This window comes from Prunus persica, chromosome G6 (genome assembly GCF_000346465.2).
Source record: "Prunus persica cultivar Lovell chromosome G6, Prunus_persica_NCBIv2, whole genome shotgun sequence".
NCBI lineage: Eukaryota > Viridiplantae > Streptophyta > Magnoliopsida > Rosales > Rosaceae > Prunus > Prunus persica.
In genome coordinates this window covers 7,915,398-7,976,345 of record NC_034014.1, presented here as the reverse complement: position 1 = coordinate 7,976,345, position 60,948 = coordinate 7,915,398, and the positions used below count along the sequence as shown (strand labels likewise).

Here is a 60,948-nt window from a genome sequence, read left to right as displayed (position 1 = left end):
GGCCCATGAGAAAAGAGAAACTTTGCATGTGGAACAAGAATATACAACATAAAATATCAGATATAGGATTATTATAAGCATATAATTTATAAATATAGCGTTCCTATTAGAGTAGGAGCATTAGAAACAGTTCAGAAATTGTTTCTCGCTCTTCTTCGACAAACACTTGAGTTTCTGAAATTTTTCATCACAAATATGTGCATTTTATTTAAGACCAAGTTACGAAATGTGTATATTCCACATGTCAAGGGAAGACACGATGCCGTTTCAGGTAGGAGGGGCGGCTGTGCTGTCCATTGATGCCTTGCAGAAACTGGCTTCGTAGGCATTAATAAAATTTACTATCTGCTTTTCGTGAAAAAACAACTTGTCCTTCAAACCGGGTGAAATGCTACTTTTGGAAATCTGTAAGACTGATATGAGGCGCTCCAACATGGTCCTGAACATTTTCAGTTTGTCAAGCTGCTATGATTTTGGCGGTTGTGGAAGAGAACCATGCTCGCAAACAGAGAGAACAACATATATGATGAGTAAGCCAAAATACAATTTGTAACTGAAAAAGGTAAAATATTATTGGCATTGTTGGTGGGGTAGCAGTCCCATGTAGACAGTATACATGGCTGGAATAAGTAAAAGGTAGATCCAGTTGGAGAGATCTATCATCGACCATCACCACAATATCCTTAAAGAGAAAGACTGCTCAATGGTAAACGTTAAGCAACAAATAGTATAGGGAAAAAAAAATGAAGTGATTACAAACCTGCAGAAGTTTAGTAGCAATTTTTTCACTTTCGGGTAAGTACATCTCCTTCATGAGTTTGATCTGCAAAAATCGAGTCAGAAAGGCAAAGATAATTAGAAAGGACTTTGTTGTAGCTACATGCTTGCAGATACCATAATATCACCAGATTTCTTTGTTTCGTAGTAGCTCATGCATCTATAAGTTTTCCTGTCCAATGCTTCAAAATACAGTGCCAACGGAAAAGAGCTCATGCATGCAACAACGAATTTGGAAAGTATGACTTCATACATGCTTGTACATAAGGTATGGACAGTTCAGATAGAACCTGAATACGATCCTACCAAGACAGCCAAACCTACCCTAACTTCCTTTTTAATAATATAGTAATATGGGAATGTAATCTTCTTTCTACTGAAAATAATAGAAATTTTGATTTTCTACCCATACACAACGTATATGTATTCCTACCAATATTTACTGTTATCCCAGCAAACCCTGCCGTCAATTCCCTTTTCAATCCTATATCACATGTGAACGCAATTTTCCTGAAAAGTGTATTCCTAAGTTATATTACCTTCTATGCCCTTTTTTCTATACTAAACCATGCATTTTTATATATTCCTATATGATCACCAGTATCTACCCTTGTTACAGCAGTTAATTACATTCCCCACAAATCCTGTATATAATCCCAACACAAATAGCCAAACCCCGAATTGCGCCTTCTCTTTCTTTCTAATCTTATATCCGACGTGAATGCTATTTAATGGACAACAAGTCAGGGCATCCTACTTTTTGAAAGACCTCCTCTTGCCAATCACCCCCAGTTGCATGTCCAGTCTGGGCAGTGGAATCTAGAGATGCTACAAAATATACAGAAATATGTCAGATATTTGCACATAGACGGTTATGATTGAGAAAAATCATTGTCTGCAGAACATTCATAAAGAAAAATGGAAAACTATCCTGTCCAAAATAGTTCAAAATGTATGTTTGTAAAATAAAATTAAAAATATCATTTCATTACATGAGCAGTCTAAGGACACAGTAGAAGCTTCACGAGCTAAAGCGGAACAGGACTATGCACACACTAGATTGTGGACAATCCATGGCAAGTATATTTAATAAACAAAGTAGCAAAATAATAGGGCTCCACAATAAATTTATATATTTTAAAAAAAAAAAATTATATTTTAAAAAATTAAATAATAATAATAATAATAATAATAATAAATAAAAAAATAAAAATAAAAAAACTCTTCATCTATAAACCAATTGAAGCAAAATTCATGAATTAAAAATCATATTTTTAAAACCAAAGGGATGAAAGACACTTCAGATAAGATTTTGCTCCTAGTTTCTGCTTATGAGGAAAAGTTTCACATCTACTTTTTGCCAAAGAAATAGAAGCGTTTGGAAAAGAGCTTAACAATATGTAAGAACATTTCCTCTAACACCGTAAGTCAAGAAAAAACAAAGATGCAAAACCTGAAGTGAAAGGAAACAAAAGCTTCAGCTTTCATGAGTAAAGTCAAAGATATAAAATCTTCAAGCAACTTTTATTATAAACAAGAAGCACCAGAGTTGAAAGGTATACTTATGGGACTCAAGGTGGTCTATATGCCTATTTTAAGAGTAGACGCAAAACTAGTAACAAGGCTATTTACATACAATCTATTCTGTTAGTAGGCTTACTATTTCCTTATCCTTGTGGATTATTTCCTATATATTTTTTTTTGGAATAGAAACTATATAAATTCAAAGAGATAAACAAAGAAACAAGCAACTGGATAAGGAATATACAAGAGCAAAACAAAAGAAAACAGCAACCTCAAGATCAAAACAAACAAAGGAAAATAGTACAAAAGCAAACAAAAAGGCCACCCAGGAAAAAAAAAAAGAGCAACACATCACTTCACAACCGCTAACAAATCTCGCATGATAGAAGAGATAGCCAAATCCTTAAAAACAGGAGTAACCGAAGCCCATAAAGCCTATTTCCTATCTAACCGGGTCAACTCTATAATTGAGCCCTAGTTCCGCCAATTGATATTGAGAATACAAGAATAAAGCTGAAATTTTTATCTTGAATTTGGTATTTGGCTTCGTTTATCTTTCCTCCAGTGTGCTGCATCCTATATTAGTCAACGCCCTCAATTCCTTTCATATAAAACTTAAACCACACTGATCTAATTAGCAAACACAATTCACAAAATTTTATGTCCACTAGATATTGCAAATTAACCTTTTAAAAATGTAAACTTGACATGGCTTGTTTTAGCTCTATCTTTTAATATAACCGGACATTTTGCATAGGAAAAGACATTATATGTGGTTTAACAATATAGAGCACACAACCAGGGATAAACATGTTTGACAGATGATGCACCTATTTAACAGGATTGTATACACAACTCTACTGTGTGTTTGTATTGTGCTTCAGTGATGGTCACAGCAAACAATCAGTAAACTATCTAAGTTTTGAAACTATAAAAGTATAAAGGTGGAGTGCACCTACTTGGCATGATAGCCGGCACAAACATTCTGTTGACTAAGTCCACTCTGCATCCATGTATATTGTAATAAAAGAAGTCACATACGAGAAGATAACATTCCAAAGTTCAATTATTTTCATGGAATCTAGACCCATACATCAAGCAGGCATAACAAAATATATTTCTCCACAAGTCATCCCAAAAAAGTGTAGCACCACAAAAGCAAACATACAAATAAGAAGCCTGTTCGCACCACAAAACCAGCTAAATCTCAGAAAAGTGACAGCGTTGACCCATAATGCAACAGCCCAAATGAAAAGTAAAATTCTGTCCAAAACATGCATCTATGATAATCTAAATAACATGAAATCACATGCATAAGAAAAGCAACAATTACAAGTGTTGGAAACTACATAATTGCAAAAATCATACTCGATGATGTCTCAGGAAGGGGTCTTTGAGATTGATATAACTGCTTTTGCTGATCCATTACACTTTGTGGTTGCAGCATGGTTCCAGGAACCTGACCTGAGGCTTGAAGTCTTTGCTGCATATCTCGTTGCAGTGGATTTGACTGCTGTTGCAAACCCAATTGCTGCATCTGTGTAGGCTGTGATTGCTGTCTTTGAGTGGGTAACAAGTTAGATGAACTCTGATGTTGTTGTTGCTGCCCTTGAACCTTGGTTTGTTGCAACAAGTGTACAGAGTGCTGATTAGTTTGCATGCTTGAGTTACCACTTTGAGTTCCAAGGTGCTGCTGTTGCTGTAACCCAGTAACATTACTCTGAGGGCCCAACTGTGGCTGATGCATATTTGAAAGGTTGCTTTGCTGAGCCATAAACTGCTGCTGCTGTTGTTGAAGGTTTAAAATGTTATTCTGCTGGCTCAGTAACCTCTGTTGTTGCTGTTGCTGCTGCATATCCCCAACATTGTTTTGTTGTCTGATTAGCTGATTCTGCGACAAGCTCGTAGCATTTGACTGTTGCACCATAAGCTGCTGCTGTTGCTGCTGCTGTGGGGGAAATATTGGCTGTTGGGATGTTTGCTGTTGGTGAACAACAGAGGCCCGTTGTTGTTGAGGCTGTCTGAGAACTGACTGTGGATGCTGCTGAAGCATAGATGGTGTTGACTGTTGAATTGCAGATTGTTGATTCAGCTGAAGACTAGAGAGAGATGATTGCACCACAGCAGGTTGAATAACAGATGATGTTTGCATAACAGGTTGCTGAGAAGACTGCAACTGAGTTGGTTGTAATAGGTTCGGCTGCTGTTGCTGTTGTTGGACAAGTTGTGGGATATTTCCCTGCTGATATTTGGGCTTCAAAAGCGGATGTTGCAACTGTTGATGGTACATATACTGCTGGGAATTCTGGGATTGCTGCTGCTGCTGCTGCTGTTGTGGAACTACCTGTTGCCTTCCTGGCAATTGCCTTTGAGAAGTAGCAAACATATTGGAGGGTACCCCCTGGCCCATATTCTGCATGATTTGATTTTGCCCAACAATACTTGGAATAGGAGTCTGGGTTAAACCGGATGAAGGAGGTAGAGCAGATGATAAGCCAGCAGAACTTTGAACTCCAGCAGCTGGAATGTTATTCTGAATGTTCTGTGATAAGAGTTGTTGATGTGGCTGAGGTTGATTAGCTGGCAACGGCACAGAGAGTGATTGCCCTTGATTGGGGACTTGGGGTTGCATACCAAAAGACCCTACTCATGTAAAATAGAAAGAATAAACACCAAATAAACATTTCCAAATAGATAAAAAAGTAAATAAAGTAAATATAAAAAAATTAAGTAAAAAGATATAGCAACCAGATTCCAGTCTTCAAATTTCACCATACAAGCCAACAGATACCAACAATGAATCTTCTCAGGTAAGAAATGTGGGAATAAGGAAACGATATGGTTTTTCAAGCATTTAACTATCAAGAAGAAAGCTACGTATAAAATAGAATAACAACCCACCCTCCATTTCATAAAGCATGTATGCTGGGAGAAGAAAGTAGTAGTTCACAGAGTAACTGAAAGTTGTATAGGTGCGTGAAATGGGAGCACAGTTTCCATAGTTGTTTTTACCTGGATCAGGGGGCCTGTTACTATTACCAGCAGAGTTGGATTCTAAAGAATTGGGCATTGTGTTCTGAGACTTGGTCTCCATTGTTAGCATCTTCAGACTAATCTTCCGTAGGTAATCTGACTGTAAAAAGAAACCCATGCTAAACTTAGACTACATTGCTATCCAAAATACAAAGAAAGCTGAAACACAGACCATGTTTATTTAAGAAATTACATATGTATAGATCAGTACATATCTAAGTAGAGTTACTTGTCATATACAAAGAAAAATTAGGACCCAAGAGTTATTGAAGTACCTGGCTTGTGGCAGCAGTATAAATCTTTTCCTCAAACCTTACAGCAATTTTCTTGAGCTCCTGTAATCCCTCATGACCAGAGAAAGGGAGATGCCTCTTCAATGTATCCATTCTTCACATGCCATACATTTAAAATAAGTTACTAATAACCAAGGCATGGAGGTAGTGTTCCTAACAACGGAAGTGAATTCAGGATAAATAATTCAATCCACTAAGCTTTTTTCTTACGAAAGAAACACATACATCTTGTTTACAATTCTTTGCCTTGAATCCGGCTGCAGTTGACTCCTCCAATCGCCTGCATCCATGGGGGCCTCTCCAACTTGAGGAGGCCTCCAATTATTGGTATCCATCAAATCCAAGGAACCCAACAAACTGTCAAACAAAAAAGAACAAAATATTGAGCAACCTCAATGAAAACCCACGAAAAGGCACAAAATTTGTACAAAACATACTAAACTTAAAACGATGATAAAGTTTCCAAATATTAAATCTTTTTTGTGTCCGAAAATGGATCCACTTAAGCTGATTTTGAACATGATTTTGTCATGAAATTCTACAATATACAATCCCTGAATTCACATATGCAAAACCAAAGCTCACTATTCACATACAATCGAAAACTCAATACGATTTTCGACAATCAGAGGGGAAAAAAAAACCCAACAATGAATTTTACACCATACCCCTAATCTGTTTCTATCGAAAAGAATAAAAGAATCCAACAAAATTGAAAACAAAAAAATTACCGTTTCCTTATGAAGACTGAAAAGTCTAGGCAGCTCGAAGCGGAAGAATTTGGGAGATGAAAGAAAAATTGCCGAATTCGGAAGTCAGGGGAAGAAGAGGGTTTTCAGGCACAAAGACTCAAGTGAAGAAATATTGAATTGATTGATGCGTTGGAACGAAGCAAGCAGGGATGTATCCCATTCCTACTTATTAAGACTTGTTTTTAAGTGAATAACTTTTATAAAAATGATAAATTCTTAAATATTTTCATAGAGTTGATAAAAATTACTAGTAAATTGACAAGATTTTTACTCTTAATAATTAGCCTTAAAAGTATGGAAAAGTCATTCATTTAATAAGTTTTTTAAGAGTCATTAACTTTTTGAATACCACCAAATTTTTAAATACTTTTTAAAAATCATAATTGAATACCACCAAACTTTTAAATACTTTTTAAAAGTCACAATTGAATATCACTAGACTTTTAAATACTTTTTAAAAGTCTAAATTGAATACCTCCAAACTTTTAAACTCTATAAAATTCATTAAAAGTTTGAATTGGATACACCCTTCTCCTATTTTAAACGAAGCATCAATATCTGACTCTTTTTTTTGGGGTCTCTTTTTCAAATTTCTGATTTTTTTAGTTTGGTTCAGAATAAGTTCATGGGGACCAAGGTATAAAATATCGGTGATATCGGAAATATCGGTAGTCCAAAAACACGGAAATTTCGATGGAAATATCGGGATATTATCGATATCGATAAAAATTGAATAAAAACCACGGAAATTATAAGAAAAACTTGGAAATTTTTATTGAAACTTTGGAGGATGCTTATTTAGTCAATTATCTATTAGTTTATCACAAAAAATTGGAAGGAAATGCATTGCATGATGGATTTAACTAATTTAAGTTGATTATATAGCGAGCTGACAAACACTGTGAGTGTAGAAAATATGTAGTAATTAATGAAAGAAGATTAAACACACCACAATCATTTATATATAATAATTTACGACAATATTTTACATTTTATACATTGCATGGTAAGATACATAAATGACTTAGTACCACATAGAGTTCCTATGAGGTTCAAAACTTTCACTATCTTCATCATCTCTATGTGTAGAGTAAGTGTATTATGAAGAGTAGTCATCGAATGATAAATCCCCAAAATAATTTTGCATGTAATTGTTAACATGTCACCCATATGGATCCGAGATTGGTTGACGCTGTCCATGAGCAAAATCATTTGAAGATTGAGTCTCAGATTCTTTCCATGAGCTGCTCGATTCCTTCCCAAGAGGAATGGGATATGAAGGGTAGGGAAATGGTTGGTTATGAGTATAATCATAGTTACTACTTCCCACTCCAACAGAGTCTGAAGTTATAGATAACGAATCATCTTCTTGACTTGACAAAATCGCCTTGCCTCTTTCTCTACGAGTATAGTCCTTCCCTATGGCACCAATTCCTGGTCCTGCCCGCCTACTCCCATGGTCCTCATCTCGTGGTTGAATGGTGGAGTGAATGAGTTAGTTGAAACGTGGTGAGTAGTTGAAAAGTTGAAACTTGAAAACCAGCTCGCATTTAGTTATTATATATATTAGATTACATAGATAATAATCACAAACTGACGACCAGTGCAGTGGTTAAGAGGCTGCCAACTTCGCAAGGGGGCTGGGTTCGAGCCCCAGCGTGCGCAGGTGAGGGAGTTTACATGTTTAATTTTTGAAATTTCATCTCGCGATATATTGACCATTTGAAGCAGAATATTGAACGAAAATATCGCAGCCGAAATATCCTCGAAATTATCGACGAAATTATCGATATATTGACGATAAATGGAAGATTGTGTGCGAAAATATCGTCTGTCCAAAAAAACGATATTTTCGCCGAAATATCGGCGAAAATATCGGCATTTAATACTATGATGGGGACAAAAAGACAATAAGACCAGTATCGTTGCAACTTTATAAGTTGCCACTTGCCACTTATCTTTGCCCCTCATCTGGGCAATCACCCACCCCAACCGAAAACTTCCGTTTCAGTCCTCGGAAACCCTCCACTACGTCACCCTTTTATTTCTATGAACAACCAGCGTGATTTTATTTTTATGAACAACTAGCTTATCAACATGTCTTTTAACCTGCGTAAATATGGTGCATATTTTAAACTAGTCTCTTGATACTCGCCCGCCCATGCATCAATCTAAATTGTGTTGCATAAAATTTATACCAGTCCTTTGGCGCACACATATGAAATTTCTTTTGTTTCTTATGTTGTTTTTTAGTTTTAGAACGAGTTTTATAACTTTTGTTTTAATATATTCAAAATGCTAGCTTCCCAAAATGCAGGACATGGTTTTCTTTTATTTTTTTATTTATTCTTGCATTTAATATTTTTAATTGTATAACTTTATTGCTTTATCCTTTTAAAATGAAATATTTAGAAACTTAACACTAATAAAAGGGTCGTCTTTTGCTTTACCCTAAATAATCACACTCCTTTTGTTATAAATTCATGGTTTATACGTGATTCATCTAACGTTTATAAAGTTATTTAGGGTGCCGGAATTTTAGGGTGTGTAAATAAAATAGTCATGGGTTTATATATCACATTTTGGGTGGGAGACAACTTTGCGTGACTATAAAGCATTAGGACCCAAAATTATCAAATTATAAGAGAAAAACATTATTCCATATGGATTGGTAGGCCTCAATGATTGGTGCCAATTCTCAAACCATGAAAACTGCACATTTCCCTTTCCCCGGGGTAGAAAGAAGAATCTGGCTATTTCCATAATGTACAAAAAGCATTGAGGATTTTCCTCCAGAAACGTTAAAACACGACACAGAATACACACATTGGATGCGATGGTTTTCAAAAGACCGTTGTATTGAGTTTTTCACCGTTGCTTCTTAAGAGCATGTACAGCGCCAGGGGTTGGCCCAGGCAAAAGGCAAAAATCAGCCCAAGTCTAGCTCCAGCGCGAGCAATGCAGCCCGGGCAAGCTGCGGGTCCCACGAGCTCGGGCAGGCCCAAGGGCGAAAATCGATTGGGCTCGAGCCTGAGTTCAGCTGACGTCACGATGACGTCAGCGCAGTAAATTCAAATTTTTTTACCGTTGGCGCGTGTATTACACGCGCCAACGGTAAAAAAATTTGACTGAAGTGCGCTGACGTCGTCGTGACGTCAGCACCAACGGTTACCTGCCACGTGTCGGCACCGGGTGGCTCCGATTGGATTTTTTTTCAGAAATCCTACGGTTCTCATTTTTTTGGCCTAAAAAATTTTAAAAAAATTCGAAAAAAAAAAACCAAAAATGTATGTATTTTTTCCCTATAAATACCTAACCATTTTATCTACTTTCAACACCAAATCTTCATACAATTTCTTCTCCATACAATATTTTCTACTCTCCACTCACATAATTCATTTTCCACACCAAATCTCCATACAAACTCATCTCCTTCCAATATTTTTTACTCTCTACTCATATTTTCCACTTTCCACACCAATTCCATACAAACTCTTCTCCTTCCAATATTTTTTACTATCCACTCACATTTTTGTACTACTTTTCATTTGTAGAAAATAAACAAATGGCATCTTCTGTTGAAATCGGAGGCTCGTGGTCAACCCAGGAAGATATTGCGTTGTGCGAGTCTTGGGTGAACGTTAGTCATGACCTTATCACGGGCAATGAGATGAAGTTCCATCATATGTGGAGCAAAATTCATGAAGAATTTTGTCAAAGATCGGGTTCCATTCGGACCGAAATGGCTTTGTCTAGTAGATGAAAAATTCTAAACAAAGAGTTAGGGAAATGGAGAAATGCCTTGACAAAAGCAAAGGAGAACATTCGGAGCGGTGCGAATCTTTCCGATGAGGTAAAATATTTTTAATTGCCATTTTAATCAATTTGGGATAACTTTTTTTTATTGCATATTCTATTTCTTTTTTGTTGCACAATGTTTATTTTATTTTTGTATTTCCTAATTGGCTTTATTTATTTACATAATCAATTTTATTCTTGCATTTCAAAATAGTTTATAATTTCATGCATTATCTTTATTTTTGTTTTTGCATTTTCAATTTATCTATATTTATTTACATAATCAATTTTATTCTTGCATTTCAAAATAGTTTATAATTTATTGCATTGTATATTTTTTTAATGCACTTCCAATTATTTATTTTGAATAGATCATACAAGCACAAATGTGGTTCGGTGCCACGGGGCAAGGGAAAAAAAGTTTTGTGCATTTCCAATGTTGGGAAATTGTCAAGGATTGTTCCAGATTCAAAATTATTCATACCGCACCCCCGGTTGTGTTGCATGAGACGCCGCTCCACGAATCGCCATCAACCGATTCGCCATTAGACTCCCCAATGGAAACGGAGTCACCACTCCCACGTCCGCCGAGACCTATTGGGAGAAAGGCGGCAAAGGCCAAGAGAGGGGCCACTTCGAACATTGATTGTGTTCAAATATTCGAGCAAATAGCTAAGAACAACTCTCTAAGATTGGAGAGAGACTTGAGGAGAGATGAAGCAGACAAGGCACGATTGGAAGCCTTTGCAATTGAAAAGCAACATGCAAAAGAAAAAGACGACGATGAAAGAGAGATGAAAATCATGGCCATGGATACGAGCCATATGTCTCCTGAAACAAAGGCCTATTGGAAGCATAAACGAAGGGATGTGATGAGAAGAAAACTTTTCCATGACGACGGACCTAGCAATACGGATTGGCTAAATGATGAAAACCATTAGATTGTATTGTTGTATTTTTTTATAATTGTTGTATTTTTTTTAAATTGTTGTATTATCCTTTAATTTGTTGTATTGTTTCTTTTTTATTCAATCAAAAAAGCATTCTCTAATGTTGTATTATTAAAAACATTTGAGCATTCCTCACAAAGATTAATTAAAAACAAACCTTCATTTATTGCAAACAACACACAAAACAAACCATACATAAAAGCATAATAATAAAAAAGACCTCGCAATAATTCCACAAAACACAACACACAAAAACAAAGCATAATTAAAAACAAAGCATAATTCCAAACAAAGCACGAATCTAGCCTTCATCCATTGTGATTGCCTTTCATCTGCCACAAGTGCTCGATTAAGTCAACTTGACGTCTTTCGTGAACATATGAAGATTGCATTTCTTGATAACGATCAATCATGGGGTTGTTGAATCGACCATCCTGAACTAACAGTTCGGGCTCCATTGGTAGTCCATTTGGTCCCATCGGCCTTTCATATATTCTTGTCAACGCCGTGTTCATAGGATCGGGTTCAAACACCTCTGGAGCATCGTAGTCATACTCATCCTCCACAATCATGTTGTGGAGGATGATGCAAGTCATCATAATACTCCTCAGCACCTCCTCGTCTAGCATCCGAGCAGCACCCCTGATAATTGCCCAACGAGCTTGCAAGATACCGAAACACCTTTCCACGTCTTTCCTGTAACCTTCTTAAAAGGAAGCAAAGCTTCTTTCCTTCTCGGATTGGGGATTCGGAATTGTTTTCACGAATGTCGTCCACCTAGGATAAATTCCGTCGGCAAGGTAGTACGCACCAGAGTATACGGTATTGTTGATTTGGTCAATACCTCGTCGAACACCGGGTATTGACCAAGGACATTGAGGTCATTCTGAGATCCGGCAACCCCAAAAAAGGCATGCCAAACCCAAGTGTCGAATGAAGCTATGGCCTCCAAAATGACACTTTTTTTGCCCTTCCGATTCCCATACTCTCCTTGCCACGCAGTAGGACAATTCTTCCACTGCCAATGCATGCAATCGATGCTTCCGATCATTCCTGGGAAACCTTGAGCCTCGCCTTTTTGTAGAAGCCTTTGCAGGTCCCTCGGAGTGGGTTTGCGAAGGTACTCCCTCGTGTACAAATTTTCCACTGCATCACAGAATCTCACCAGGCACTCTAGGATAGTAGATTTTCCCATCCTTGCAATCTCATCCACCTGCTCTGCAGATGCCCCATAAGCAAGCATCCGCAAAGCAGCTGTAAGTTTTTGCTCCGGGATAAGACCCAAAACTCCAACAGCATCATGCTTTTGAATGAAGTATGTATCGTAATTACAAATATCATACATGATTTTTTGGAACAAATGTGGCTGCATTCTATATCTCTCTCGAAACTTATGAGCAGGATATAACGAATTTGGGATAAAGTAATCCTCCAAGAGATTCTTACCCCGAGACTCTCTGTGTCTGTCCACATTCGGGGCACGACGACGATGGTGTTGGCTTGATTGATTCATCATACACACCGCCGCTACTTCAAGCATTTCTTCCTCTTCTTCATCGGCGTCCCGATCTTCTTCCTCACGTCTACGCCGGATTTCTTTCCATTCTTTCTGTTGCCTCTCCAACACCCTCCTGAAGTTTGACATTGAGAATATAATGTGTTTTGTAAAATCTGAGAAATGAAGGAATATATCAGAGATGGTGTGAGAGGAGTGGTGTTGATGGTGTAGTTATATAGAGGGATTCAGAAGATAGAGATGACACGTGGCACAATTTTAGAGGGTGAAAATCTTATCTGAAATATGAGATTATAATTTTTAAAAAATATCTGAAAATCTTATCTGACATGGGACACGTGGCACAATTTTAGAGGGTGAAAATTTTATCGGAAATCTGATATTATAATTTTTATTAATGAATATCCGAAAATTTTATCTGGAATAAGACACGTGGCAACTGAGATTCACATCCGAAAATCTTATCCGAAAATTTAATTACAAAAGATTATCAAAATTAATGATTTAAAGTATAAAAAAATAGAAAATAAAGTACAATGAATAGTAATTGCCCTAGACTTGCCCTAGACTTTGCCCTTGTGGGTAGAACCACAAATAGCAAGGCTGACAGTATTCACGTGAATAGTGTCAGCCCTTGCTTGCCCTTGCCTTAGACTTTGCCCTAAGGGGTGGAGTTGCTCTAAAAAGCCCACACGACACTTTTGCTTTCCTCTCCAAAACCCCGAATGCAAGGGTCCCCGGACCTCATAAAGCGACTTCCATAAACCTTAGCTCTGAAAGAATCCCTTTCCTGGAGCCTGATTTCTTTTTAATTTTATGAACCTTTGTGATTTCTGATTGGTCTGTCTGCGTTCTTGATGTGTTCCTTCTTGTCTTTTGTTCTCTGTAGGTTTTGTTTGGGTTTCTAACTTCCTAGGAAATATTGGAATTTTGAGCGGTCTGTGTCTGATTCAATGAGAATTTTGACATGGGTTTGGTTTATTTTGTTCACGGATTTTGCTTGGATGATCAATTGCTGTCTTATGAAATAATCTGATATGGGCCTGATTTGAGTCTCAACTTTAGATTTTAGATCGTCACCTTTCTTATCTCTGACATTGGTCTGCATAATTATGCATGTATATTGAGATGCTTGTGATTTCCATGCTAGTTCATACCCGGGTTTACGTGTTTCTTTATGGATTTTGGTTGCTTTCATGAACTTATAATGATCTTTAATTTGGGTTTTAAACTTTGGCCTAGCTGTTTAGTAGGCCAAAGTTTTGTTTTTTCTTTCTTCTTGTTTATCTTGGTCTGGTTAATATTGAGGCAAGAATCATAGCTTTTCACATGAAGAAAAGTAACAAAGTATTATGCGATGAAAAGTTCTCTTTTGTTTTTGCTTATTAATTTTCTTTCATAATTCCCTTTCGAAAAAATATCAGTGATGTTTGTTACTGTGCTTGAGGTTCTTCTTGGGGATGCTGGACCTGGGAAGTCTAGTCTAGTGTCAGGCTTTGTACAAGGACAATTCATTCAATTTCAGGTTGATCTATTGTTGAATTTTATAGGATTTCTATGAACTTTCAAAGGAAGCATTAAGGCTTTGTTCCAGCAATGGAGGCTCTTAATGCCATGGCCTCCCTCAGATTTTGGGGGCAATTACATAAAAACCCAAGTCACCTCAAGGAAAGATCTCAACCTTCCTAGGAAGCATGAGGTGGGATGAATGCCTAAAACACCTGGATGTTGCAAAGAACATGCTTGATGAGAGGCAACCTCCCTCCCAGCATATATCAGAGCATTCTGTTTTCCCAAGATATAATGTGAACTCCACTTCTATCAATAAGAGGGGAGCAACCTCTTAAACTAAGGAGATTCCTGCCAAATTACATGAATAAATATGTAATATGACCCCAAATCTTTCATTTCTGGGTCAGATTCTGCTGCAGTCAAGTCAAGTGCAGGAAAGGATCAAAGTTTCCAAGAATAATACTTGTAGGACCTAAAAGGTTCATTTTTATACCCTACCCTTGGTCATGCATTTCCCCACTAATCATTTACAAATGCAATTGTAGAATCTATGTAGCTTAGCATCCACCTTTTGCCGCTCGTCTCTTTGAGTTAAGATCCTTGTATTTTCAGTATTGATATTATGGTTCTCTGTACAGAAAATATAAGGAGAGGATCCTATTGATCTCGGTTGCATGTTCATTATCAATAGTGACACTTCAATGCCTAATCCATTTCCATTGTTGAGAGGGGTTTTAGCTATTTTTGCATAAGATTCCATTTGGACCGCCACTTCGAACTGTTCTTTCACTCGCGGTAGGTCTGACAAAATATTCTGGTGAACAATATATATAGGAACAGTCCCCAGTCATCAGATCACCAACTTCCTTGGCCTTCCCTTCCTGCTTAATAGTTAGTCAGTTGGCAAGGTTTGTAGTAATACATGGTGTTGTATATAGTCCGTGAATTAAATTTCTTTAACAACAATAGTAACGACGGATGAACCATAAATCATAGCCAAACCTCATGACAGACAGAATTGAGCATCTGTAAAGGTAGAAGCAAAAAGGGAAAAAGCCACATGAATCCAAAAACATTGGGCCACGACTTATCTATATATATCATTACAATAATTTGTAACAGGTTTTTCTGTTCACCAGGAAAGGTATTAGTGTATAAGCTGTGAGCTAAGTAAAGTTAGAGTAAATAAGCCTTGTTTTAAATTGTGTATTCACTTAGTCTAGATTATGACAAGTGTAAGGCTGAGATTGTATTGTTGATTGTGTGTGTACAGCTAAAGCTAACGGTTATGTACTCATGCCTTTGTGCGTGAATTTTGATACTGAATATACACTCACTCTCAGACTTTGACAGTAGTAGAGCATTATACATATAGCTTGAATCTTCCTCTATTCTCTCTGTTTTTTCCTCTCTACTCTAATCTTCCATAGAAACCCAGCTAAGAATTCAAACACTAACATGGCCTCAGAGCTAGGTTCGATCTGAAATCTGGGCATAGACCGTGCGACGTTGCTGCAATCGAGCTGCACTCAAGCTCGTTCTGGTTCAGGTGAAATCGCTGAACCCCATTGTTCTGGTTCAGGTGAAATCGCTGAACCCCATCGTTTTTTATTTTGATTTTGAGATTCATATCATCTAAGCCTAGAGATGGCTGGATCTGGAGGTTCTGAGGTGAGAACTCCGATCTTCTCCGGTGAGAACTACGAGTTTTGGAGAATCAAGATGGTGACAATCTTTAAATCTCATGGGTTATGGAAATTAGTTGAAAAGGGGGTTACGATCTCTGATTCAAAGAAGAAGATGGCTGAAGGAAGCGCAAAAGAGGAAGATGATGAGAAAACTGTGGCAGAACACATGCGAGATGCGAAAGCTCTGGGTATTATCCAGAATGCAGTCTCGGATCTAATATTCCCTCGAATTGCCAATGCTGATACAGCAAAGATGGCATGGGATCTGCTATATGGTGAATATCACAGTGGTGATCAGGTACGATCAGTTAAACTCCAAAATCTTCGACGTGAATTTGAGTATACTAGGATGCGTGATGATGAAACGTTATCTAAGTATCTTACACGGTTGAATGAACTAATTAACCAAATGAAGACGTTTGGTGAGGTATTGCCTAATGAAAGGCTTGTGCAAAAGGTTTTAATAAGTCTTAGCAAACTTTATGATCCCATCTGTCTTGTGATTGAGAATACGAAGTGTATAGACAAGGTTGAATTACAGGAGGTTCTGGCAATTCTTAAGAGCCAGGAACAACGATTTGATATGCACACTGTCGATGCCACTGATAAGGCTTTTGGCTCTTTTTCTGTGAGTTCAAAAGGTCAGCAACATAAGGGTAATTCTTAGTCAAGTGGATCTAAGAAAAACTGGAATGGAAAAGGCAAGAAGTGGGATTCAAAGCCTCAGTCCCAGCAAAAGTCATTTGCTAATCCTGCACAGAATTCAACCTCTGCAGGATTCATGAAACAAGATACAGTTAAGCCAGAATGCAGGGTGTGCTCTAAGTTTCATTTTGGAGAATGTCGATACAAGGGGCAATCCAAATGTCACAACTGTGATAGGTTTGGACATTGGGCTAGAGAATGCACAGCAGGCAAGGTTGTTCAGAAGGCAAACTGTGCTAATCAGGCAGAAGTGACAGGAAATCTGTTCTATGCTAACAGTGCAATTACTGAGGTCAAAGTGAGTGGGAATTGGTACATTGATAGTGGTTGTAGCAACCACATGACTGGAAATGTTGAGCTTCTTGTGGATGTAAGGACAAATGTCACTGGAAAAGTACAAATGCCCACTGGAAATCTGGTAGATGTTGCTGTAATAGGTTCACTTATGATTGATACAAATTCTGGCAGAAAGTGCATCAAGGAAGTCATGTTTCTACCTGGTTTGAAGGAAAATTTGTTGAGTGTGGGACAGATGGATGAACATGGATATTATTTGCTATTTGGTGGAAGAGAGTGTTGTATCTTTGATGGTCCTTCACTTGATTGTCTAGTTATCAAGGTTAAGATGAAAAGTAACAGATGCTACCCTCTGTCTCTAATGCAAGCTGATCAAATTGCATTGAAGGCTAGTGTGATTGAATGTACCTGGATTTGGCACAAGAGACTAGGACACCTAAATCTTAGAAGCCTCAAGCAGCTTAGAGAAAAGGAAATGGTGCATGGTCTTCCACATCTTGAAGATGTAAATGGTGTATGTGCAGGATGTCAAATGGGAAAACAACACAGAGATTGGTTTCCAAAAGGACAAGCTTGGAGAGCTAAGAATCCCCTAGAATTGATACACACAGATTTGTGTGGTCCCATGCAAAATGAATCAATTGCTGGGAATAAATATTTCATGTTGCTTATTGATGATCACACAAGAATGTCATGGGTTTATTTCCTAAGACACAAGTCTGAGGCACTAATCTGTTTCAGAAAGTTCAAGGCAATGGTGGAGTTACAATGTGGATTCAAAGTGAAATGCCTAAGGAGTGACAGAGGGGGAGAATTTCTCTCAACTGAATTCAGCAAGTTGTTGGAATCTGAAGGCATACAAAGACAGTTATCCATTGCTTATACTCCACAGCAAAATGGAGTAGTGGAGAGAAAGAATAGAACAGTTGTAGAGATGGCTAAGGCAATGCTTCATGATAAAGGCATGTCATACTTTCTCTGGGCAGAAGCTGTACATACAGCTGTCTATATTCTAAACAGATCACCTACAAAAGCCCTTGATAACATGACTCCTTTTGAAGCTTATAGTGGGAGAAAACCAGGAATTGGTCACTTAAAGGTGTTTGGATCACTCTGTTATGTGCATGTACCAGCTGAAAGAAGACAAAAGCTTGATGCAAAGTCTGTCCAAGGTGTGTTTGTGGGTTATGCAACCTGTGAGAAAGGGTACAGAGTATTTGATCCAAGCACTAAGAAGCTGATTCTGTCAAGGGATGTAGTTTTTGATGAAACCAAGTCCTGGAACTGGAAGGAAACTTCAGAAAATTCTGTTGCTATGACCTATGTTCCAAAGCAACCTGAAAATGGAATTGAAGTGATTCCACATGAGTTGACTGAAGTCGAGAGAAGTCCTTCTAGTCCTTGCATTTTCTCTCAAGCTGAAGAACAAGAGAATGCCATTCATGAGCATGTTGATATCTCTCAGCCCTATGATCATACTCCATTAAAGTGGAGAAACATAAATGACATTCTAGCACAATGCAATCTCTGCATTGTGGAACCTGAAAAATATGAAGAGGCTGCACAGGATAAGGCTTGGATAAAAGCAATGGAAGAAGAGCTGTCCATGATTGAAAAAAATAAGACTTGGGAGCTTGTAGACAGACCAAGTGATAAGCAGGTTATTGGTGTGAAATGGGTGTTCAAAACTAAGTTGAACTTAGATGGCTCTGTACAGAAGAACAAGGCAAGGCTGGTTGCTAAAGGGTATGTGCAGAAACCAGGCATTGATTATAATGAAACATTTGCTCCAGTTGCTAGACTGGATACAATCAGAACACTGATTGCTCTTGCTGCACAAAGAAGTTGGAAGCTATTTCAATTAGATGTTAAGTCTGCTTTCTTAAATGGAATATTGCAGGAAGAAGTGTATGTTGATCAACCTGAAGGGTTTGTGATTAATGTCAAGGAAGATAAGGTTTACAAACTATACAAGGCGCTTTATGGCTTGAAACAGGCACCTAGGGCCTAGTATGGAGAGATTGATAGCTATTTTGCTAAGTGTGGGTTTGAGAAAAGCTTAAGTGAAGCAACTCTCTACACTAAAACAAGGAGAGAACATGATATACTAATTGTCTCCATCTATGTGGATGACATTGTGTATACTGGAAACAATCAAGAGATGCTAGATGAGTTCAAAGAAGATATGAAGGAGAAGTATGAGATGTCAGACTTGGGTCTTCTTCATCATTTTCTAGGAATGGGGGTGATTCAAACAAAATCTAGCATTTTCATTCATCAAAAGAAGTATGCTTCTGCTTTGTTGGATAAGTTTGGATTGAAAGAATGCAAATCTGTTTCTATTCCTCTTGTGGCTACTGAAAAGTTAAGTAAAGAAGATGGAAGTGGTGCTGCAGATGAAGAGAAGTACAGAAAACTTGTAGGCAGCTTATTGTATCTTACTGCTACAAGGCCAGATGTGATGTATGCAGCTAGCCTATTAGCTAGATATATGCATGGACCTTCTAACAAGCACTATGGGGTAGCTAAGAGAGTGCTCAGATATGTCAAAGGAACATTGGACTATGGTTTGCATTATATGAAAGGCAAGAAGGCAGTTTTAGTTGGCTTTTGTGATAGTGACTGGGGGGGATCAGTAGATGACAGCAAGAGTACCTCAGGCTATGCGTTTTCCTTTGGTAGTGGAGTGTTCTCATGGGCTTATGTGAAACAGAATTGTGTTGCACTTTCCACTGCAGAGGCTGAGTATATAAGTGTTGCTGAAGCAACAACTCAAGCAATATGGCTCAGGTTTGTTCTTGAAGATTTTGGAGAGTTACAAGCTGAAGCAACTCCTTTGCAGTGTGACAATACATCTGCAATCTCAATATCTAAAAATCCAGTGTTTCACCAAAGGACTAAACACATTGACAGAAGATATCACTTCATAAAGGATGCCTTGCAGCAAGGAATTGTTGATTTGGTATACTGCCCAACCAAAGAACAAGTAGCAGACATTTTTACAAAGGCCTTACCAAAAGATAGATTCAACTATCTCAGAGATAAGCTTGGAGTTGTATCAGCTCAAAGCTTAAAGGGGAGTATTAGTGTATAAGCTGTGAGCTAAGTAAAGTTAGAGTAAATAAGCCTTGTTTTAAATTGTGTATTCACTTAGTCTAGATTATGACAAGTGTAAGGCTGAGATTGTATTGTTGATTGTGTGTGTACAGCTAAAGCTAACGGTTATGTACTCATGCCTTTGTGCGTGAATTTTGATACTGAATATACACTCACTCTCAGACTTTGAGAGTAGTAGAGCATTATACATATAGCTTGAATCTTCCTCTATTCTCTCTGTTTTTTCCTCTCTACTCTAATCTTCCATAGAAACCCAGCTAAGGATTCAAACACTAACAAAAGGTTCCAGAAGTTTTTACTGCAGTTCATTTGTGAACTAACTGAGAGAAGAATCTCTGATCCCACAATTCTGAGTTCATAATAGATTAAACTTACATTTGATATATAGTCTTTCCATAAAATTAAATTAAATTAAATCTATGCATCTTCTGCTTCTTCTGTGAACTTCTTGTATATATCACCTTTGTAGAACTCTCGGGTCCTGATCACCAAAACCAGTGAAACAAGAGCACCAAAGAATGTGATTGAAGCTAAAATTGTGAAAGCCAACCTATAGCATTGGCTCCCAAGGCAAATTAGCTCCTTCACCGAAGACCTAGCCATCCCTTTCTTTGCTAGCTCTTTCAATGCCTCTCTGTCATAGAGCATTCCAGTGACCTTCACATTCAGTATATAGGAGCCAAGGGGACTTGCTAGTTGTCCACAATTGAACAATGTAGAGTAGTACTTGAGGCCAAAGAGTTCGGAAATGATGGCGAAAAGCAACGGAAGTTGGGCACCGAAAGAAAACCCAATGATCACGGATGCCACATAAACTGAACCAGGGGCTGGAAAGGCAATGAGGAGATGGCCAGCACATGATAGAAGAAGAACAAAGGTCATCATGAGGGGTCTGGGGACTTTCCACTTTACCAATAGGCTTTCAGAGACAAACCCAGAAAAGACTCTCCCAAAGTAGTTCCATATACTAACTAATGACACAAAAGAGCTTATTGTTTTGGTTGGATATCCCAGAGACTCACCAATTTGCCCCAAATTGTCTACTGCTGTCAAACTTGACCCGAGTCCGCATAGCGTCGCAATGAACAAAATGAGCATGTCGACACTTAGTAATGCTTGTAAAATGGTGTAGTCTTCTCCTCTTTCTGGCTTGTTGAATATGTCAGCAAAACAAGATATCTTTGTGTCCTGTTTTTGCTCTTTTGAGGAATTTAATGGCAATGCATCTTCTTTCGCTTCAATTGTTTGTGGTGCTTTCTCAATGGTCAACTCAGTTGGAGGATCACCAGGTTGTTTCTTGAGGTTCCAGAGGAGCAGCTCCTCTCTAATGGCAATGCCAAGAGGGACAAAGAGGAACACACAAACGACAGTGACACTTCCAGCATAGGCAGCTTGGGAGAAAGAAACTTGCTTTTGAACTATAATCATAGCCATGAGGAAAAGTGCAAGGGCAATTGAGACATAGAGGAAATGGTAAAAGACTCTGAGCTCATTGGGTTGCCTAACAAGCTTCATGGGTCTAATGGTGTAAACAAAAACTACTGATAGAGCAGCAGGAAGCCAAGCAATGAGAAGAATCATGGATTTTGAATTGTTTCCATAGACAGCCAAGTAAATTTGAGTAAATATGGCTCCACTAAGCCCAGTAAAACCCTTTAACAGACCAAGCATAACACCTCTGCTAGCTGGGAAATTCTTGACACAAGTGACAAGGGCTCCTGTGTTTGCAAAGTTTTGAGAGTTGGCCCCAATGCAAATGTAAAGGCACATGTGCCAAACTTTTGGCTTGGGAATTTTGGCAGTCACAGCCAGCCAAATCATGAAGTAGCCTGCAAAATTCATGGCTGAGCCAATTAGGAGCACAAACCAGGTTGGGGTGACTTCACCAATAAGGCCTGAGAGGACACCAACATTTGCACCAAGGTCTTTGAAGAACCCTAGCAAGTTGAGGGTTGTTTGGTCATAGCCAAGAGAGGACTTGATCTGCTTGGAGTAGACACCAAAGAGGTAAGTAGCACCAGCTCCAGCCATGATAAGAAAGGAGGCAAACACAGAGAACCATCTGCCTTGAACCACATGGACTGCAAAAGGAAGCAGTTCACTGTTTTTTCTGCTGCCATTACTGGCTTTGGAACTGCTCATTTTGGCCATGGCTGGTTGTGGTGCTCTTTCTTTGATCAGGCTTGAGTTCAAAGAGAATTAAGTGAGAGTGGCTAGAGATCTGAGAGAAGAAAATTTGAGGATGGGTTTGGATTGGTTTTGATTCAGATTTTGGAAGAGATTCATGTTGGATTTAATGAGTAGGAGAAAAATACAAGTGCCGCTAAAGGCCAAAGGGATGGCATATAAATAAGCCCAGTGATGAGTGATGGATCAAGTGGGTGAGTTAAATGAAAGTGTCTTCTTTTAAACAACTTTAAATGCCTTGATTAGTGTGAACTAGTTGGCCTTAAGTATTTGGGTTGACTGCTGCATTGACTTGTAGTCTAAAAAACCAGATACTTGATTTTTTTTTTCTTTGGAGAGTTTGGAAAAGGTTAAAGGTGGGAGAAATTTTTTAAAAGAAGTTAAAATTGACAAAATTGTCTTTATTTATTTTTGAATTTTTTAAAGAATCTTTTACATTTATATGTTTTTAGTTTGAAAGCTGAGAAATTTTTCTTTTTTTTTTTAATAAATAATTTGGCATTTTCCAAAATGTAAAATTTTTTTGTTGTTAAAATTTAAATTTACTTTTTCTTCTCTAAAAAAGTGAGTAGGACCCACTTTTGCAGCCCTTTCCGCAATCACGGATCATAAATCTTCACTTGGACTCCCATGCGAGCGCACTTTTCATATTCGAATCGTCAATAGAAGCTTTCTTACAAAATTGTCACTTTTAAATCATGCATACATGCCACCCTTTCTTTTCTTGCTTCTGGGTAAAGTGCCTCCTCATATCCTTTTTTTTTTTTTTTAACCACAAGTGATAGTAGAAACGACAGGAGGAGGAAAATTTCTCACACACACAAACTATATTCAAACCTGAAACTACTAACATGTAAGTCAAGGCCTTCATATCATATCCAATTCTATGAACGTAAGTTTTGTCACAAAATTCTCACACCTTAAATCAAGTTCTTTTCTTTCTTATACTTCTGTCTCTGACCAACTGATCCCATATAGGCACAAGCAACAAAAAATCTTATAGCATGCATGATGCCCCAATCTTGTCATATTGAAGAACATCATCAGTGACGTGTGATGGTGATATTGTAAACAACACAGACAACTTTGCTACCCAAAAAAAATAAAAAATAAAACAAATAGACTACCAGCCAATTTTCACTGATAGTTAACATAAGCAAAGGTTAAGGATGGCGTCATGGAGGGCGGTTTGGGGGCCAAAGGATATTATAGTAAGCAATCCAATTATGACAAAATTGATATATTTGTAGCTTTATCTTCATATCCATGTTGAAAAAAGGCAAAATACCCACCGATTAGTGGTTGGTTAATGTGACCCTAAGAGCCACATTTCCTGCATATGCCTTTTCCCACCACCATAAAAGTCTTTCATTTCTGGGTATAGGAATCTTCTGCAAATAATGAGTGCCCAAAGTGATCAAGTTTCCAACCAAAGCTTGAGGAACTTGAAAGTGTTAAGTTTATAGTGTGTACCATTTTACCACTCTGTCTCTTTAGATTTGAATCTTTTACTTATATTTTCTATGTTGATGTTGTGCTTATTGATGAAAACTATACGCGGTTTTACGTGTCCATATAATTATTATTTTTTCACTGAAAAACCTTAAACTATAGACTCCAAAATAGATGTTTTCAATACAAGTGCTGCATCAATTTTCTCTCGGGCTGAGATTGATGAGGACACTTTAATTAATCCACCAATTCATGCCATTGTCTAGTTGACTTGGAAAAAATATCTCCACTCGAGGGATTTTGAGGATAATTGGCATTACATCACAAGGCCTGGACACATGCTCAAAAAGTTTTTATGATATTGATGAGGGTTCATATGCCGTTCACAACCATGGTCCATTGGTAGGACACCTTGCGCATTAGTTCATGCAACCATGGTCCATCTAAGAAAAATATATTTGAATTTTTTGAAGTTGGGAGGTGTCCGGTTCCATAATATGTTATTTCAAAAGGGAATAACCAAATGACTTCAAAATAAAATAAAATACATGTTAAAATGACTTCAAAACACTAAACACGCACTATATATAAACAACTTGAATGTCATAATCATTATCATTTATTTATCAATAAAACTTTGAGAATTTTCTCAACTCTACCGTTTCTAGGATTTGATGCAGGGGCGGCCCTAGGGTGGTGCAAGTGGCGCCACCGCACAGGGCCCCCGATTCTTAAGGGCCCCCGAAAAAAAAAATATTTATATTATATATATATTAATATTATATAAATGGTATATATAGTATAGCGTCTGGATATTTGCACAACAGCGTGCTCAGGGGAGTTGAATGGAGCGCATCTCTCTTTGGCAAAAGGGCCCAAGTTCGATGCTCCTTAATAATCATTGTTCATCAATTTCTCTTTGGTTCTTTTTTCAATCCTTTGACAATTTTTGTTATTCTTTCAATTTTAGGAATTTGAACACTAAAAAGAGAAAACCCTAATTCCTGAATTCATAGACCACTCAAAATCGAATAGTCATATTCAAATCTCAATTCAAATTTAGGTATGTATCTAAATTTCAATCTATTCTATATATTACATGACTTATTTTATTAAATTATTATCATGTTGATGATTGGTTGTATGAGAATATAGTTTGTAGAAATATTTATCTATTTCTTGTTGGGGTTTTCTTTCAGGTTATAGGGTTTTAGAATTTTTCTTTGTAATCTAAACATGCCACCTACTAGAAAATACGTTTCTGGATATACAAAACGGCTTAGAAAAAGAAAAATCAAGGAATTGACTCAATCTCAAAGAGGAGCTCTTGATAGATTCATTGTTAGAGAATCACATGCTACAATTGATGAAAATATTTAAATTTTTATGAATTTGATTTCTGATTTTCATTGCATATTTATTGATGGTGAATTTTAGTTATAAATTTTTTTTTATGACATTAAGTTATGGCAAATTTTTATAGTATTTTCGTATTAGATTATGCGATGCCCCAATTTAAATTTCGCAACCCTCAAAATCTCAAGAACGGCCCTGATTTGATGTTGTTTCTTTTGGCCGTGTTTTCATACATAGGTCACAAGACCATCAAATCATAGCCAATTCTCGTGACAGACAAAAGAAGAGAAAACCATGAAAAAATGAATCATATCAGGAAGAGTGTGTATTTTTATAACATATCTTACGAATAATTTGTCACGGGTTTTTATCCTTCACCGGCTAAAGGTGTAGGTGCAGTTCCCTTATTAACTCACTGATAGAAGATTCTCTATTTCTCAGATTTCCATATTTGTAAGTAAAAATTGAGATAGAAGTCTCTCACATTTAAATATTTTTATATTTACAAATAAAATTTTAAATATAAGTCGTATATTTAACTCACATAAATATGAGCGCGATTTTGAATATAATACATTCAAAATTCTGTTCTAATCATGTTGTGTCTTCCACAGCTTCATTAGCTTACTTTTGTCAGTGGGATGAAAAGCGATATTTTAAATTACTCTAATGTACAAATAAGAAGATTAAATTCAGGTGTAAGGAAATGAGCACATTACCAGTGCCATTATTCATCCACTTCCAAATCCTCATCTCTCGTGCAAAACGTGAGAGGCGAACCTGAGCATAGCACGATTCAACCTATATTTCAAGTTGGGTACCACCACTTGAGTTGTATCAGGTTATCTATGGGATTGGGTGTCCGAATATAATTATTGGGTGTTGTAGAATAACTCTTTTTGTTTTTGGTACTCTGTGGGCTAAAGGCCCAATAAACCGAACAACCAGGCCAAGATATCCCTCAATCTACCAAAGCCTGAACGAATAGCTTTCTTTCTTATGTTTTCTTGGTCTTCTAATTTATTTTATTTTTTCAGCCACGTATTCCAAGTTTTTATTTTGGTTAGGCCCAGTTGAATTCAGGTCCGACCTAGTTGATTTTTACGAGTTTCTTTCGATCAGAATGCTGTCAAAAGTGATTACGAGTTCAATTGGGAAGAAAAAAACCAAACCAAACCAACAATTAATAACGAAAGTTTAAGAGAAATTTGAAAGAAATTGACGGGTGTCTTTGAATTGTTCAGAACTGAAAATTACAGAAAAAAAATTAGCCAAATTAAAATTATAGAGACAAAAATAATAAAAGTGGCAAATGATAGGTACTAAAAGTAATTCTTTTGCCTAGTTAATAGAAACAAAGAATCAGCCAAAAAACACACTTAGTAGCACATGAAGGTTTTTTTTTAAAACATAATCTTTTTAGTATATTAATAATTTTTCTTGTTTTTATACATTTTCTTTGTGAGTATGTCTCATTATTAATATATATATGTGTTTAGATTATATCCTTCAATAAAATAAAATAAAGGATAAATGTGGTCTCGTCAATTATTGTTGCTTAAATGCGCCCCCACAAAAATTAAATTCAGTCCGCCATCCAATACAAACCCTAAAACCACAAGATAGACCACATTGCATGACAACATGTACTGGTGTACTGGAGTCTCTTGTATACTCTAGGCATGTGGTCCTCCTCATCTTCCCAAAATTGCTACACTAAACCATGGAAACACCTTCTTGGACACCACTCTCTTAACTCAACAACAGTACACACTATTTTCCATGAAGAGGCACCATGCCCTAGCTCCCATCTCAACACAATGTGCTCTCTCTCTCTCTCTCTCTCTCTCTCTCTCTCTCTCATGCACACAAACAAACCCCCACAAAATTTATACATAGGCAAAGCATGTGCTTCTACAGCTCACACATGGTATATATAAGTGATAGGGCCAATGAGCCCCAGTGTCTGGCTCAGCCCCACATAACCCTAATTTATAAACGAAAATACTTACCTCCTTCTGAAATTAACAATTTCTATTTTCTTGTCAATTATTATTTGATATATGTATAGAGATTTCTTTTTCTTTTTAATCTTGATAAATTATTTTTACATATTTATCAAACTATGAATCGAAGAAAGTATGAATAACTTCGTCTAGAGATGGAATGAAGCAGTGTATATTTATAAAATGGGACCTATATTTTAGGATTTAATTGTTAAATACTCATGTGACAAAGGAATATAATCCCATATAAACAGGGCAAATGGGCCTTTGTTTTTCCTGCTTCCCAATTAAACAATATATGAATGGTCTCCGTCGCTGTTCCACATATGACCTATATATTGAAGTACTGGCCCTAAAACATATGATTGGATTCAAACACAAAATAAGAGCTCCTTCCTTCCCACTTTGTATTATGGGGCACATAGGTCCTGCCGCCGCAAGTACCTTACCATGTGGCTTTGCCTTTGGTGGTCCATGTTCCTTAATTAGCCTATGCTTTTTTCTAGGGAAAATAATTGAATGGGTCACCATGCTTTGTGGGTCTAATTTCCGGGAACAATTCACTAATGTTAGACCAAAGAAAAGATATTTGAGTGCGACCGTAACATCACGAATTATCATATAAATGGAAGACGAGTTTATATTTTAAGATATAGTATGAGTGGACTGTAACCTATACAACGGTGATATTAATTAATTTTTTATGATAGAAAAGGAATCCAATTAAAATATTTCACGTCAATTATTGATTAACCAAGGACAACTTATATTTGCTCGTAGATGTTTACCTCAGTGGTTAGGGTCTTTAGTTGCAAACCCTATAACACCAGTTCGAATTCTAGTGCGTGTGAGCCTTTCGCCGTCCCCCTTAGATTAGGTACTCGATGTATCTAAAAAAAGGGACAATTTATACTCTTTTTTTTCTTTGTTGGCCAATACTAGATTGGGGAAATGTTCAAGTTTTCAAAGGTTCCCAAGAGACTTTCTAACCACAACCTACATTGCGCGTATTACTTACTACTCACGGGAGACAATTAACATCACATAAATTGGGATAGCCTAATAAAAACCACAATCTCTCTGTCTTTATTCTGACTTTGATTCACAATATAATGGCATTTTCTGGTGTAGCTCTCCTAATACCAATGTACTATTAGCACTCTCACTCCAATAATGGACTGTTGCCGTTTATATCAGGGCAGACAATGAAGGTGACGATTTTTGAGATGCTTGGGACAACCAAGGAATATCTGGGAATTTTTTTTTTCTTTTATTCTTTTGGCTCTTGAGTTCAATTATTGTTAGTACGTTCAATTTTCTTCCTAGAGGCAAGATGAACCTTTCAAATCATTTTTTGTTTGTTCTTATATTTCCCCTCTTTGAGACATTTTATCAAGCAGTTTGTCATGAATGTGCTGCTAGAGCATTTTAATGAGTGCCATGAATGTTGAGTTGTGACTTGAGAGGGCTTCACTGGCTCATATGGATCCACATGTTTGTTCCCACAAATAACTTTGTGGAAAAATAACGATATAGGCGATTATTTTTTACTCATTTGTACTCCAAACTGAATATTTTAAAATACTTATGTACTTACGTAATTAGTGTAAAAGGCTCAAAAAATGCCTGTTGAAATCACTAGCCTTGTGGAATTCCTATTTTCATTCTATGCTGGAATGGTTAGGAAAATCAATAATTCTCTTAACTTGATTTAGATGTATAAACTCATGGACTCCAACAAATTTGTCATCCTAATTTACTCTCATAATTCTTTTGAATTTTTTTTTTCTGGTCACGAGAAAAGAAGATGAAAAACACTTTGCACTTTGATCTATTCACAATTTCAAAATGGCCATGACCACATAATTAGACCTAAGATTACCACCACATTAATGACACTCATATTTGAACTTCAAACAAAGCTTAATCATTTCGCCCATTATGATATGAATTTCATTCTCCAACTACATTGGCATGATATTTAATTGGTCAAGTATGCAATAATAACTAAGAACTGAAAAGAAAAAGAATGCTAGTGTTTTAATTCCAAATCCTATTTTCTCACCCATTTTATCTAGAAAACTTTATTATAAGCTATAGACAATTCGTGGCCTATATTCATGTTTGCCACAGACAATCATGGTAGTTGTAGGTGTCGCCATTAACTATTTACCACTGTGAATATTATCCCGGGCTATAAACGGTGGATCCCAACACAGCTAGGCTTGGCCCCTTTTTTTAGTAGTGAAATTATAGAGGTTTTTCTCATTACCATTTTTTCTTTTAAATTAAAATTTATAATAAATAAATAAAAACTCATTGAACCCTATTTTTGGGACAAACAAGCAGAAGAAGGTGCATAACGTTTAATTTATTACACGAATGGTTCTTGAATTTTTAGACCAAACTTTTCACTAACACGAGATCTTTAACTTGTTTAGAAAGCCTCCACCAAATTATGCACAAAATTTGAGATAATCTTTTATATTTAGCCTTCATTTTCAGCACACCTTTCCATAATTAACAAGGCCAAACACAGCATTCACTTTCTTCAACCCAACTCAATTAGCTAAGCTAGACAGCTAGACAGTATGCCAAAAAAGCTCACGAATTATTTTTATTTTTCAAAATGGTATTTATTTATTTATTTTATTTTTACGGTAGGTATGTCAATAAATTCTACCAAATATTCCGATGCTTCATCCACACGAATGTGGTATGCCCACTACCATTTGGATGATAACAACTTATGAAAAGTGCTTGGCAACTCAAACAAGTAATCTAATAATTAATTAATACTAATCCTTAATTATAACAACTAATCCTCTATTATTTTTCCTTTCCCTTGGTTGGAGTTGGACCAAGTCCTCTCTCTCTCTCTCTCTCTCTCTCTCTCTCTCTCTCTATTCAAATGTGACATAATCTTAGCATTGAATATTAAGCAGGCCATGATTATATTTGTTGCATTTTCAGTTCGTTTTCATTTACTTTTGTCTTTTTTCGTTTCATTATTATTAGCCTTCTTTTTTGAGGTTGACGTAACCAAATTCAATCCACAGCTTGCCGTGCACGAGATGTTAAATTCTCATAAAAACTGAATGCTTTTCTGATTTGTCTCACCATTGTTTTGTGGCCAGGTAATCAATCAAGTGATGAAATTTTATTAAAGCTGGTGGGTTCATGCGAAATAGTTTACGGATTAATAAGAAGAATATTCATGAATGATCCAACATGCGTGATAGGTTTATGAAATAAGGAGGTGCGGTATGATTTGGATCGGTTTCACTTCTTCATCATGATCAAATTAATAAATTATTAACGCTGCAATTTTACTATAGTGTGAACTAAAACTACGAAGAAATCAAACCAAACCAGACCACTATTGATAGTTTAGGCTTGAGCAAAATACTTTTGATTTTATTGAAGGAATTTTTGTTGCAATAATTAAAATGACATAATTATTTAAGTAAGTGATTAAGGTTTATACTAAAAAGAATAATTCATTTGCAATAAGATTATAAGTTTTTGGGATTTTTGTAGAAATATCACCTAAACTTATACATAAATTTCAATTTGTCACCTTAAAGAAAAATTTAAGCAAAATGTCACCTTAAGTTTTCAAAATCCATGATTTGTCACCTGACTTTAACATCATTTAATTTTTCATCCATTGTAAATGATATTTTAGTCTTTCCAATATGTAAACTCTCGTTTTTATATAATTTAAATATAAAGCTATGTAAACCCTTTTGCTTGGAAAGACTAAAATACAATTCAAAATGGATGGAAAATTGGATGATGTTAAAGTCAGGTGACAAATTGAAATTGATGTATAAGTTCAGGTGACATTTCTACAAATATCCCTAAATTTTTTCCACCAGTGTCACAAAGACAACCAAAAAGTTAGTTGAATTTTTGCATATGATAAACCTTGTTGAGCATATTGGGCGATGAAGATGGGGAAAATGTGTGAAAAATAATTTTGGAATGTGAGATGCGTGACAAGAAACTAAAAATAATAAGCGACTAAAAAACTTTGGTAGCTGAATTGGGTAACTTTCATTGCTCTTCATAAATTTGTGCCTAACTTTTTTTTAGGACCAAAAGACTTAGTCTCCGAATATTTAAGGCAACCAATATTTATTGAAACAACGACTTCATTTCTCTTACTTTTTGTTGCTACTTACGTGTGACCAAATTGATTGGTCCTGGAAAAGAAGAGGGCAATAGATAGATACCCAGGTCCTTCTCACTTTGAAAGAGAAGATTAGAGTATTCAATTACGGTGATGCACGGTGTAAAATCAAAGATCGTTCTAAGCAACAACAAAAAAAGGCTCCTTCTTTCTCACGCAATTGTTTTTTCATTTTGTTTTTTGTCAAATGACGGAGTTGTTATTGACATCCTTAAAAAGGCTTCAAACACTTTCGAAGAGCAATTTATTTTCTATGTTATCGAGGAGAGTGCATAACCCCTTTTGACACTCGTCAAATTCTTTTAATTTTTGTTTTCTTTAAAAATTTTTAAGAATTCGTCCTCAATTTTAAGAAGTGAAGTTTTTTCCGTAACATTTTCTGGAATGTCCATGCCGCAATATCTCCCTTAATTTAATGCTCGGATCATCCAAAAACGAGTGGATATTTTTGGGATGAATTGGTTCGTGTTGTTATTACCAAATCCCCATTTAAAATTACGGTTGAAACCACTAACTTTAAATTTACACGGAAATTTCAATGATTTCGTGGCATTCTCTCATCCTAGGTTTCATAACTAAAGCATTCCCTGCTCTTTGATCTCCATTTTAATTGCATATCCTCCTCAACAGCATGAGCTTCCAAAGGTACTTTATGAAGTGCCCCATTTTGCCCAAAAAATGCTCCTTTTTCAATGTGGCCACGCTGTGAAGCCTTTTTTGGACGTTAATTTCTTATACCATATTTGCCCCTATACAGAACATTCTCTCTGTTTTTTAAATTACTTTTTATAAATGAAATAAAATTCTCGACCGATTCTATTACTTTTCGTGTGAAATATTAATCAAAATAGTACTTATGATAAACACCCAAATACAAGGAATGAATGATTATACTGATGACCGCAACTGAGAGACAGGTGTTATTGATGGTGTTAGATTGATTAAGCAGATGCTTACAGACTGGCTTATCGGATAATACAAAGATAAAATCATCCACTTTAGCATAATGCTTTTTTTTATTAAAAAAAAAGAAGCCTAAAAGCCACCCAGCACCAAGTGAAAACTGTCAAATTTTGAAGGTACGAAATACCGAGGGCAATTTCGTCATTTGAGCTGTCCAATTCTGAAAGGACCTGTCTCCCAAAGAAACATTACATTACATTACATTACAGCAACCCGAGACCATCGCCGAGGTCCGTTCTTTCTTCTGCTATCCTTCACCACCATGTGACGCCCTGAAACCCAGTTCTTCCTCTCTGATCTCTGTCTGCAACTGTGCACACCATTTTCATTCTTTATTATTTGATTATTTCTTAATATCAATTTTTATTCTATTTTCACTTGTAAACAGAGCTCAACCACATCAAAGATTTGAACTTTTTCTCCATTTCTTTATTTTATTTTTTGGTCTAAAAACGAAACGCCAACAAACCCACATTTCATCCGTCACTGTTCCTTCGTTTCCACTTCATCACCAGACCAAGAACCGAAAGCCCTCCCGCAACCACTGAAAACCCTTTCGTTTTCTAAGAATATTTCACCAAAAGCTTGAATCTTTTCTCGGTTTTTAAATGAGATGTTGGAACAGAAGATCAGAGCCCCGAAAAACAGAGGGTTCTATGTCAGAATGAAGCTCTTGCCCAGCAAACATGGAAGATCATCAGTACCTCAATTAGAGAAAAAAAGCTTCTTTTATAGAAATTGCAAATGGGTTCTCTGGCTCTCCCTCTCCTTCTACTTCTTCAGCTCCTATCTCATCAGCAACCACCCCAATCAGAACAACAACAAACAACCCACCTCCCTCTCCAAAACACATTTCTCAAGCTTAGCCTCTCGTGCCCTCTTCGAATCCACCACCAATAACATCACACAGAAACAAGGTCAATAACCCATTTTCGTCAATCTAAAAAAATTCCATATTTTTCTTTTCATAATTTTTAGACAAATTTGATGAATTAATTCTCAAGCACATGGTTTTTTTCTGTGTTTTTCAGGCTTGCCCTTCAACGACTTGAAGATTTTCGTATACGATTTGCCAGCGAAATACAACACGGATTGGCTAAAAAACGAGAGATGCAGCACCCACTTGTTTGCTTCCGAGGTCGCCATTCACAGGGCGCTTTTGACAAGCGAATATTTGACCGTTGACCCATACGAAGCGGACTTCTTCTTCGTCCCTGTGTACGTTTCCTGCAACTTCAGCACCGTCAATGGCTTCCCGGCAATAGGCCACGCTCGTTCTCTCATAGCCTCCGCCATTAACTTAATATCCACCCAACACCCATTTTGGGATCGGTCCCACGGCTCCGACCACGTCTTCGTCGCTTCCCATGACTTCGGTTCTTGCTTCCACACCATGGTAATTCAACTGGGCGGTGACAAACAACAAAAAAACGTTTCTTTTTTGTTTTTGTTTTTCTGGATTTCTAAAATAGTTTTCTTGGTTTTCATTTTCTCAGGAGGATGTGGCGATATCGGATGGGATACCGGGGTTCTTAAAGAACTCCATCGTGTTACAGACGTTCGGTGTGAAACAGAAACACCCATGTCAAGAGGTTGAGAATGTGGTCATTCCGCCGTACGTTTCGCCGGAAAGTGTACTGAGGACGCTGGAGAAATCTCCGATCGTCGGCCGGCGAGACATCTTCGCTTTCTTCCGGGGCAAGATGGAGGTCCACCCAAAAAACATCAGCGGCCGTTTCTACAGCAAGTAATAATTGTTTAATAATTAAGCAAGTAAATGAAACTAATCAAACTCATAATCATTATGTTTTGTGAATTGACTGATTTACCCTCGTCTTTTTCAAGGCGGGTGAGGACAATGCTGTGGCGGAATTACAACGGTGACCGGAGGTTCTTCCTGCAGAGGCATCGGTTCGCCGGTTACCAGTCGGAGATCGTGCGGTCGGTGTTTTGCCTCTGCCCCTTGGGGTGGGCCCCGTGGAGCCCTAGACTGGTTGAATCAGTCGCCCTGGGCTGCGTGCCGGTGATCATAGCGGACGGGATCAGGTTGCCGTTCGACGACGTCGTTCCGTGGGCGGAGATATCGGTAAACGTAGCGGAGAAAGACGTGAGTAAGCTGGCCGAGATACTCGAACACGTGGCGGCGACCAACTTGAGCGCAATTCAAAAGAACCTGTGGGACCCGCGCGTTCCGCGGGCCCTGATGTTCAACGATCGTGTCCATGAAGGCGACGCCACGTGGCGGGTTCTTTCCGCTCTGGCGAACAAGCGGGCCAGGTCGTACAGAAGGTCGAGAGTTTCGAGCCAATAGGACGCCGACCGCGTGGACAAGTGGAATTTGGGGAAGGAGAAATGGTGTGCCAGCCAATGGGTGCGCATCGCGTTTGCTGCATTGTATAGTTGACGACAGCTAGATTTTTTTGTGGTACGTGCTTGGTGGGACCCGCATCTCTGAAATGGCGAGGTCTCAGTGGCTGTTTGTGCGGTTGGCAGTAAATGTGATCAATACTCTTTGTACATGTAAACCTGAAACAAATACTGTAAAGTCAAAAAAATTTCTACAGAAAAAAAGTAAGGAAATCCCATTATATTCTAGCCCTACTTTTTGTTGTTTTTTTCTTTCTTTTCCAAATCTCGTGCGATCTGTGTATAGTTTTGAATATTCTAAAAATATAACCCAATAATTTTTATACCAATATTTTCACTTTTTGTTATTTTATAAATATATATATATGTATTGGGTTGCAACTTGCAAAGCCAAGGAATAATGCATTTCAAAAGGAAATTTATATTATTTTATTATTATTATTATTATTTTTTGGGGGTTGGGGCATAATAATTCGTGCTTGTGTTTGGCCTAGAACGTTGAGAAATCAGGAAAGCTGGGAAAAGAAAAGATGAATAAACAAGTAAATAATTGTAGGAATAGAAAAGGAGGAGGGGGAAAAAAGGCGGGAATATGAAATGTCAGAGGAAGGGACAGACAGGTTTAATCGAGCCAGCAGGTTGCCAGCCGAGGTGTGTCAGAGGTTTTAAAAGACCCTTTATTTTTATACAAACAATTTAAGTGACGGTGTGGGTTTGTCAGTGATCACGGATACGGTATCCAACTAAAGTAAAACCATATTAGTGCCATGGGCTCTTATGTCATTTCCAAATCAATCTCAATCCTTGGAAAGGTAATAATTGAAAGTAATGACAGGCACGGTCCAAATTGAATCGATATGGTTCAGTTCAATTTTGATAAAAATCACGGAGGAAATTGAACTAAAGAACCCTCTATTTTTCCTCTGCATATTTTCGATTTTGAGCTTGGTACCAGTGCAACAACTTTGGAGGATTCCTGCTGCCTAAAGACAAATGGTGATGTGCTTAAAGTCCCATTGATTTCTTGTACTTGATATTTGTTAGTGTAATGATTCTCCAGTTTTTTCTCTCTTGGGTTTTCTGGTTCTACAAGGAGCCATAATCCAATTACGACTTCTCTTAAAAGTAGAAGTGTACTAGGTTTTTGGCTTTCTTGTACTCCACGTTATGTGACTTTTGGGCCTACAATGAGGACTGGCCCAATAAATAATTGCAATCACGTTGTTTTTGAAGCCAAAATTGAAACTACGTCTCTTAGAATGGCACTTCGCCTACACAAGAGGAAGAAAAATAGTGCACGTGACTTGTAGTTCAAGTGGTTAAGAATATTTACCTATGTGCTTGAGGTCGTAGGTTCGATTCTTCATTCCCCTAATATTGCTTGTATAAAAAAAATGAAGAAAATAGTTTGACATTTTAAAAAGTATTATATCACATAAATAAATAGATTGTATCTTGAATTTTTTGGTTGTTTCATGTGCATCGACAATACAAGGCTTCAATTTTTTAAATTTGAATTATGTGGTGAAGTGTGTAAAAGAAGACATTTCAATTTTTTTTCTTCATTATTTCCTTTTAATGATAAAATGTTCAAAACAATGATTGGATCCAAAAATCAACAAAAAGAAAAAGATACCCACAATAAATTTAATAAGCGCAACAATACTTATCTTTTAATCTGTCTTTCTCTTCATACAATCATACTAACTTAGATATCAGTGACTTTTTGACTCACACCACACCAATCTGTTCAAAGACTGGCGATCGTCTTTTCTTAGTTTCAAGGTGCAAAGGTCTTCAAGAAGAAGTACAAATTCATTTCCCAAAACTACAATTTTTTTTATAAAAATTTTATAAAGTGGATAGGAGAATTCAAATTTAGTATCTCTTTCGACGTTGGGAAGAAAAATACCATACAACAAAAGCTAGCTAGTTTGTCAATCTGTTATGATTTGACATCATTTTATATATTTTTGCTAAAATTTTTGTTCTCGCTTTTTATCTCTTGTTCTAATGAAACAAAGAATATGCAACACATATGTGGAAAATGGATACATGTATTTCATAACAACAAATATCGATTGGTTCTCACATCAAATGCGGGGTCGACACTCATGTCAATTGCACTTGGGTTCAAGAAGCATCTCATCACGATCAAATATAGCCATCACTTCTGCGTCCACGGTCCCCAAAGCTTCAATATCTTCACCCCATTTTGTATCAAACAAAATCATGTGGTTACTGAAGCACATAGGGGTAATCAAACAGCATTGTCCGGGACGGGACGGACCATTCTCCTGCGCTAGTCCACGGCTTGCAGGAGTACCGATCTCCCTGATTTCGATCGAAGTTTAGCAGCTTTAACTACACATTTCAGCACAAGAGCGCTTAATAGTTCCACCTTCGTTGGGCCTTTGTTGATGCCATGTTGTCGAAGTAGCAACATGGCATTTATATATAATTAGACAATTTACACATTGACTCAGAACAGAAACACACATTTATATATAAATACACAAGCTAGACATAATAACAACTTACAAGTTCATTACATAAGAAAGAGAGAGCTATTTCATTCACATTGACAGCGGATAGCAGGAGATTAATCCAAGTAAACATAAACAAGCTTAGACACATAACTAAGTAAGCCCCCATTTCAAAATACCAAAACATCCCAGTGAACATCTAAACCTAATTAATAATAGTCAACGCGATTGTTGTAGGACTTGGTTCCACTCTTATAAGGAGAAGCAGACTTCTTGAACTTCACTTGGGTCTTGTTAGGGTAAACAGACTTCTTGAACTTCACCTGGGTCTGGTACTCAGTGGTAAACCCTAGCTCCTTGTTCACATACTTGTCAATGGAGGTGTAGTTTGCCTCCTGCTTGTAGCCCAAGCCACCAGTGCTCTTGTCCACAAACTCCCCAGCCTTGTAGCTCTCAGTAAAGCTGCTTGAACCTCCTCCACCATATGCATCCTTATACGAATATCGATCTTTGATCTGAAGTTCTGCAGACTCGTTGAGCTGTGAAGAAGACGATCCCTTGCTCAAAGGCATCACTTCTAGGTAGCCACAATAACCATACGCAGGCTTTGAATCAGGCTTCTTCGACATTGTTTGATTCTGTGTGTATTGATAGAAAGTAGGTTGTGAGAAATTGAGATGTGGTTTTGTTGGCCTTCCTATTTGCAATAAGCTATGTGGGAATTTTTCTTTTCTATTATTTTTGGCTAGATTATTTTTTTATTTAATACATTTAGGGGTGCCACGTTTCTTTAAACGTTTCTATCCAAATTGTCACATTTCAATATTTTGTACAAGAAAAGCTGAACAGCTGTAAGTGTTGAATCTGCTGAAATGACATAAAATTTTCAGAAGCTTTCAAAAGTCAAATTATTTCACACAAAAAAATACTGTAGCGAAATTGTCAGAGAAAGCTAATGGACAAGCTACATGAAAATAGGTGAGTTGTAAGCTAAAGCTGCGGTGAGTCAGTGCTTGAATAATGGACTCAGTAGGGGATGATATGATATGTTGGTGTCAGTGGTCATAATTGTTTTTCTTTTATGGATTACCGGAGGCCCAAAATTCAAACCAAAGCCCTATAGACTAAATAATATCACTTTGGCAAAGGTCAAGGCCCAAGGTAGCCTATCACATTAACCACTTGATTCTTCATAATTGTAAATGTAAATTATTCTATCGATCGAATTGTAAATTATTTTATTATCTTAAATGAGGGCCAACACTAAAAGGGTCAATATATCATAATTGTAAATAATTTTATTATCTGTACAATTATCATTTATTTTTGTCAGGAATTAAAAGGGTTGTTAAAAAAGTGGAATGGTAAAGACCACTTCAAACATGAGAAAAATTATAGAATAATATAGTATTATCACGTTGTGATATTTTCATTTAAAATATGACACGTACCAGTCTATTAAAATAAATTATTAACTTTTTAACAGCCAGATTTAAAATTCATTATTTCCTTTTTAATAAATTTTAAAAAACCATAAAACAAAAGATGCCAAAACCCACCACACCACAACCCAGTTCCCTACCTCGCACTGTCTTCCTTTGCCGCCGATCTTATGGTTCAAAATTCTATGTATTGGAATACATTGGATTCTTTATGGGCAATAGTTATTGTTTATGGAGTAAAGAGATGGAGGGAGGAAGAAAAAGAGAGGGAGGGCAAGGCAGTGAGGGGAGGCAACGGATGGGCGGTGGCTTTTTCTTTTTCCTATTTTCTTAATTTTATTTTAAAGTTAAAAATAAATTCAACGTCAGTTGTCAAATTTTTTTTTAATTATTTTTAAAAAATAACACATGACATATTTTGAATGAAAGTATCACCAATTGACGTTGTGATACAGTACCATTCTATAACTTTGACTCCGGCATGCTTGCCTAATTATGAAAAATTGTTGTCACTTTATCATTCTCCTTCAATTTAGTTTGTGCATCTGATTAAATTATTGTCACTAATTTGATCAGCATCTATCCAATCCAAAGTCCATTTTACAATTTTATGTGTATCATAGGCATCTTATTTTTATTAAGGTCTAAAATATTAATATTATTGTTTTTTTTTTTTGGGAAGAGGAATTTTTTTTTTTTTTTTTTTATAGAAAAGAGGAAGATTTTTTGGAACCTATCCATACAATTATTGTATAAGTATCAATAATATCGGGGAAATTTTGGATCCGAGAATTTCGCTCTCTCTTTAATAACATTTGGACAAAATATTGGGATATTATCGATAATATTAGAATATGTACATGGAATGGAAAAGAAAAAAAAAGCACCACCTTTTGGGATGGAATGAGAAGTAGTAGCTAATGTTGTACGCAAAATCAACCCTTTATATTCCCATGCCTTTTGGGATGGAATCGAGTGGCTCATGGAAAGAATCAAAGACCTAATCTTCAAATGATTTTGCTTATGGGCAACGTCAACCAATCTCAGATTCATAAGGGTGACATGTTAACAAATACATACAAAAATATTTTGGGGATTTATCATTTGATGACCACTCTTCACAGTACACATAGAGATGATGAAGACATTGCAAAATTTGAATCTTATAGGAACTCTATGTAGTACTAAGTTACTCATGTATCTTACCATGCAATATATAAAGTGTTAAATATTGCAGTAAAACATTATAAATAATTGATTATGGTGTGTTTAATCTTCTTTCATTAATTACTACATATTTTCTACACTCTCAGTATCTGTTAGCTCGCTATATAATCAACTTAATCAATTAAATCGACCATGCAATGCATTTCCTTCCAATTGTTTGTGATAAAATAATAGATAAATGACTAAATGACATCCTCTAAGGTTTGAATCAAAATTTTCAAGTTTTTCTTACAATTTACGTGGTTTTTATTCAATTTTTACTGATATCGACATTTTCCATATATTTTCATCAATATTTCCGTATTTTTGAACTACCAATATTTCCGAAACCCCCAATATTTTAGACCTTCGTTTTAATAGCTTCATCTGTTTTTTAAGGTCCACATCAACAATGTTCAATACAATATTTGCTAATTATAGACTTCTAATCACATCTTAAGGGTTCATTATATCATTATAGGCAAGGGCGGTGGTGGGCTGTAGCCTAGGAAAGCTTTAAAGATAAAAATATTGCGTGTATCTGTACGGCCCACTAAGTTTGTTGCCTTTTACTTTGATCCAATCCCCCAATCAAATTGACCGAATCATGCAATTGCTTAGCAGCCTTGGTTTTGTTTTGGTTTTGTTTTTTTTTTTTCCACTCGAAGCATGCAACCTTTTGCTTTTTTATTTTGTTGGTAAAGTCAATAATCGTTTTCTCCCCCAAAATAAAAAGGGAAAGCTTCTTAATATTGTACTCAATAGAAACCCTCACAAGTCTTGCAACCCATAATTACAGACAACAGTAGGTAATTAAAACTCATAGGTGGGAATCTTCTGTGTTCACAACTAATATATATGTGAAACTTAATTATTTATATTTTTTTTATTTTGCATTCGTCTTATTCAGTTGATGCTAAGAAATAAGAAACTTGAATAGGTACAATTTCAGTTATATTGTTAAACACATTAATTTTTGTGTGTGGGTAAAATAAACACATTAATTTTGATAATGTGTATTTTTTTGGTTACATTTAATATGTATTTGCCTTATAAAGTTTATTGAAAATTAGTCAATGAAAAAAAAAGAAAAAAATCATTAGAGTTGAAGCTAAAAATTTTAGCTATCCCACCCATCCAAAAATTCATAGTTCCATCCTTGATGATAGGTGTTTTGAAACCATGGCAAAAAGCTTAGAATCATATGGTTGTTGTGTTGATTTTTGGCTGTCAAATTCCATGACCATGATTCTAATAATAATTTTAGTAAAAGTCTGGGAAGCAGAGAATCCATTTGTATAATATACGAGGTCATCAGTGAATCTCACATCCAAAGAGATGTGAGCAATAATATGATATTACTTTAGCTATAAAGTAAAAGTTGAAAGTAAGTGTAGAATTTTTAGGCAATTTACTTTGATGTAATAACTCAGAAATTGAAAGATTCCTTAGAGAAGGGGAAACAAAAAACCAGAATCCTAAAGTAGCAATTTCCCTTAAAAAATCAGAAATAATTGTGTTTCACACATTCCCCTGCTTAACGATATGGAGTAAGAGACATAAGACAAAATTACAAACACATGGGACATGTAAAATATTAAGTTGAATGCAAAACGGTACACGAATTGGCGGGACAACAACTATACTCACTTGATCTCAGTAGGGTTCCATACTATTAAAATGTTGTAACTTGCAAGCAGTCTCACAGCAAGCCCTAGTAGTCGAAATGCCATAAAAAGAGAGAGTAGATTTTGTCGAATTTTTAAATAAAAAAATTGGCCTAAAAATTAGCCCTAGTCATTTATGATTCATAAGTGTCCATGCCTGCCGAGTTCTCCATCTCTTCTCTCAAGAAGTGCCACAACAAAGTGAGCATCAGCTCCTCAATCTCTCACCAAATGGTGCACGGCTTGCACAACACTGACTGATGCTCTCTCCCTTATATAGACAAGTGCAGCAGTGGAGCATGTGAAGGGCTCCAAGTTCCCTCCCATGTGCGAAAGTGAAGACAATAGAAAAATCCCACTCTCCCTTGTCTCACTCACGGCAACTTATACATCAGAAAAACGAAAGTCCCACACTTTATTTGAAGTGCTCAATGAAAAGAATGCCCAAAACCATACGTTAGGCGCCATGATTTGTTGCATGTCCCCACTTGCCTTTGCCTTTTCCTTTCTCCAAAGTGGTCGCCGAAAGGGAAAAGTAGAAACAATAATTTGGGCCAATATTCCAACATCATATTGGTTACAAGAACTCATAATAAACTTGGAGAATTGCCGAAACAAATTAAATCTCATTCTCGACATGATTTTGGTACCAATATTAATCTTTTGATACTTCATACTTCGGTAGAAGTTTTCACCAGGGATTTCTGACCTTTTGGCCTGATCTTCAGGGCTAAGTAGCTCATTGGAATCGAAATTCCCGAGGTAGCTGTACTTTGGAAAAATTGCAAAACTCAAGAACCAACTAACCAACATACTTTCAAAAGAATGGTTTTCTGCTGAAAAATGACAGATATCCTACAGAGGGAGTGATTGATCATGAAAAAAAAACACACTTCAATATTTAATTAAAAAGGTAGACATAATAACAACTTATAAGTTCATTACATAAGAAAGAGAGAGAAACACTTCGCACTGACAGATATAGCAGGAGATATTTACTCCGAGTAAACATGAACAAGCTTAGACACATAAACTTTAAAGACACTTATCAAAATAAATGATACCAATAAATCCCCCAGTGAGCATGAAAATCTAATAATAGTCAATACGTTTGCTGTAGGACTTGGTTACTCTCTTGTAAGGAGAAGCAGACTTCTGGACCCTTACTTGAGTCTTGTTAGGACAAGCACACTTGCGCTGCACTTTGGTCTTGTTAGGAGAAGCAGACTTTTTCACCTGGGTCTTGTTAGGGTAAACGGACTTCTTGTACTTCACCTGGGTCTGGCACTCAGTGGTAAACCCTAGCTCCTTGTTCACATGTTTGGCAGTGGAGGTGTACTTTGCCTCTTGTTTGTAACCCAAGCCACCAGTCCTCTTGTCCACATACTTTCCAGCCTTGCAGCTCCCAGTAAAGCTGCTTGACCCTCCACCATAAGCATGTTTGTATGAATATCGATCTTTGATTTGAACTTGTTGAGACTCATTGAGCTGTGAAGAAGATGATCCGTTGCTCAAAGGCATAAACTGTAGGTAGCCAACAAAAGCAGCAAGCTGTGAATCAGGCTTCTTCGGCATGTTTGATTGTGTGCTTGTCGATAGAAAGTGGGTTGTGAAATTGAAATGGGGTTTTGTTGGCCTCCCTACTTATAATAAGCTAGCTTTGTTGGGAGGTTTTCTTTTTTATTATTTTTGGCTAGAGATTTGTTTATTTAGGGGTGCAACGTTCATGTTTCGTGTATTATTGATGTACTGATCATAGCTTTATTTCTTGAAACGTCATATCTCACTATCTTGCTAGAATCTTTAGGCATCAGATTCAAATCATGTCGTTCTTTTTTCCTTTTGGTGAATGTCTTTTTTCCTTTTTTCCGTTAGAAAATGCCCACCGGGTAGGGCTTGGCCTATTGGGCGAACCAAACTGGGCCTACTTTGTTTTTCCCTTCTTTTTTCCTTTTTTTTTTCTCCCTCTTTTTCCTTTTTTTTTTTTTTTTTTTAAAACTTCCTGTTGGACATTCACTGTCTAGCATTTAATCCTCTAATTTTTAAGTTGCAACCTAACAACAAAACAGATACATAATAAAATCCAAATGAAAGAGAGCAAATTCAAAACAACAATATTGCATAAAAATAATAAATTCAACTTCATTTCATAACCTCCTACATATAACTGACAGGTCCTTCACACTGTTTTTGTCTCTGCAAAACGACCACTTTCATGTCATCAAAATTAACAGAATTTTGGGTGGAGTCAGCAGCAACATGGGACATCAAACTTTGATCAAGGTGATAAAGTGGCTCACTTTAACTTCCATGAGGTGAAGTGAGACCTGATCATTGTAAGGACCCAAACCTAAAATTCATATTTAATTAGTAATTTATTATGCGGAAAGACAATTTTGCCCTGTGACTAAATTATGAACTCAAAGTTGACTTTTTGACCGAAAAGGAATTTGACAATTCCCCATACACCGTTGGTAGAGCATGACGACACGAGTTCATAGACACGAAGTAAGCTCAAATCGGAATTTTCACGAAGACAATACGATTAAAATATCATGAGGGGCAAAATGGTAAATTGAAAAATCAGATTTATAAAACCTGTTTCTCTCTCTCTCTTTCTTCCCCCATCAATTTCTCTCTTTTCTCTCTCTCCTCCCGATCAGCCCGTGCCAGCCGACCTTCCTCCCTTCTCATCGTCGCCACGGCCACCACGCTTGGAGCCGATCTCCGCCGTTGGTACCAAACGAACCATCACTCGACCGCCGTCATTTTCTGACCCTTTGCCGGAGTTTCCGTGGCCGGAGCTCGCCGAAAAACTCCATTTTTGCCGGATTTCGTGTTTAAACTTCCAGCTCGATTTTCTCCTTCAATTCTCCAAAAAATCGATCGAGTAAGGTATGGTTTCTCAGCTATTTTTCGTGTTCTAGCTGATGGATGTATGGGTTTCGATCGAGTTTAGCTCTAAAGCGATTAATTTTTCGACTTGAAATCTGGCCGAAACTTCGGCCGCCGTGATCTACTGTTTCTGGTCACTTTTTGGGGTAGGTCCAAGAACAAAAGTGACTCCAAATGGGGTGTTTTACCTAGAATAGGAGTTTGGAGTCCTGGTTCTGAGATTTTTCGACCACCCAAAATCGCTTAAAACACCCAAATCTGCCCGCGCGTGCTGGTGCGCATGGGCGAGGGTGGTGAAGTAATTTTGTATAGTTTTGTGACCCTCGTGTCGTCACGAGCGCGTAGGATTTCGCGGATATCGATTCGGAGTCCGTTTGAGTCCCGAACGGATTTTTCATATCTCGCGATCCTTGGGTGCAGTGTCGTTAAATCATTGGATCACACTGAATTTTTGATATGTCGGTCTACATGATTTCAGGATCTTGTAGGATTCGACGGATTGCGAATCGGAGTCCTGGATACTCCGAAATCGCGAACCCTAGGGCTAGGGTTTAGAAATTATGCGATTACACGATCGTAATTAATCCGACCGTCCGATTGACACCAATACCCTCGGGACATGTGTCCTAAATATATTGGACCTTCTAGCGGCATCCGGATCATATTGTACCCGTGGGGTTCCGGATTGACTTTTTGGACTTTAGCGCTTTTTGAGTCCCAAGATACCGCTAAACTATCCCACGTGGAAGGAAAGCTGTTATGGGCATAGGGATCACTTTAAATTGACGGACGTACTTTTAGGAGCCGGGGGTAGGATTTTTAATTTAATACTATATTGTATTAATAGAATATTATGGTCATTGAATCAGGCACCCGGGCACCAGTTGACCCGCAGGAGGGACCTTCAAGAGGTCCAGCGAGCTCAGACTATCAGTGAGTGGACTCTTTATTTTTATAAATGAATTTAATCAGTTCAGTTTCAGTTAAGCAGTTCAGTTTCAGTTATAAGCTGTTTTATGCTGTTAAATATTTTATGTTACATGCTGCCGAGTGAAGTTTCCTTTTAAGAATATAGGAAAAGATATTCTCGTTAATTATCAGATAAATGACAGCAGAATTTTAAAGGTTACAGAAAGTTAATTATTCATAAGATTTTCTTCAGAAACTTTATATTTTCTTAAACCACCTTGTACCCAGTTATTACATGTTGCCTTCGGATTATATTTGTTGCCTTCGGTTTAGTCAGCATGCTTGACAGTTGCCTCACGAGTTCCTTGGTACTCGAACTCGTGTGGAGCGAGTAATGCGGATAAAGGCGGACTACGATTCCCTGAATCCTGCGAGTTGCGGCTCAGACTGACCTCGTGTCACTGAGACCTGCGAGTATGTGTCACCCATGGTGATGCAAGGAATTGACGGATATAAGGATTTGACGGAAATAAGGGTACACCTAGGTGATAGTTTTCAACTGTTTTCAAATGTATAGTTATATACATGCATTGATTTCAGAAATATAGAAAATAAGTTAGTTTGTATAACTGTTTTTACAGTGGGGTTAGTATGTTCATATAGTATTTTCTAAACTTTGTTTTTGGGTCCACTCACCCTTCTTGTTGTTTTGCGCCCCCAGGCAGTAGACGTGCACAGGAATCCACCACCGGGCCACTTCCCATCTTCCGCGCCTTTCTTTGATGTAGGATTTGTATTTTGTACAAAGATTCACTCTTTTGTAAATTCTTAGTAGTCGCTCTGATGTTTTGCCCTAGACTGAGCTTGGATCTCGTGACATGTGTATACTTATGTATGCTGGCAGTTGGTTGTATATATATACTTGTTTTGACAGGTGTAAGATTTTGGTATTGAGCCAGATACAAGGGAAACTCTGCTCGTTTTTCGGTAGAAGTCAACCTTGTTATTTTTATCATGTTTTGTATAGAAGGGCAATTAGGTCATTTGTGCCCGACATTCGCCAGGTGTCGGACACACACAGGGTCTGGCTCGGATTCCAAAGTGGAATTTGGATCGGGTCCTGTCAATCATAGTTTCAGAGGCATTATAACAAATAAGAGCCTTTAAGCTATTAAGGGTAAAATTGGAATAGAATATTTAAAAGAATAAGAAGAACATTAAAATGTGGACCGGCCTATCACAATAATCTATCACACATGATTGGAAAAACCAATTTAAAACATGGAGGATTGCATGGACATTGATATCTATGCACATGGACTTTTTGATCGTTCTCCATATTCAGAATAACCTTAATTTTTATTTGAGAACTAACCTAAGCATTGGAGGTTCTTTGGCACACACTACACCGTTGTGTTCAAGGACTTACGATCTTTTTCTCTTTTTACTTGAAGTTTAGGATTAAGGAAGTAATTCTCGAAGGATGTCAAGATCCTTTCCTACACGTGTTTTTTTCCTCCCTTGCGAGCGTACTTTATTATTATTATTATTATTATTGTTAACACCATATGGCAAACCAAGTTTGGCAAACCATATAGCAATAGAATGCCAATGCTCCTGTGCTTGGTTTGATTATTTTTAATCAAATTGGGATAAATAAGATTTATAGAAATCAGTTTCATGTTCCCATACAAAATTGAGTTGTTTGGAACCCTGTACATCCAACAAGATTAAACAACTATTTCCCTTAGGATATTGTGGACAGAAACCGTATTTCCTTTTACTTGGAATTGAATCAATTTTACCTACTGCTTTGTCCAACAATGTTTGAACAAACATAACAATAACCAGATATTGTGAATTGTAAATAAGTTATTGATTTAAATGTTTCACCTTGTGTTGGTTTCATAATGGTTCATAGTTCTGTTTATTGCCAGGCATGAAGCAAATTTTATCGGGAGAATTGTTGGGGAGATTGATCGACAGTTGAATAATAAACGCTCATTAAACATCGACTTCCCAGTTGGAATTGAGTCTCGGCTAGAGAAGTTGAGTAAAGACTTGCGTATTGAATCATCTAATAAGGATGTTCGTATGGTTGGTATTTGGGGAATGGGCGGAATAGGAAAAACAACTCTTGCCAAAGCCGCTTTCAATCAATTTGGTCGTAGCTTTGAAGGTAGTTGTTTCCTTGCAGACGTGAGGGTAAAAGCTGCAAACCCCGGTGGTCTAGTTAGTTTGCAAGAACTTCTTCTTTATGAAACCTTGAACAGAAGCAAGACGAAGGACGTTGGTTTTGTGGATAGAGGAACCATTATGATAAAAGAAAAACTTCAACATAGAAAATTAGTCGTCATAATCGACGACGTAGATAAAGTGGAGCAACTAGAGGCATTAGCTAGAAGCCATGATTGGTTCGGTCCAGGAAGTAGAATTGTTATAACAACAAGAGATAAGCAGTTGCTAAAACCTAATGTCGATGATATATATGTCGCTGAAGAAATGGATGAAGAAGAAGCTCTAGAGCTCTTTATTTGGCATGCCTTTAAAGGATGTCATGTTAACGAAGAATATGTTGAGCTCTCAAGAAGAGTAGTTTCTTACTGTAGAGGTTTGCCACTAGCACTAAAAGTTTTGGCCTCTTCGTTGGCCACACAAAGCAAGGAAGTGTGGGAAAGCCAATTGGATAAATTGAATACAATTCCTCCTGAAGATGTTGTAAACAAGCTCGGAATAAGCTATAAATGGCTAGATAATAAAGATAAGGATATATTCCTTGATATATCTTGTTTCTTTATTGGGATGGACAAGAACTATGTCATGTTATCATGGAAAGTCTGTAGAAACAGGAATCAATAACCTCCGGCAGCGGTGCCTTATAACCATTAGTGAAACAAAAACACTAGTGATGCATGATTTGCTTCGAGACATGGGCATAGAAATTGTTTGTGAAGTATCCTATTATGACCCTGGAAAACGCAGTAGGCTGTGGCATCAATAGAAGATGTAAGAGAAGTGTTGAAAAGAAAATCTGTAAGTATCTTTCCACAAAAATGGTTGAAAGCATAATGTAAGGCGGTTTGATAACCATTTAATTTTCACTTTTTACTGTTGAGAGAAAATCCTAAACTCATTTTATTTTAGGGGTTTTGATAACCATTTAATTTTCACTTAAAAAAAAAAAAAGTAAAAACATGTTGGTAACATTTTCATTTTTCATTTTTTGTTGGTAACATGTTAGTACATCATGTTCTGGAAAAAGAAGAAGATGAAATTTCTAAGCCTAACTAATTTGTTCTATCTTTAGTTATAAATTCTGAGTGACTAGTAAATTGGTGGAGACAATTGAACAAGAGAATACGATTTGGGTAGAAAAAGGTGGCATCTCAATTTTGAGAGGAGAAATGTTTACTGCATAAGCAAATAAATTTATTAGGCATAGGCAGGGAGAAATTTAACTGGCTTTTAATTTAAAGGGTTATTTGATTCTATTTAATTGAATTTTTGGCTATATTTGAAAGTTCTTACAAAAACGGACATTTATGAATTTAGAGGTCAAGTTTAGGCTAGATATGAATAAAACTCGTCCATAAATAAATTTCCGCATGAAAATAAAACTTCTTTCTTACTGAGTGCCGTTAACAGGAACTGACGAAATTCAAGGACTTGCTCTAAATTTGGAAATATCTGAAAAGGCTAGTTTCAGTGCACAAGCATTTGAAAACATAAGGCGACTGAAATTGCTCCAACTCAATTACGTAGAGCTCACTGACGACGGCTACAAATATCTTTCCACCAACATGTTATCTTTCCACCAACATGTTAAGGTGGATGTGCTGGCATGGATTTCCACTACCATCCATACCGAATCAATTTGATCAAGAAAGCTTAGTTGCCATGGACCAGCAGAATAGCAAACTCATACTAGTTTGGGAGGAATCGAAGGTACATACAGTTATTGTCAACCTAGTTTTTTACTAGCTAGTAGTTCTTTCTTTCTGGTTTTCTACTTCATATAATGTTCTGTTCGGATTAATGTTTTTATCAAACGTTTCTTTAGGATTTTAATATCTGGTTTCTTTCGGTTTTGTGTAACAGATGTTTATCAAGTTGAAATTCATTAATCTCAGTCATTCCCATGACCTAGCCAAATCTCCACACTTTTCAAAACTCCCAAATCTTGAGGAACTGATATTGCAAGACTGTAAAAGTTTGTCTGAGGTTCAGTCTTCCATTGGGGATCTACAAAGACTTTGTAAACCGTGTATCCTTCTTGTACGCTGTATGGCATGAACCCAGATTGAGGCCAGGGCTTGTACCTGATCTCTTGGTGGGGATGCCTTCTGGAGAAGATTTGCACACTTCGAACAATTATCAGAACAAGAGCGAATTGGGGTTGATCCTATAGTTGAGCCCCCTTCGATGGCTAAGTCAGAAGCTATTTAGAGGTGGAGAAAATGATGTAGGGTTTATCAAGTGAGAATATTTATTACCTTTATCCAGAGATAGGTGATGGGTATTTATAGGGGGAGAATGAGGGACAAAGATACTTAAGGAGGAGATATTTATCTTCCTTCCCTCTGGTGAGACTGGATTATATTAAATGGCTATTCTGATCACCATGCTATCTAACAGGGATCATGTGGCAAAGCGACATGTGGCTTTGGATGGGAGGCACATTAAATGATCTCTCTCTATCGCCAGGCTGTTGATCAGACAAATGGAATGATTGACTTGACAGGGGTCTGATCACGCCTTTATATCATTAATGCACATCTGGTCATATGCGGTCACCACAGTGGTTGGGTCGGTGTTTGAATGCCTGAGCACTGATTCGCACTTTGTCCCATCAGACCTTGGCTGGGAGGCCTTTTATCGATACCCGGGGCATCATATCTGATCGGGTCGGTATAAAGGCAACCCAGCCATTCAATGACCATGTGATGTTCTGTAATAGGCTCGGCTCACAGTGGTGGTATGATCTATTAATAGACTTACTTTGGTAAATCTTGAAGACTGCGAAATGCTGATGCATGTCCCACTCAATTTCTATAATTCCAAGTCCATTAAAACTCTTCTACTTAATGGTTGTTCAAGATTTCAAAACTTGGCTGATGGCTTAGGGGACATGGTAGCATTGACATGGCTCAGAGCAGATAACACAGCCATAAGACAAATACCATCTTCCATAGTAAAATTGAACAACTTGAGAGTTTTATCTGTATGTGGTGTGACAGGGTCACCGTCAACACATCTTTTGCCCCCTTCCTTAAATGGCTCTTTAAGGGAATTAGCTCTTGCAGGCTGCAGCTTAACTGAAGATGCAATCCCTAAGGATCTCAGGAGCCTCATTTCCTTAGCAGATTTAAATCTTGGAAACAATGGTTTTCGTAGGCTACCAAGCCTCGGTGGTCTTTCAAAGCTTCAAAAATTGTGTTTAGATGACTGCATAAACCTTACTGCAATCCCAGATTTACCAACAAACTTGACAGTTCTGCAAGCGATTGGCACGTCGAAAGCGTGAGCTATTGTCGCGCGTGTGCCTTCACCATCTAATTCAATATAGTACACTCATCAGCCGCACCTGACAACTGCACTTTTTCTTTCCTTCGCAAATCGACCTGTATATCAACACCCACCGCACGGAGACATGGCTGTCGTCGACGAGGCTCGTGGTGAAGCCCGATATGTTGTTCGGGAAGCACGGGAAGAGTGGCCTTGTTGCTCTCAATTTGGATATGGCTCAGGTCGCCGAGTTTGTGAAGCAGCGTCTTGGCAAGGAGGTAATTGCCATCCGATTTTTTATTTTTCTGATTTTGATCGTTTGTTGCGAACCCAATTGTTCAAGATTGAATTTTGGGATGTTTTGTTTGAAGGATTTTGGGTGAATTTGGAAAAAGGCTGAGATGGGAGGCTGTAAGGTGCCTATAACGACGTTTATAGTGGAGCCATTTATGCCTCATGATCAAGAATTTTACCTTTCGACTGTTTCTGAAAGACTTGGATCGACTTTGAGCTTTTTGGAGTGTGGAGGAATTGAAATTGAAGAGAACTGGGACAAGGTATTGCAAATTTGTGTTTTTTCATTTTGGTTTCTTTGAGTGTTGGAATTAGGATGTTGTTTTCTGCTTGGTTTTGGGTGCTAATTGCTGTATCTATGTTTGTTTTGATGTTTTATAGGTGAAATGAGGCTTGTGCTCCACTGATTGCCACTCTTCCATTGGAGGTTTGCTTCATTCTCTTCTTTCTCATGTATATTCTTGTTGAAGTTATGTTGCTGCAAATGCGTTGGCATGTAGTAAAGATGAGCATATAGCTCAAGAAATGAAGACCAAACCAAACCACTGGACTATTTCAAATTGAACTTCTTGACTGGCTACAGCAGCATTAAGATATAGTGGTAGATGTCGAAGTCTGTTAGCAGAAAGAGCATGAGTTTCGTAGGTATAATTCTTGTGTTTTGCCCTTTAATCATGTTACTATGTTTCTATTTGATATCATCATTTTATTTCTCTTTGACAAACTGTTTTGTCGGTATTGGGACTTCTGTCTTATCTATTCTGGTGTGTTACAGGTCAGGGACAAAATTGGGGATTTCATAAAGGGCGTCTTCATTGTATTTCAGGGTATGCAATGTCTAAAGATAGATAACTTATGTTTTTACTACACTGTAAGACCGTGATTAGCTTGATCTCACATATATGATAGTTATGTACATTCTCTTGTTGCTGAGGCTATTTGAATTCTTGATTTCGTTTGCAGATTTGGGTTTTAGCTTCCTCGAAATGAACCCGTTTACCTTGGTTAACGGTGAACCTTATCCATTAGATATGAGGGGGAACTGGATGAAGTCCATTTTTTCAAAAAAGGGTATAGCCGCGCAGCTATAATATTTGCTAAATAAAATAAAAGACGCGAGTAAAGCCGTGCGGCTATACTAAAAATGGGGAAAACCTAGCTATACTATTAATTGAAAGGAAAAGAAAAAGGAGCCCAGTAAAGCCGCACGGCTATACTATTTTTGGAAAAAAATTCTAAAAACCGAGTCTCGCCGCGCGGCTATACTGGGATCCCACGTTCCTCAAATAATTGTGGGTTGTAATTTAAAAGGGTTGACTGTGTGCTTCATTTACTCCTCAGATTCCACAAGACCTATAGATTCTAAATGTTGTATTGGCGTGATGGTTATAAATTTTATGAAGGGAACTAATTTTCTTGGCCGTGATACCAATTGCCTCAGTAAAAGTTCCCAGTCAAGAACCTGAAGGCGATTATCTTTGGCAGGGACCAGTGTCAAACGATGTGCTCCGTTTGCAAGACGGGGACCAAGTCATGATTTGTGCAAAACCATATGGTTTTGGGAGGGTGAAGAAGGCAGGAGTTCAGAATGGGATAAACTTATGAAGGGAAAATATGCATGATTTTGTATGAATTCCGCACAAATCTCCCTTTTTCTGATGACGAGGGAGAACGGAGCAAGTACGCATTAGCAGTGGAGGGGTGTTTCGCGCGTCTGAACAGTTTTTTATTTAATCTTTTTTTCAATTGTTTTTCCTTTTCCCACCCACGTTGATTGTGGTTGCTAAAGAATGAGTTGATGTTGATGGGTCTCGGTTTGTATTTATTTTTATTTTTGACACCAAACGGTTATCAGTTCCACATTGCTTTTAAGTTGTAGCCAAAGAATGAGTTGATGATGAGTCTTGAAAAATTCTAAACGTGAGCGTTATGCAATATTCACCATCCTCTCTCGCTAGAAAATAACAGTAAAAAAAAAAAAACAAAGACTTTTCCATTACGTTTTCGCACGTGCCAATAGGCTTTTTCAGTTGTATATATCACATTGTTTTTCTACATGCAGTCGCATTGATTTTTTTTGGTGATAGAGGGGCAACAAACAAAGTTAAATAGCAGAAATCAAGCGGGGTTTAGCAATACCCAACAGATCATCAAGAAGGATATTTTCCTTCTAGGTAGGGGTCTCATCGAGGATGCAAACTCCCAAAGCTAAGTCATAACTCCAATTAACAACTCACATTGCATTTTGTCACTCAGCATCTATGACTATTTTCTTACATTATTCCCATTAACTTATTCTTTACAAGTTTCAAATGCTATAAATCCACTAAAATATTGAACACAGAAGATATCTTGTTCCCTTCCCCGCAGCCTTCTTTGCAGAACTAGAGAGCGAACTTCATTTCATCGTCACCATGAGAGCCAAGTGGAAAGAAGCGCATGAGGAGGTTGAAGAGGAAGAGCCGAAAGATGAGACAGAGATCCAAGTAGTTTTGCCGCCATCTACCATCATCAACGTCGTCTCCCACCTGATTCCCATGTTTGTTTTCTAATCAAGTAATTAGTACCGATAAGTCATCTTGTAGTCGTTATGTGATTCTTTCAATTTGAACAATTTTTGCTTAATTTCAATAAGCTTTCAAACCAAAAAATTAAAAACAAACGAATCATTTCTGATATGCTTATTGTAGGGGCTTTTTTCTTCTGGCAGCTACAAATGGGCTGGGCCGCCGTAAAAAGTAAACTGAAGAAAATATCCCCTGTGTCTGAGTTCAAAGATCAGACCCCAAAATGCTTCAAAAGGATGACAAAACCTTAGGAAACACCTTGGTTACCTTCACCAACTGAAAATAATGGCTGTTTACAGATGATTTCTTAATGCTTACAGATAAATTTTCTAGCTTGGCATGAGAGGCTTGTGGCATGGGAGCAAAGTTGTCATGAGTTTAGCACTGAAGAGAAAATTAAGTGTTCCTAGGGGAAAGATGGGGTATTAAGGTAGGAGAGAAAGGGTTTTACAGAGAGGTTTGGTTGAGAATGAGGGAAAGAGAGAAAAAGGTGGCTTGAGTGCCTTTTTCGGCAACTTGACAGAGACTCTGTTAAGTGTTAGAACAGCTTGCCAAGAGGGTAAACTAAGGGAAAAGGATGGGCTGAGCCCGAAATTGCTGGGTTTTAGGAGTAAGAGAGGAAGCTTGCTCTCTGGTTGTGGATGATGTTTGTTGGGTAGAAGAGGCCCTATTTATAGCCGATGGAAGCCATTTTTTCCAAGAAACCCTAATGGCTTCCATCCTATTTTGCCAAGTCTTTCCCTTAATTTCTCCTCTCCTTCCTTGACTTTCCCATCTTGGTGAAATTTCATCAATCTATTTGCACAAAATCAAGGATTTTTGGGAGCTCAAGGCCCTTTTCCGCAGCTAGTAGGAGACTCCCATTCTCAGCTTTTTTTTTTCTTTCCTTCCTCCTTCCATGGCTAGATCTGATCAAGGAAAGCAAATGGATATACATGCTGGTTCGAAGGGTGCCTCTCCTCCTGACAGCTTGCGCGCTAATATCCCTGGTTCTTCGGATGTTTTGTGCTTGGAACTTGTTCTTTCCCATGTGCTGGAGCAGCTCTGCATATGTGGACATCTTGCTCCCCTCGTGACTTCTGTTTTTTCAACAAAGGGCTGAGGCTTTTGCAGGTCTTTATCTTAGTTACATGGGCCTTCTATGACAATGGATTGGTTTATCAAATAAATGGGCCAACCTCACCAAGTGTTGGCCTATTTTGTTGAGGTGTTGGGCTAATTTTGGTTAAGCTAATGGACTATTTTGGCTAAGGTAATGGACTATTTTCTCCTTTGTGCTGCACCTACATGTTTGGACTTCAGAAATGGGCTTGAGTTCTGAAACTCCCAAGCAACCTGGAAACTCCATTTCTTGGCCCGTCAATGGGCATCATGACAACTGATTACCATCCATACCACAACCCACTCAAGCAAGCCCTGGACATTTGCGTGGCTTGGGCCCACTTAAGCTTGTAGCGTGGTTGGTTGTGAAATAATAATTTCCTGCTTAGCATGGCATGACTTGGCATGTTTTTTAGTTATGATGCTTGATGGGATAATTAGTATGGGTTTATAGAGCCAGTGTTTATTTCGACTCTTAGCATGACAGATTGCATATTTATTTGGTATGACATGTGAATCATGACTCGTGCGAACGTGAATGACGAACTTTTGCGTGTTCCAAATCGGGTCTTTTCTTAATAAAGCATTGCGTTGGGCTGAGAATTTATTTGGGCCTAACCCTGGATTTTTGGGCCTCAACATTAGCCCCCTTAATTATTAGGGCCATGGATAAGTGCTGGAATGGGCCGAATAATTAAACCCGACCCAAAAATAAATTTCATAAGCTCCTTTGTGGTTTCCCATATACCAACTTCCTCCTTCTTCTTTTTTCATTTAATATTTCCTTCTTCTTTACGCACAACAGAGTAACCTTTTCCCCATCACCCTCATCTTCTTTTTCCTTTTCTTCCTCCAACGAACTTAGAGCGAGAGAGAGTGAGATTGAGAAGAGCCTTCCCTTTTCAGCCACTTAGAAGGGAGCTCGAGCCGAACCTGACTCCGTCATCCCCTGCATGAAGAAACCCACTTGCTATTGTTGGATAAGATTGTCTCTGTGCAGACTTTTCTTACCCTTATAATAAATTTTATCACCAATTTAGCACCTACTGTTAAGTTTCTACAATTCCATCCAATTTTTCGTCAATTATGAGGGTAAGTTTGTCATTTTACAAAGTACAATATTAATAAAAATAAAATGTAAAAACAAAAAACATGCTAAACTTAGATATATTTTTCCAAAAAACCTATTACCAGTCTTTTACATCCCTCGTCCCTAAACGAAAAAACAAAACCATGTTTTATCCAAAATTGATACTCATAAACGAAAAAAAATATGAGAAATTTCATATCAAAACCCACCTGCACATCATGAGCGTTGCCATCAAGATGATCAGCAATGAGGAATCAAACCACGAAGAGCCCACCCGCCCCGACAACCCGATTGCTAGGAAACCCGGACAGCTTCCAGGCCACGTAGGTCAAGATGCCGACCGAGTTCGACAAGATCAGCAGGATCTTGTCGTACGAGTACTTGGCGAGCGGCGGGATAACATTGCGAAAGAGGCCGACATTCCGGTGGAACAGGTTGAGCCTGGACTAGCCAATGATCTAGCGGGCCCCAGCGGTGATGATGTAGAGGTCAGATCTGACTGTGACGGCGTAGTCAACGTCGGCTATGATCTTGGTGCAGGGGAGGAAGGCAGCGGCGTGCTAGAGGTCGAGCATCTTGTTGCAGAGCTTCTCAGGTTTGGCGTCGACGAGGTCCTAAGTGAGGATGGTTTGGGCGATGGCCATAACCACATTGCTGGCATGGCACCGATAACGGAGAACTTGGTGTGGCGCTTGGTGGAAGAGGGAGAGGCGGCACCGTAGATGGGCTTGAAGAAGGCCTAGGTTAGGTCGAGGCTGCTGGGTAGGCCTCATCATTTGGCCCGCGGGCTGATGGCCCGATGGGGACCCGCCCGGCCCATTGGAATTAAGTGAGTTTAATCTCAAATTTGGACTAAAATGCCCTTATGATTAAGTTTATGATTTTTTTTGAATGAAGTAGGGCCCGTTTAGGCTCGGCCCGGCCCGACCCAAGCCCATTAAATTTGGACCGGGCTAGCCTGGCCCGGCCCGGCCCATTGACGAGCCCTACCGCTGGGGTCTAATGAGCCTGAAGTGCTTTAAAATCTAATTATTTTAAAATTAAAAAAAATTAAATTCTAATTGAATCATGTGCCTACCATGTGACATTTAGATAGAAAATTGGATAAAATTGCATGAAAACTAATGCAGGGGCTAAATTGACCATTTAAAATAATCTGAGGGCTAAATTGGCTGAAAAAATAATTTATGGTGGAGATTTCGACAGTCAATATAATACAAGGAGGTATTTAGCAGTTTACCCTTTTTTCTATGGATTTATGAGAGGCCCAAAAACAAACCAAAGCCCTATAACCCAAAGCCCAAAATCCATTTTACAATTTTATGTGTATCATAGCCTCATAGGCATCTAGTTTGTTTATTTTGTGAGCAGACAACAGTTTTTAAGAAATGGGGAAAATACAATGTATAGAGTGAAGAAAACATCATCAAGCGGAGGGCATTACTGCTCAGCTTCAACATTCCAAAGAATGTCACTGCTAGTTTCCAACACCCTCATGATCTTCAAGGCACCAATAACTAGAAAATCCTCCCAAATCTAGCAAAGTCCACCTCCTCATAAAAATATTAGCTAATTGTAGACTTCTAATCACATCTTAAGGGTTCATTGGATTGGATCATCTGCTCATAATCATATGGTAGTTGTGTTGATTTTAGCTGTCACTCAAATTCCATGATCGATTCTTTCTAATGATAATTTAGCAGCTTTTGGCTTTTGATACAGCCATGAATCAAGCCAAACAAGTAAATGTCTTTTCTTTTTCGGCCGAATCACATAAGTCTATTTATTCATTCAATGATAAAAGCTTTTGTTTTCTTCCCTAAGCTATAATTTGGCTGATTCTAATGAGACTGTTTAATCACAAGTGCTCCTAAATGTTTGACTTAACGTATTTACTAGGATGGATCCGATGGATGAATAGACTTCTTAAGATTCTTCATCCTTTCTCTGTTACTTCGTCGTCTTTTACTTTATCCAATTAAATTATTAAGCCTGCGGCCAACTTGATTGGTTAAATGTTCTCAAATTGGCTCAATAGAAATTGTGAAATGACATGTCTTTTGACTTTCATAAAGTTCGGAAATCTAAATCCCTAATTTTTACAATTTTTCTGCGCGTTATTTAATAAATTACATACTTAAGTTGCTAAACAATAGAAATATTAATTTCTCCTTTTAGCTAAATCCTAAATTATTTTCTTCTATCCAAACAGAATTTATATAAATAAATAAAAAAGGATGAAAAAAATACACTTGATACATACTAATTTATAAAAGAATTAGACTGCAAATAATAATTGTCTTATGATTTTTTTTCTATATATAATTGGATTGACTAATTAAACATATACTAATTAAATTATCTCCAAACAGTTAGAACTATATATATCGGATTCAAATGATTTTTTGTAGAGATAATCTTTGAATGAATATCTAAAAAATAGACGATTTGGAATAGTGAAACACAATGCGAAGTGGGCCCTATAAAGGTGCCCCTCAAATAAGCTTATTTGAGGAATCCCTCAATAAAAACGTTCTCTCTCTATATATATTTGAAGTTAAAGTAAATTACAAAGTAGATCTCTAAAGATCTTATCTCCATACAAATCACATTGTATTCTAAAAGCAACAGTTTGAACTATATTGCTTTTACTCACAATTGATTTTTGTGCAACTAAAATCCATAGACAAATCCAAAGACAATTGTCACAAGTGGGCTACTGTGTGCTCCTTCTGCATGTTTGCAAATATGGCATAATAATCAGACCCATTTCTCTCTGCGGGGCATAAAAAAAACACAAAGTACAATTGATTAAAACCACGCACTATCACATAAATTTATTAATCGTACATTGGTTGGTACAACAAAAGCAATCATCAAATGACACTGCAAAAAGAAAAGAAAAAAACTGCAATAATTCAAATCCAAAAGGCCTTGGACGCTCAACAACCCCTCTTGCTGCACCCATTTAGAGCAAGTGGGATCCATCTCAAGGCCTTCCAATCAAGTCCAAACAAACTGCTTATAACTGTAAAGGAAAACAATTAATTCACTTGGGAAACCAAAGTGCAAGCCAGACTCTTCAACACTCAGGTGTTTGTGTATGGTCTCTCTTCGGGTCCCGGCAATAGTCATACACCAAGTAGTTCCTCTGCACCCACTCCATGGCTGAGTACTGCTGCTGGCTTAGCCCTGTTGCGCCGGAGGGCGAGGCTGAGGGCGGCTGGCATGAGGTTGTAGTAGAGCCATCGGCTGTGCACCCACCTAGTTTGAAATTGTTGTATCTTCCAACAAATGGTTGGTACGAGTAGTCGGCTTTGTATTTTCCATCCTCTGTGGCCCATGTTGATGCATCCCATATGGATCCATATGCCCACATTGGCCTCAATGGAAACGTGGCATCACTCTTTCTTTGGTACCTTCTTATGGGCACATCATCCACCAGGAATCTGTAAATTATTTACATCATATATAATAAGTCATCATTATTATTATTATCTCTACAAACATAATTTAAATGTGTATCAACTCAATCTAAATAAGGCAACAAAAAAATATAAAAAAGAAAATCAATGATGCTAATATAAAAGGTTATCCGTGAATTTCACATACACGAGAGATGTGATCAGTAATATGATAATTATTTAAACTAATAAAGTAAAAGTTGAAAGTAAGTTCAGAAATTTGGAGAATTACTTTGATGTAACGACTCAATGAACTTGGAAGATTCTTTAGAATAAAAAGGGAATAAAAAAACCAGAATCCTAAGTAGCATTTCCCCTTCAAAAATAAAAAACAAACTGTGTTTCACACATTCCCCTACTAAAAGACACAAGACAGTTTGCCTTGATGTTTACCTTACATACACATGTGACATGTAAAACATTAAGTTTGATTGGAAAAAGGTACAACAATTGGTGGTACCACCATACTCACATGATCTCAGTAGGGTTCCATACTATAGCATAGTTATGAAAGTCTTGTGTTGGATCAAACCAGAGATGAAACTTCTTCTCTCTCCCAATTATGTTTGCATCTCCACTTCCTCTAATGTACACATTGGTTTGCAGAGTGTAGGGCTTTCCGGGGGTTGTCCCGAGGAACTCGATATCGATTTCGTCGTGGTTCCCTGGGTGTTCTTCATTGTTAGAGAGCTGTAAAAACAAGCACAGAAAGTTAGACACAACCCAATTTTCATTCTTCTTCCTAATCCAGGAATTAATTAATCTAATGCAATTATGTAATCATGAAAGCAAGCCTTACATAAAATGATGTAATTACTCCAGCAGTATAACCTGGTTGGAGCTTGACGGCTGCTCCAAAGTATCCAGAACGATATGGATGAAGTGACTTGAACCCACTTCCTGCAGTATGTCAAAAATGTAGCAGATGCTAAAAAATCTGAGATAATAATTATAAATGATCATAAAACTTAATTAAAGCATAAAACAGATCAAAATTACTAAATTAAAGTATAGAAAAGCATGAAGTTTTGTCTGATTGAGTACCTGAGCTAGAATCAAGCCAGATTGTTAATGCACCCTGGTCTAAATTCTGATGCTCAAGTCCCCATAGGTTTCTAAAACCCTGATCAAACCCTACTGTGCTAATTTTGGAACTGGGGTTATAGCCAGGTGGGGGGGGACCCTGAGCACTATTTGAAGAGAACATGAGGAAGAAAATTAAAGGGAGAAGAGGAGCCATGAAGAGAAAAAAAAAGAAAAGAAGGGGAAATGAGAAGGCAATGCAGCACAAACAGAGTGACTCTGTTTTGAAGACAGGGGTGGGACTGAGAATTGAAGGTGGGTAGTAGTAAGCATATGAAAATAGTATGGCTTTACAGTTGGGTATAAATAGGGTGATCTGTGGACCCCACATTGAAAAGGTGAGAAGTTGGTTGATGAGGGAAGTTATACATGGAGACAAAATTGGAGCAATTTCCTCCCGAAAACGTCCTCAGTTTGAGTCATAGCATTTGTGTAGTGTGTGTGAGTTTAACATACAATCGCCTTCTCTCAATAAGAAAAATCCTTCATAATAAAAAAAGCAAGATAACAGAAAACTTGTCGGTTGTGGTTGCCGAATGAGAGAAGAAAAGTGAAGAGGATAGAAGATAAAAAGAGGGGTTAACAGTTAATTTGTGCTGATTCATGACATGACTGCTTACCTTATAATTTGTCCTAAGACTCACAGAGATATATGTCCAAAATAGCTTAAATCTTGGATATATTTATACATAAATTCTGTGTGATCCTGACCAAGCATGATGGTGTATGTGGATATGGCATGAAAGAGAAT

General features: G+C 37.4%; 6 protein-coding genes across 7 annotated transcripts; 2 read left to right on the top strand and 4 right to left on the bottom strand.

The window, feature by feature from the left end:
- Positions 377-6,527, bottom strand: LOC18775383 (mediator of RNA polymerase II transcription subunit 15a). 2 transcript variants are annotated; one of them, XM_020566417.1, is made up of 8 exons: positions 6,359-6,527; positions 5,853-5,984; positions 5,610-5,721; positions 5,314-5,434; positions 3,670-4,944; positions 1,535-1,605; positions 761-823; positions 377-439 (listed from the first exon to the last, which is right to left on the bottom strand). In XM_020566417.1, exons 2-8 carry the CDS (start codon positions 5,960-5,962, stop codon positions 392-394), a joined length of 1,800 nt encoding a protein of 599 aa, XP_020422006.1. In that variant the 5' UTR covers positions 5,963-5,984; positions 6,359-6,527; the 3' UTR covers positions 377-391. The 2 variants fall into 2 exon arrangements, with proteins under 2 accessions (XP_020422006.1, XP_020422007.1); XM_020566418.1 differs by lacking the exons at positions 377-439; positions 761-823 and adding an exon at positions 3,261-3,304 and having other exon boundaries at positions 1,541-1,605.
- On the bottom strand, positions 20,066-22,581 carry LOC18774342 (protein NUCLEAR FUSION DEFECTIVE 4). The gene has a single exon (XM_007208444.2). It carries the CDS (start codon positions 22,111-22,113, stop codon positions 20,380-20,382), a length of 1,734 nt encoding a protein of 577 aa, XP_007208506.1. The 5' UTR covers positions 22,114-22,581; the 3' UTR covers positions 20,066-20,379.
- LOC18772722 (probable glucuronoxylan glucuronosyltransferase IRX7) lies at positions 32,261-34,817 on the top strand. Its single transcript, XM_007207389.2, has 4 exons — positions 32,261-33,038; positions 33,153-33,517; positions 33,618-33,868; positions 33,967-34,817. The coding sequence occupies exons 1-4, from the start codon at positions 32,735-32,737 to the stop codon at positions 34,430-34,432; spliced, it is 1,386 nt and encodes a 461-aa protein (XP_007207451.1). The 5' UTR covers positions 32,261-32,734; the 3' UTR covers positions 34,433-34,817.
- Positions 36,994-37,877, bottom strand: LOC109949918. Its single transcript, XM_020566855.1, has one exon. The coding sequence runs from the start codon at positions 37,601-37,603 to the stop codon at positions 37,184-37,186; it is 420 nt and encodes a 139-aa protein (XP_020422444.1). The 5' UTR covers positions 37,604-37,877; the 3' UTR covers positions 36,994-37,183.
- On the top strand, positions 46,375-47,952 carry LOC109949585 (TMV resistance protein N-like). Its single transcript, XM_020565653.1, has 2 exons — positions 46,375-46,423; positions 47,015-47,952. The coding sequence occupies exons 1-2, from the start codon at positions 46,375-46,377 to the stop codon at positions 47,950-47,952; spliced, it is 987 nt and encodes a 328-aa protein (XP_020421242.1).
- On the bottom strand, positions 58,453-60,493 carry LOC18775535 (xyloglucan endotransglucosylase/hydrolase protein 31). The gene is made up of 4 exons (XM_007205401.2): positions 60,159-60,493; positions 59,914-60,014; positions 59,587-59,804; positions 58,453-59,099 (listed from the first exon to the last, which is right to left on the bottom strand). The coding sequence occupies exons 1-4, from the start codon at positions 60,352-60,354 to the stop codon at positions 58,733-58,735; spliced, it is 882 nt and encodes a 293-aa protein (XP_007205463.2). The 5' UTR covers positions 60,355-60,493; the 3' UTR covers positions 58,453-58,732.

Coding starts and splice junctions, on each gene's coding strand:
- LOC109949918 (XM_020566855.1), bottom strand. CDS start 37,603: ATGTCGAAGAAGCCTGATTCAAAGCCTGCGTATGGTTATTGTGGCTAC.
- LOC18772722 (XM_007207389.2), top strand. CDS start 32,735: ATGTTGGAACAGAAGATCAGAGCCCCGAAAAACAGAGGGTTCTATGTC. Junction 33,518..33,617: donor GTTCTTGCTTCCACACCATG/GTAATTCAACTG, acceptor TCATTTTCTCAG/GAGGATGTGGCGATATCGGA. Junction 33,869..33,966: donor AGCGGCCGTTTCTACAGCAA/GTAATAATTGTT, acceptor GTCTTTTTCAAG/GCGGGTGAGGACAATGCTGT.
- LOC18775383 (XM_020566417.1), bottom strand. CDS start 5,962: ATGGATACCAATAATTGGAGGCCTCCTCAAGTTGGAGAGGCCCCCATG. Junction 1,606..3,669: donor CCTTCCTGAGACATCATCGA/GTATGATTTTTG, acceptor TATATTTTGTAG/CATCTCTAGATTCCACTGCC. Junction 440..760: donor TTGCTACTAAACTTCTGCAG/GTTTGTAATCAC, acceptor GAAAATGTTCAG/GACCATGTTGGAGCGCCTCA.
- LOC18775535 (XM_007205401.2), bottom strand. CDS start 60,354: ATGGCTCCTCTTCTCCCTTTAATTTTCTTCCTCATGTTCTCTTCAAAT. Junction 60,015..60,158: donor CTGGCTTGATTCTAGCTCAG/GTACTCAATCAG, acceptor GACATACTGCAG/GAAGTGGGTTCAAGTCACTT. Junction 59,805..59,913: donor GAGTAATTACATCATTTTAT/GTAAGGCTTGCT, acceptor TTGTTTTTACAG/CTCTCTAACAATGAAGAACA.
- LOC109949585 (XM_020565653.1), top strand. CDS start 46,375: ATGGAGGATTGCATGGACATTGATATCTATGCACATGGACTTTTTGAT. Junction 46,424..47,014: donor TGCACATGGACTTTTTGATC/GTTCTCCATATT, acceptor AATGGTTCATAG/TTCTGTTTATTGCCAGGCAT.
- LOC18774342 (XM_007208444.2), bottom strand. CDS start 22,113: ATGGCCAAAATGAGCAGTTCCAAAGCCAGTAATGGCAGCAGAAAAAAC.